General features: G+C 45.7%; 2 protein-coding genes and 2 long non-coding RNA genes across 4 annotated transcripts; 3 read left to right on the top strand and 1 right to left on the bottom strand.

Annotated features, from left to right (window-relative positions):
• Nucleotides 1–18,841: 18,841 nt before the first annotated feature.
• On the top strand, nt 18,842–19,668 carry LOC136516646 (uncharacterized). Its single transcript, XR_010774093.1, has 3 exons — nt 18,842–18,951; nt 19,344–19,393; nt 19,559–19,668. It is a non-coding gene; the product is annotated as an uncharacterized lncRNA (long non-coding RNA).
• A 20,303-nt stretch (nt 19,669–39,971) lies between these two features.
• Nucleotides 39,972–40,857, top strand: LOC136516345 (uncharacterized). The gene is made up of 3 exons (XR_010774003.1): nt 39,972–40,341; nt 40,429–40,497; nt 40,788–40,857. It is a non-coding gene; the product is annotated as an uncharacterized lncRNA (long non-coding RNA).
• Nucleotides 40,858–46,251: 5,394 nt separating this feature from the next.
• On the top strand, nt 46,252–51,398 carry LOC136518568 (TOM1-like protein 6). Its single transcript, XM_066512238.1, has 8 exons — nt 46,252–46,627; nt 47,665–47,743; nt 47,867–47,965; nt 49,028–49,141; nt 49,325–49,467; nt 49,573–49,740; nt 49,927–50,151; nt 50,244–51,398. Exons 1-8 carry the CDS (start codon nt 46,488–46,490, stop codon nt 51,154–51,156), a joined length of 1,881 nt encoding a protein of 626 aa, XP_066368335.1. The 5' UTR covers nt 46,252–46,487; the 3' UTR covers nt 51,157–51,398.
• Nucleotides 51,399–51,650: 252 nt separating this feature from the next.
• LOC136518569 (alanine--glyoxylate aminotransferase 2 homolog 3, mitochondrial-like) lies at nt 51,651–55,724 on the bottom strand. Its single transcript, XM_066512239.1, has 9 exons — nt 55,311–55,724; nt 53,801–54,031; nt 53,520–53,690; nt 53,067–53,210; nt 52,794–52,973; nt 52,442–52,667; nt 52,247–52,360; nt 52,071–52,157; nt 51,651–51,977 (listed from the first exon to the last, which is right to left on the bottom strand). The coding sequence occupies exons 1-9, from the start codon at nt 55,560–55,562 to the stop codon at nt 51,934–51,936; spliced, it is 1,449 nt and encodes a 482-aa protein (XP_066368336.1). The 5' UTR covers nt 55,563–55,724; the 3' UTR covers nt 51,651–51,933.
• Between the last annotated feature and the right edge of the window lie 16,365 nt (nt 55,725–72,089).

Raw genomic sequence — 72,089 nt, forward strand, 5'->3', positions numbered from 1 at the left:
ATTTTTGCTTAATAAAAATTGATTTAAAACCCTAAGTGATATAACTTGACTATGAAATGTAGCTTTCGTTTCGCATTTCCGATCATCGTTTCAAGTTATAGAAATTGATCTACACACTATATCACATGCATTAACACATAACCATGATGCCCATGACATGTTTTAGCAAAAGATTTATAGTGTAACACCGAGGGTGTTACAATGGTCCTACAAGGCCTTAAGCCTAGGATCTTCAACCGGCTGAACAAATTCAGCGGACGATGGGTTACAGAGCTTCCCGTAGTGCTTTGGAGCCTGAGGACGACCCCTAGCCGGGCCACTGGCTACACACTCTTCTTCATGGTCTATGGCTTCGAGGCTATCCTCCCAACCGACCTCGACTATGGAGCACCAAGGGTTAGGGTGTACAACGAGCAGGGAGCCAAGGTGTCCCTTGAGGATGCAATGGATCAGCTCACCGAAGCACGGGACATAGCCCTCCTCCGCTCGGACAAGTACTAGCAAGCGTTGTGCTGGTACCACAACCATCGGGTGTGGGGTCGGGCCTTCAACATAGGGGACCTGGTGATCCACCTCGTCCAGAGCAACAAGAACCACCATAAGCTCTCTCCACCATGGGAGGGACCGTGCATCATCGAGGAGGTGCTCCGACCTGGCACCTACAAGCTCAAGACCATCGATGGCAAAGTCTTCATCAACGCCTAGAACATCAAGCAGCTATGTAGCTTTTACCCCTAATCTATGCGTGTACTTATGAAAATTAAGAATGACGTTTCTAAAATGAAAAACACTTTCTCTTATCGATTTTGCTATCGTCTCCTCGATCTTTAGTGACACCCGACCCCAGCAACAGCAAGGGGTCGGGCCTCACTCAGGGGCTAATAAGATTATATCTACCTAAAAACATTCTCTGTGCCCGACACTCTCTTACGTTAAGATCTAGAAGCAAGGGTTGCGAAAAGAAACGCTGAGTAAAACTAGTCGGACTGCAAGAAGCCTATGTCCCAGTGGCTACGACATTTTTTCTCACCAGCGTGATCAGAGTTTTTTCGTCCACACCTCGAGCTTTGCAACCCTTAACAATGGAAAGGGTCAGAACACATTAACCTTTTTATACATAAAAAGGGGAGAAGAGCCAAAAGTCTATTTGGCCATAACAAAAGTTAAGAACTTGTCCACTTATTACAAGTTCGCCGCCTGGCTTATTTAACTAACTAATTCTTTGGGGATGATCTCATCCTCTATCTTGGCAGATAAGTCATGTGCCAAAGGGGGCACCTTCTTCTCGATATCATCCAGCTCGGCCTCGAAGTAACCGGGAGCAAAGCCCTGGCTCATTGTTGCCAGATTGATGTTCTCATAATGAGAATGGGCGATCACAAACGATCGATAAACACCAAAGCGAAGCGCGTCACTCGTGATCTCATGGGCTCGATCCATAATCCGGATGATGCGAACTGTGTACGAGCTTGTCTCCTGCTCTAGGGCCAGTTTGAGGTCATCGAAGACTAGCTAGACGACGACGCGTAGGGTATCATGCTCATCGCTCTCCTTCAGGAGGGAGGCCTTCACTTCAAGCTCACCCTCGAGGAGGTCGATCCGCTACTAGGTGTCAGCGCGCTCCTAGCGAGCTAAGTCACACTCCGTGTGGAGCCCCTCTATGGTCTAGAGCAAATCATCCCACTCCTTCTGTAGCCGCTCAGTCTCCATGGTGTCCGTGTGTGCCCTCTCGATTAGGGCCATGAGCTTCTCCCCGGCCTCGCGAGCATCATCGCGAGCATCCTTCTCCCAAACTCAGAGGTTGGCCAGCTCCCGAGCAGCGGGGGCAAGCTCAGCCACCTCCTGATGGGTGGTAGCGAGCTATGCGGCCAGCCCCTCACTCCACCGCATCTCTTCAGCGAGGCGGTCCCAAACGTCCTTCTCGTGATGAAGCAATTGGGACTTCTCCTGGATGCGAACCATAAGGGACTGCGGAGAGGACATGACTTAGAGGCATGGAAGGAGAAAATGATGGTTGGAAACATGGTAATATCATACCTGGCCAACTGGGGCGACGACGTCACGCAACAAGCTCAGCGCGGTGGTCAGGGCGCAAACCGCGGTGCCAACCTCCGTGTCAATGCTCTCCCATTCCCTCTCCTCTGTGGTGTCATAGAGAGCAAAAAGTGTTGCCCCTAGGTTCTGTTGGTTTGCCCACGAGATCTAGGATCCTCCCCACGCATGCGGGTCGCCGCCCACCCGGACCAGAGACTGGGATGGCACCATGCCGATCCCAACCGGCGCCGACCCCTCTTGCGGTAGCAACTCCTCTGGAGCAGACCCTTCGGCAGTAGAGGGGGTGGGTGACATGGATACAGAGGCCTACCTTGTCACCACATCCACTAAGGACGCCTCAGGTACATCCTCCTCCATCTGCCTCACCGAGGAGGCGGCCACTCGCACGGATGATGGCTCCGGCTATGCCGCTTCCGCCTGTGATGTCGTGGCCACACCTGGCTATGCCACACCTACCACAGGCACCCTAGACATGCCCTCCTCCATCTGCTCTCTTGTGGATGTAGCCATCGGCTACGCCTCCCCGGTCAACGTCGTGGCCACCCCAGCACCACTCTTGCTCACCTCCGACGCAACACCAGCCAACTCCTGGCGCATCTACCGGAGGGCAAGACTCTTCTTTAGCACAATCCTTAGGAGAGTCTCATGTCCTCCGATGCAGTAAAGGACATAATGGTTAGTTTATGGCTAAAAATTGTTAAAGCAAAAAGATGAAAAAAAAACTCTTACCTCACCTCGATGCCATCGGGCAATGATGTTTTGGGGCTGGCCCGCCCGACCCTAGCTGCTCCTCATTGGCATGTTGCCGCTTTGAGCCCGTCCTCTGCTCGGAGGGCCTAGAAGGAGTGGGGTGGCCGGTTCCCACTGACTTCGGGGGCTCCACAGAAGGCCCGGACGGAGCGGGCGGCTTGATTCCACTAGCTCCGTGGGTGCGTCCTCCCCCTCCTATCCCGGGGCATGCCATGGGAAAGGCCCGCCTGTGGCAAAGACGGATCCTCATCCCCACCGCCCAGCTTGTCCCATTGGATGGGTGACCCAAAACCATCCCCACCACCTAGCTCGTCCCATTGGACGCGTGACCCGGAACCGTCACCTTATTATTCTTCTTCTTCCTCTTCCTCCTCCGAACCCTACCGCCACTTTCCTCAGTTCAGCCACGCTCACTGCTTCGCCCACCGCCTTGCCTCTTTGTCATCCTTATCCTTCTTCCTCCGCCCATCTGTGGCACGGTTCGCTGCCCACATGGCCGCATGCTCTGGCAGCGGCGCGATGGAGGCCTGAAAGCCCAAATCCACCGGTAGCTCAATAAAGCCTGGCTCCGGCCGCATCACGAGATGTCCCTAGATTGGGAACATGGTGTCGGAGTCATCCGTTGCACTACCTTGATGCGCTATGCAATCTCACTATTGTGAAGAGGTCCCCTGGGCGAGCACTGTCCCACTGAGTTCCACAACCGGCATCATCCCTGAACAACAGGAGGGCGCGCGCCATCAGCGGCGCCACCCTCCTCACGTGGTATGCTCCAATGACGGCAGCCCCAGTGGAGGTCAGTGGCTCCTCAGGGATGCAATGGCCTCAAGGATGTCACGTATCCTCTTCTTTTCCTTGATGGGTGGCCCCCATGGCCACGTCAGTGGTGCCTCTTCAAATAGGCGCCTGGTGAAGACTAGCAAGGGGGCGGCGGGGTCATTCTTGAAGTAGAACCATAGTGCAGTGCCACCCCTTGTTGGATCTAGATAGCTAGGTAGGGCATGTACTCGGTCCGCCCGCTGTCCTCAGAGGTGGATGCCACGGCATCCCATCGTCACCGAGATCTCCCTACCTCTGTCCTTCTTCCTGTGCAGGGAGATGGTGAAGAAGTACCTTCACAACTCAAAGTGCGGCTCGATCCCTAGGTACCCCTCGCACATCGTGATGAAGGCCACGACGTGCTAGATCCCATTGGTGTTGAGGTGCTGTAGCTCAATCTAGTAGTGGTGCAGCAACCCTTGGAAGAATGGATGAGGAGGGATTGTGAACACACGCTCGTGGAAGGGTGTGAAGGAGATGATGTAACCATCGGGCGGCATCGGCACATCCTCGTGGCCGAGAACTAGCCACTCCATCATGTTGATCCTCCCACGAAGAAGACCGTGCTTAACGAGGCCCTCCATGCGTGTGTGGGTGACATCAGAGTGGTACCATGTCTCCATGGAAAGCGAAGACAGAGGAGCAAGGACTTTTTGGCGATGGTGGAGAAGCAAAGGCTATGAATCTAGGGCGCTGGTGGTAGATTAGCAAAGGTAGCAGATCCTAACGATGGCGGCGGAAAGGCAGAGAAGGCAAGGTTATAGTTTAGTGTGCTAAAACATGAAGGGGGAGACCGCTATTTATAAGGCGGGGTGTGGTGAGAGGCGAACCATCCGCCTAGATTTACGTGCCCACTGTGCCACGTCACATCCCACCCCAAAAATCGTGCGCACGCCACCACTAGCCGCTCCCTCAAAGGACGCGTTGGATGACGGTTCGCCCCATTCAATGGGCCTAGAACCACCATAGGTAAGGAGGGATACGGAGCTGAAAAATGCTCCCACGACCCATTTAGGCCTAGAAGTTTGAAGGTTGGCCCACCGACGGGTTCACAACCGCTATGGGGCGCCTTTAGAGTGAGGGATAGAAAGGGATGGGCCCTCTAGTGGCTAGTACTCGGGCGCACGAGTGCCACAGGCATCCCAACCCACATTCCAGTCTTAGTCGGTTCACAGTCCATGGTTTTTCCTCGAAGAACGGCTGCGAGCCCTTGGGACCTGTCGAACTGACCTAAGAACTATATGGATTGGCCACCAAGAATCTAGAGTCGGTCACCAGCTGACCCATGCCGGACCCCCATGAATAGGAAGCTAGGGCCCCACTCAGACTAGCCCGTTAATAGCTCATCGAGCATCATGATTCGTCCATCGAGGAAAACATGGCACGGCTCAGCCCCTCCATTTTATCGAAAAACGTTTGAGGGAGGACGATCATAAGATGAGCTGACCCCTCGACCAGACCCCAGCTACGTGCGAGGGCTCGAGGGAAGTTGGACTCATAAGGACACCGAATATGTGGTCGCATGATGATGGCAGATCGATTGGATCCTAGGGAGGGATCGAAATCAAGAGAAATCTTTTTCGACCCCTGAATCCTACAGCTACATGTTCCCAAGGAGTCCAATCACAACAGAAGGGAATCACAACCCACCAAGGCATCCCGTGGGTAGCAGAAGATCGAAGCCCTCAAAGTCCCTCCATCCGAAAAAGCCTACGAAGGAATATCCTACTCCTCCGCAGGGCTCGAGGCTATTGTCGGGTATCAGTATTTGGGATACCCGAAGAAGGGATCTAAGGACCATGGACGACAAACTCACCTAGATAATCAAGGACATATTTCAGTCTCGACTGACCCCAAGGGGATGGTTTCTGCCTCACCAGACCCCTCGGGCATGGGCCCCATGTCGCCCGACCTCGAGGCATGGCCCCCGTGTCGCCTGACCCTAAGGGCACGGGCTCCATGTCGCCTGACCCTGAGGGCATGGGCCCCGTGTCACCCAACCCCAAGGGCACGGGCTTCGTGTCGCCTGACCCTGAGGGTACGGGAGCTATCTCACCCGACCCTGAGGGCATGGGCTCCGTCCTGCTCAACCTCAAGGGCGTGGGCTCCGTCTCACCCGACGGGGACTCATACCGCCTCCAACCACTATGGGTCTAAGGGTATGACCCTGGGGTCAAACTTCTGACACCGGGAGGGAAGCGGACACAACTTGACATGACCCATGGCCACGTCAGGCCATGCCTAGGGGTTCGCATCGCCAACAGTGACGGGTGCGTGGTCGCTGTGCTGCCTAATCCCCATACAGCCGCTGACAGGCACGTCGGTTCACCACGTCATTCACCGGGATGGGATGGGACGCAACGACCAGCTGATGATGTCGAGGCATGGCACCAGGGGTGAACAGGAGCCCGACGTGGAGCCATCCACGTCACCATCTACAGCGTCGACGGGACCCGCATGAAGGATAAGAAGGACGCGGTGGCCCGGGAGGCCTTCTTCTCCCTCGTTTTTCTCTTTTTCTCTCTCTGTAACCGGCACCTTCTCCTTCACCTATAAAAGGGGAAGCAAGACGCCCCATGAGGGGCATGAGCACATGGCTGACGAGCTCAACAAGACTCAACTCCATTCGATCTTTTCACCAGAGACATGGGAACTTCTCCCTCTCTCGCCTGTTTGTAACCCCTACTACAAACTAGTGCCGGTAACACGAGCAGCAGCAGACTGGATGTAGGGACATTTCACCTGAACCAATATAAATCCTTGTGTCCTTTGAGCACACCATATGGGCTAGACACGCAGATACAAATTTACTAGCCGTTGGTTCAAAACACCGACAATATGTCTCCTCTTTTCGCACATTAGAAATTGATGGTGGGAGAGCACAACATATAAGAGCTCTCGGGGAATTTTGAGTCGGCGAAGAGGGTCTTTGTCGATGGCCCTTTATCGGACACTCGGCAAAGCCTTTGCCGAGGGCTGGAGCGGCACTCGGCAAAGATAAGCAGCCGTCACGGCACCGGCGCCTAGGACGGAGTCTTTGCCGAGGGCCGTCTCTGGGGGCCCTCGGCAAAGAATTATTCTTTTTTTTTGAAAAATCTTAGCCGAGGGCCTCCAACCATGGCCCTCGGCAAAGAAATGTGTAGAATTTTTCCAAAAAATCTTTGCCGAGGGCAATGGGACGGCCCTCGGCAAAGAATTTTTTTTTTGAAAAATCTTTGCCGAGGGCTTCACGCAGGCCCTCGGCAAAGAAATTTTATTTTTTTAAAAAAAAGTCTTTGCCGAGGGCCTCCAACCATGGCCCTCGGCAAAGAAATGTTGCAGAAATTTTATTTTTTTTAAAAAAAATCTTTGCCGGGGGCAATGGGACGGCCCTCGGCAAAGGACCCTTCTTTGCCGAGGGCCTTGGTCATTGCCCTCGGCAAAGAGGCAGAAATTTAAATTTTTTTTGTTTTTTGCATTCCATCGACACAAGCATTTCATATATATACATATATATATCAACCATCACATATATATATCACACAGAACCCATTTTCTCACAATATATCACAACCATAATTGTGAACCACAAATCACAATATATTACAACGACAAGTCACATGTTCATCATCATTCACATGTTTATTACGACAAGTTCATGAAATCCAAGCACAAGTCAGAACCATAAACCACAAATATTATAATAAAGTCCAACCACATCACCTAGCACTAGTCCTCATCAAGGTAGCCTATGAGACGGTGGTGAAGGAAAGGCGGGATCAGCCGGTGACGCACTACCAGGATGATTGGAACCCGCGGACGGAGGCTACACAAAGGAGCAGAGATTGCATGTGTGAGTAATCTGGGAAAACAGTTTTGGAATTTAGAGATTGCATCTAGTAATGTAGGAATACAAAAAGATTAGACTCAATTGAAAATTTCAGCAGCACCTCCCCTGCACAGGGAGGTTTCCAAAACCTACAAGAAACAACGGCACGAACGCCGACATCCACAACAGCACGAACGCCGACATCCACAACGGCATGAACGCCGACATCCACAACGGCACGAAGGCCGACATACATGCAAAGCACAAGTGAAAAGTGAACTTTCATACTTATAGGAGTAGCTGCAGGAGTAGGAGGTGGAGGAGCTAAAAACTGCACAGGTACACCCGATGCTTGCCCAAGACTTTGTATGATCACCATCATCTCCACCATCTGCTTCTGTGCGGCCTCGAACACGACCTGCTGGGCCTACAGCTGTGTGGTCAGTTCCACGTTCTGCTCTTGACTTTGCTTTTTTGTTTCTTCTAGCTCGGCCTGTAATATTTCACTTCAATGTATCAGTAATGCAAATCTAATTTAGGTGTGTAAATATCAACGTACGACGAGTAAAATAGGAATTACCTGGAGTGCCTGGACCTGCTGCAGTGCTGGAGAAGGCCATGAGCGTATGGGCTGGCTGGAGCTCATGCTCTGTGCTCGAATAGCGTCGAGGGAGGGAATAGTGGTGGAGTCGATGGCGCCGTCTGCAATCCACAGCCGCCCATGCTTCTTGCCTCCTCCGAGCCTCATGATCGTCTCTGCATCAATGGGCTCAGTGCGCACATTGTAATCTTCCCCATAGATCTCCCTTACCGAGGATGTGTACTCTTGGACTTTAGTGTACATGTTCGGGTCGGAGTACACCTAGGGCAGGGCAGCTAGGTCGAAGGAGACAAAGGATGACACCCTACCCATGTGGGACATAGCCCACGTAGAGAACTCCGAGACCTCCTCGCCCGGGTGTGTAGCCTCCTGCGAGAAAGACGGGAAGATGGTGAGAAATCAAGCAGAATTGAGCATCAAAATAAATGAAAGAAATCATTTATGTATGCTTGTTTGTATCCGGGGAGGCTGCGACTGCCTTGATGGTGAGTTGGACCTTGCCTCATCAGACGCTGTTCCCGCTACCTCTTGTGCGTGTCAACAAAGTCCTGTGAGAACCACTTGTCCATGATCATGGCCCAGCACTCAGGATACAATCGGCACCACCAGGGAATCACCTACAAGTCATCGAGTATTTGACATATAAGAAGATGAAATTGAACCTACTTAATATCAAAACGAATCATTATGAATGTTATTCGCCTACCTCAAGGTACTAGTCCCGGGTCAGCGTAATCAGTCTTGCTTGAGGCTTGGGGAGGGACTGCTTAAGTACCGACCTATAGTAGTCTATGTGGGCTTGGACGTGCCCATGATGGTGCATCTCAGTGACGTACTTCCTACAAGCTACGGCAGCCGCCCGATCCGCCTAGGCCTCAAGTCCTTCTTCAGCCTTGAAAAATTTCTGCATACAAAACCGATGTATCCATTCATTATTTCAATAAAACATTTAACCAATGAATGAGATGTATTAAGCAATGTTGTGCGAGAGAAACTTACCCCAAAACTCCGCCAATACCCGCTCCTGCTTGTTGCGGTAAGTGTCATCTGTGACCAGCGCGTACCTGTCCTAGTTGGAGGCTGGCTCCCGCACCACCAGCTCTTCGGACAGTTGCATAATGTCGGGGTACCATTTCCTGCATAAAACACCAAGGATGCTCACGGGGGTGCGTGCTGGAGTACCTGACAAAACCAACCAGGCCCTACATAAGTGATTAAGAAAATTTATCAGTTTCTCTTATGATTTCCAACATATCTTATGAAGTCGTTGTGATAACATCTATAGTTACTTACCTCTTTGCCATAGGCCGAATCACCGGGCGGTTGTGAGGAAGCGGAACCGGATGGAGGCTCGTGGGACCTCGCTCGTAGGGAGTCTAGGTAGCGGTACCCCCTCCGTTGCCCTCGAGCCCCTCACCTCCCTCACCCTCGAGCGCCTTGCCTCCCTCGCCCTCGAGCGCCTCACCTCCCTCGCCCATTTGCTGACCCCTCTCGTCCTCCGACGAGGACGTGGCCGTGGCTATCACGTGCTCCTCCTCCAGCACCTCATCATGTGGCGAGGGAGGAGACCGCTGCCTCCTGCGGCTGCTGCCCCTGGTCCTCCTCTCGTCACCTCCTATGGATGCTGCCCCGGACAATGACCCCTCACCTCGAAGGAGAGGGCGGTCTCTCCCGTAAACCGAGGGCGTGTCATGGCATGGACGTCTGCTCGCCATTTTTGTTCAATCACCTGCAATCATAAAGAATGAACAAGACTAATTAGTACATATATTAGAAATAGATTCAAAATATATAAACAAAACACAAATTAAAAAAACATAGTATTACATATATTAGGAATAATCTTCATGATTGGGATCATAGGTCTCATCATCACTGTCAAAATTGTCCAAATGGGCAACACTATCTGAAGGTTCTATGTTGTCATCGTAGTCATTGCCTAGAAGTAATCGCTCAAGCATTGCTATGTCCTTGGCATTTACCACCACATCTCCATCGACCTCGCCATCAACCATTTCATTGTCTACTTCCATTTCGATTGCTTCGGGTAAGACTATCTCAAACGTGCCTGGTAGCCCATCTTCTTGATAGAACTGTCCATCTTATGTGTTTGCGTTGAAGTTGTAATCATCATCATTTGGGGCAGGTAGTTTACCGTGTGGAGATACCTGGTGCACAATAGCCCAACCCTTAAGATCCTCTTTGTCTTGGTTGGCGTATCGAGTATAATACACCTGCACGGCCTGTTGAGCCACAATGTAGACATCTTTTCCAGGATAGATGGAATCTTCTCGAATCTCGACTAGCCCAAGATGAGGGGTTTGTCTCATTGATCGAGGATTAAACTAGTGGCATTTGAACATGATAGGTTTAAGAGGTTTGTCTCCATGAAATGAGAGTTCATAGATTTCCTCAACTCTACCATGATAGTCGAGGCCATCAGTGCCGGGCATACAAACTTCGCTATTTGTGGTTTTCGTTTGGGCCGAATCTGCTCATAACTTGTTGTGTGGAAGCGATATCCATTCACGTCATAGCCGGTAAATGACTTCACCCTAACGTCACAGCCGTTTGCAACCTGTTTCAACTCATCACTCATGGATGAACCGGTCTAGGCCTGTAAGGTGAAGCATGATAGATCGTTATATTAATCAAACGTACGATCACCTTGGACGATCGAACGTACGAGCTAAATTGGACATTACCTTTTGTTTGAACCAAGAAATGAAATCAGGCCTCCCTGCTCCCGCACCCCGCAAAACAAGGGTGTCTTGTTCATGCGAGGTAGGATCCCTTGATTGATGCCAGAATTCACGAACAAATTCCCTGTCCAAACGAGAATCAATGGGATTGGATGTAGAATAGTGACGGCGTATTGAAACAAGTTCGTTGAGAACTTACTTGATGAACGGCTGCACCTCGGTAAGGTTATTCAACACATATAGCATGATACCGCGCCACTCTTCATTTCCCAATAGCTTCGGGGTTGATCCACTTGCGCTGCCGAGTTGGCCTTGGAAAAGGCTGAGGGTCGATTCATTTTCACCAGCATTGTAACGAGGGAGTGGATTATGATTGCTAGGAAGGTTCGGCTTGTAGTATTGCGTTGTGAAGTTTGCCACCTCCTCCTAAAGGCATGCCTCTGCAATGGAAGCCTCAATTCTGGCTTTATTTGTACATTTTTTGTGAAGAGTCTTTAGACATCTCTCGATTGGATAGCACCAACGGGCCTGCATGGGCCCCCCCAAACATGCCTCGAACGGGAGGTGCACAATCAGATGCTGCATCGGCAAGAAGAAGCCGGGTGGAAAGATCTTCTCCATCTTACAGAGCAACATAGGTGCCGCTTTTTCCAAGTCCTGAGCGACGGTCCAAGATATCTCCTTGGCACAAAGCTGGCGGAAGAAAAAGCTCAACTCTACCAGCACTAGCCAAACATGCTCAGGGACATAGCCTCAGACCATCGCTGGAAGAAGCCGCTCAATCCATATGTGGTAGTCATGACTCTTCATCCCGTTGACTCGCAGAGTGCCTAAGTTCACTCCCCTTGCTAAGATTCGCTGCATATCCATCTAGGAACATTAACATCTGGATCCATTTTAGTACTTCCCTCCTTTGATTGATTTGCAAGACGAAATTGACCTTAGGCCTTTTCTAGTTCTTGTTTCAGCCACTAGGAGGCTGCATCGCTTGATTTGGTCTATCGCACAACGTCGCTAGGTCCACTCTAGCCTTAACATTGTCCTTAGACTTGTCAGTGTCCATGAGAATTCCCCAAAGTGCCTCGGTGATATTCTTTTCAGTGTGCATTACATCAATATTATGTGGCAGAAGAAGGTCATCGAAATAGGGGAGCCTCGTCAAGCCGGACTTATGAGTCCACATATGTTCCTCACCATATCCCACAAAACCACCTTCTTCATTAGGCATAAGAGCATCTATCTGAGCACAAACCTCGGCACCAGTCCTCAAGTGCGGTTTAGGGTCCGTCACTTTGACACCTTTCGTAAAGCTCTTGATGTCTTCTCTGAATTCATGGTCTAGAGGGAGGAACTGACGATGTTGGTCGAACGACGAATACTGTGGCAGAACCTCATAAGAAATCAAGCCCACGTGCATCTATCGTTGTCTCAACAGACCTCTGATAGCGTACACAAGTTCCCAACAACTTAACAGGTCTGTCGGGTGTCCTCGGGAAACCCGAATCATCCACGAATCTTTTCCGAACAGGATCCCAATCACAGACAATGCAGATTACAACAGTTTTCAATATACATATCGGAGATTATAAAGAGAAAGATTTAAGTTTTAATATTACAAACTAGTTGTTTCAAACTTACAAAACCATAAGTGTCATACAACCATAGTAGCACTACAAGATTTTTGGTCTACTGCAACGCCGAAGAATTGCAACGTAGAAAATTTGGTTGCCAGAGATTGTTGTATTACAACCATTCTAAAAAATGGTAGCGATACATGCCTTTAATACAACGGTTTTCAAGATGTTGCAAAGCTCTGTTGCATTTGGTGGACGATATTGCAATGGTGAAAAATGGTTGCAGTAGACTTGATTTTGGTTGCAATTGTGTGGTAGTACTGCAACTACATTTACGTTAGTTGCATTTGGTTTTGACTATTGCTACGGTTTTTTTGTGTTGCATAAAATTTGACAAGCGTTGCAAATGCTAGATACTTAATGCAACGAGAACTCTTGGAGGCGAAGCAAAAGTGGGGGTCAATTGCAACCTTTTTTGGCAGTTGCAATATACTTTGATATTGTTGCAAGTGCTAAATTTTATTGCAACGAAATCTATGGGGTCGAAGCGAAAATTGTGTTCAAGTGCAACGCTTATTTTTGGTTGCAATATACTTTGATAATTGCAACAAATTTAAAACTTAAAAAAAAGTATGGAAAGAAAAGAATTGGGGACGCATATATTAAAATTAAAAAGTGCTCCCCACAGGATTCGAACCATGGAGCTCTGGTTCAGATAAAACCTTCTCCACCACTGCGCTATGTAGGTGTGTTCGTTGTAACTCAGGTTTTAATTTATTTGATATGATTGAAGACCTTATGAGTTATAAAACGCCCCAACCCTGGCCCCATCTCGGCATCTCCGTCCTTATGCCTGGTGTCTGAAACTTTCTGTTAAGTAGTAGTTGCTGTTAAGTACTTGATGTTAAGTATGCGTGGATGTTAATTAGTACTTGAAGTTGTACCGGGGTGGTTGGTCACTTTGTTAGCGATAGTAAATGCCTGACCGTGCACCATCGGTCACATGCACTACGCCAGATTCTTACAGCAGTAACGAGGGCATTTTTACTGTAGGGGCGGTTGGGGGTTGGGGGCGCCCCCACAGTGGGCGTCCTCGGGCCCCAGCCGCCCAGCCGCCCCTACAGATGGCACTGTAGGGGCGGTTAGTAAGCTGAGCCGCCCCTACAGTTGGGGCTGATCTGTAGGGGCGGCTCAATCACCAGCCGCCCCTGTAGTGCCCACTTGTCTTTTTTCAAATTTTAAAATTTGAAAGGTTCAAATTTAGTCAAATGATAAGATAACCAAAATAAAAGTTGTAGATCTTGATGAGTTCAACAACTTTTACATTCATCACTTTTACATATGAAATCATTTAGGGTTTAAAAATTTGGTTTGAACTTGTCAAATTTCAAATTTTAAATTTTAAAATGTGTAAAACATTGTCACATCCAAGTTTGATCAAACTTAAATGCTGAATCATGATTTTAGAAATTTTTAGGAAAAAAAACCATCACATTTGGAGTTAGTATGAGGGAGAACAACTAGTTACAAAGTTTACCCACAGATTAAAAAGAGAAATCACACTGTTCTAGATGATCCTTACATGATCATAGTGAACAGTGTGATTTCTTTTTTTAATCTATGAGTCAATTTTGTAACTAGTTTTTCTTCCTCATACTAACTCTAAATCTGTTGATTTTTTTTCCTAAAATTTTCTAAAATCATTCTCTATCAATTTATTTTGTTGGTTTTGTCAATATATACATATGAAAAGTTTGAGCAATTTAAAGTTTGAATTTCAAAAAAAATGTAACTTCAGACAAGATTTTGATACCCCAAATGATTTCAGCTGAAAAAGTGATAAATACCAAAGTTGAATAACTCATCAAGATCTATAACTTTTGTATTGGTCATTTCTTCATACGACAAAGTGGTAATGACATTGTATAAATGTGACACATCTCTCGGAAGGTTTTATAAACTATATGAGACATGTGTAAGATTAGTGAACAATGTGTGCTAAGAATTTATCAAATGAAGAAATGACCAAAATAAAAGTTATAGATATTCATGAGTTGAACAACTTTGATATTCATCACTTTTTATGTTGAAATCAATTTGGGTCTCAAATTTTGGTTCGAACTTGTCGTTTTTCAAAATTTCAAATTTGAAAGGTTCAAATTTTGTCAAATGACAAGATGACTAAAATAAAAGTTGTATATATTAATGAGTTGAACAATTTTGGTATTCATCACTTTTTATGTTGAAATCATTTTGGGTCTCAAAGTTTGGTTCGAACTTGTCATTTTTAAAAATTTTAAATTTGAAATGTTCAAATTTTGTCAAATGACAAGATGACCAAAATAAAAGTTGTAGATCTTCATGAGTTGAACAACTTTTGTATTCATCACTTTTACATCTGAAATCATTTAGGGTTTTAAATTTTGGTTTGAACTTGTTAAATTTCAAATTTCAAATTTTAAAATGTGTAAAACATTGTCACATCCAAGTTTGATCAAACTTAAATGCTGAAGCATGATTTTACAAATTTGTAGGAAAAAAAACCATCACATTTGAAGTTAGTATGAGGGAGAACAACTAGTTACAAAGTTTACCCACAGATTAAAAAGAGAAATCACACTGTTCTAGATGATCCTTACATGATCATAGTGAACAGTGTGATTTCTTTTTTTAATCTATGGGTCAATTTTGTAACTAGTTTTTCTTCCTCATACTAATTCCAAATCTGATGATTTTTTTTCCTAAAATTTTCTAAAATCATTCTCTATCAATTTATTTTGTTGGTTTTGTCAATATATACATATGAAAAGTTTGAGCAATTTAAATTTTGAATTTCAAAAAAATGCAACTTCAGACAAGATTTTGGTACCCCAAATGATTTCATCTGAAAAAGTGATAAATACCAAAGTTGAATAACTCAACAAGATCTACAACTTTTGTATTGGTCATTTCTTCATATGACAAAGTGGTAATGACATTGTTCATAAATGTGACACATGTCTCGTAAGGTTTTATAAACTATATGAGACATGTGTAAGATTAGTGAACAATGTGTGCTAAGAATTTATTAAATAAAGAAATGACCAAAATAAAAGTTGTAGATGTTCATGAGTTGAACAACTTTGGTACTCATCACTTTTTATGTTGAAATCAATTTGGGTCTCAAATTTTGGTTCGAACTTGTCGTTTTTCAAAATTTTAAATTTGAAAGGTTCAAATTTTGTCAAATAACAAGATGACTAAAATAAAAGTTGCAGATATTAATGAGCTGAACAACTTTGGTATTCATCACTTTTTATGTTGGAATCATTTTGGGTCTTAAATTTTGGTTCGAACTTGTTATTTTTTTATCCCAGCAAAACAGGCTCCACGTGGCTCTTCGCCGTTAGATCAAAATGGATGGTCGAGATGCACTAGGCTCAAAATAAAAATCGAGGAAGCCTAACTCTTGCATCTCATTTCTCCCGTCTCTCCTCTCTCTCGCCTGCAGCCGCCGCCCTCCCATGGCATCTTCTCCCCCCTCACCCTTGTAGCAGCCGAGCGCGGCCCTACCTCCCTTCCGGTTGGCGCACGCGGACCCGCCACCTTCAGCCCGGCGCAGAGCAGCTCCGGCCCCTCCTCAGGGAGGCGTGCGTGGCCTGTCCGCACCCATCTCACCCCGAGAGGCAAAGATCCCAGCCGCCGTCCTGTACGGCCGCGGGAGCAGCGGCGCCCTACCGCTCGACCTCACGGAGCAGCAAGGGCGCGAGATCTGGTGGCAGTGGCCAGTTCTGTGGAGGACGCCGCGGGATCTAGCAGCCTCGGCCAGCTCTGTCGAGGAGGGCGCGGGTTCCGGTCAACACGTCGGACCCGTCCGTGGGGCGCGTCTACTTCGGCGACGGCGCGACATATGTGGATCTGGACCTGCCAGGCCACTCGTTCCAGGATCAGGAGATACGGCAGCAGATCTTCGGCTCCAACGACGCGTCCGGCCCGCCCTAGATGGACGGCTTTGTGCAGCAGCCAGCAGGCGTGGTCCATCGGCGGCGGCAACATGACCGACGCCGTCATGCACGGCTTGAGCCTCGACAGCGTTGCCATCCACCGCGAGCTCGTCTCCAAGTGCGCCGTCTGCGGCCGATGGTTCGCCGTCTACCGTGAGCTCGTCTCCCAGTTCTACCGTGATCTACACTATGTAAGTTTATCCCCTACCCATCCCATAAGCCTGTGAAAAGTTGACTACTCAATGCATTTAAAAATATGCAGAATTCATTGTTGTACCTTTTTCTTTGATTCACTGATAGATTTACATGTACCTGTGATGTGTGGCTTTCAAATCTGAATATTAAATTATTTCCAATCAACATATGTTCATGGTTGCTGCGTAAATTATTAGTCAATACTGCTAAACATTTCAGGAGGCTTGTCTTTTTGTTTTCTTTTTCTGATTCTGATTTTTTTTCTGGTTTTACTTTATGTTAGGCACCATGTATGAGGAGCCACAAGCTGGGGGACAAGATCGCGACACTTTAGTAGCTAGTCTTGCCATATGGCAAGGTAAGGACTAGCAGCTATTTGCTTTGGGTGCTGATTATTATCTGTCATTACAAGAAGTACATTCCATCGCTGAAAACTGAAATCCGGCGTAGTATACTTTTCTGAAAGCATGTGTAGTAGTACTGTATGCTTTGGTTCAGATCTCAATAGCCCAAGTATAGATATTTTGACCAGACATGCACTAGTGTAAACAAAAGTGATTCCTAGTGATTCCTTCTATTACAGAATGCCACAAAACTTTAGATTTCAAACTCTTATTATTTGTTCTGAACATGAATCATTTTCAGGGGGCAAACAATCTATATCTTTTCATTTGTCAGCATATTTTAATTTATAGCTACAGGTGTATATATGTTTTCACTACTAGGAACTTCTATGTTTGCTAATTATTGTTCTTTATCCAATAATTAAATACTATACGTAATTCTCATGTCTCACTATTCCATGGCCCAACAGTAGACATCAGACATGTTGATTTGTAGGAAAGTTTGTATCCAAAATATTTGACAATGTTAAGTACAAATCCTCAAGGTGAGAGCTTTCATATGTAATGAATCTATCTCTGTTGAAATTGGTTTTCCCTGTAGCTGTCCTTGCATGATTGTTCTTAACAATTATTTGTCTCCATGGAGATTTCTTAGCAGTAGCAATATCTGCATGTGTAGTTGTGACTGCATCAAATGTACTGAATTTTCAGTATTGGCTAGAGCAAATGTTTGAACTTTATTATTCTAGTTGTATTTACTTGCTGTGATTTTGTGAAACCAGTGTCAAAATATTTAGTGTGAATTGGTGTACTTCCTGGAAATGCTTAAATATATGTCAGAGTTGAGAAAAGATATATATATATATATATGTGTGTGTGTGTGTGTGTGTGTGTGTGTGTGTGTGTGTGTGTATATATATATGTGTGTGTGTGTGGTCAGATTTGAATTTGAATTATTTATTTTTTTTTACTGAAAAATCCACTGTAGGGGCGGTTCTTGATTGAACCGCCCTTACAAATACACACAGCAGGGGTGGCTGGTGATACAGCCGCCCTTACAGAAGTCCACTACAGGGGCGGCTGATATTACCAGCCGCCCCTACAGAGGGCACTGTAGGGGCGGCTGAAAACACCAGCCGCCCCCACAGTGGGCACTGTAGGGGCGGCTGAAAACACCAGCCGCCCCTACAGAGGGCACTGCAGGGGCGGTTAGGAAACCGCCCCTACAGCGGCACCCTCTGTAGGAACACCCTGGGAAGGGCGGCTGGCGTAGCCGCCCCTACAGAGGCTCTAGAGCCGCCCCTATAGTTAAATTCTGTAGTAGTGGGGGACGCGGCCGGCGGTAACGCGGGGTGCCCAGGGCCTGCTGCTGGCCTGGGGCTCCTTGCGTCTACCGGATCTACTGGGCGGCGGCGGCCGGTGGCTGGCGCTTCGTCGGCTTCTCGCGCGCGGCAGATCCGGCACGCCTGGCCGTGGAGGAGGTGGTAACAGGCGGCACGAAGGCTGTGGGGGATCCGACCATGGAGGAGGTGCCTCCCACGGCAGATCCGGCGGCAGCGCGCAGCCCCCGTGCTAGGCGGTGTCGAGAAAGGACGGCCAGATGCGAGGGCAACGAGGACGACGAGCATAATCAGGTACACCTTCTCTGTCCGCTCGTGCTGTGTAGGTCCTCAGCTCCCCACATCATCTCGTCTCTCCTGCAGGGTGCGTCGAGATCCTTAGGCTCCTATAGATGCTGGTGTCGAGCAAGGACGGCCAGATGCTGAACCTCTGCACCTGTCGATTGAGGTCAGTGCATGCTACTAATCATGGAACAGAACTATGCTGAAGTTTTTCGCTTGCTTGCTTGAGCCACGTATTGTAATCAATGCAGGAATACTTGAATTGTTTGATTAAATGCCTATAAGAACACTCGTCTAGATATCTGTTAGCATTTGTAATGTCATTGCAACATTGAAATTTCACGCCTATTTAAATTTCTGCAGGAGAGGAGGATAGTGCTCTGACCTAGCCTGAACATGCTGGTCTTGACTTTGATGCAAACACTCAATTTCAATGTCAGTGCTGACTCTATTGTCACATGAGAAGGTTCCTAAAGGCAGCAAAAATCTTAGAAGAAGGTGAGATACTATACATACTCCTATTTTTGTGATAGCTGAATGGAGATATACAGTCATCTTTCTATTGAGGATAGTAAGCTCTTTACATATTTTCATTGAGATCTTGTTGGACTTGTAGAATAGCTGAATGGAGGTATGCAGTCATCTTTCTATTTGCTTCATTGCACAGTCTGTTTGAACTATTTAATTAGTTTCAAAGCTTACTGATAAATAGATGACATTTCTTTTTTGAATCTTTGACAATTCTTTTTTTAAGCTTACTCGTAATGAGTCTGATGTAGTATTGACTTGTGATGTTTCATCCAGTTCATCCATTTTCATAGTCACTAAATTAAATATGCATATCAAAATCCCACAAAACCCTGATTTCTGAATTTGGTTTAAATGTGCAGATCATGACAAGCTACTAACGCTAATTGCAATCTTAGCTGGCAAGCTACAGGTACATATCTCCATTTTCTTGGAACCGTGAACATTCTTACATGTATTTTTGTGAACATTCAATCATGTGAGCATTACTGAATTATTACTGCTTGTGCTTCACTATGTGAAGTTTAATGAGAATTTGAGAGTTGGTGTGAAACTGAATTATTGCAAACTGCAACAGGAGGAAGCCCTCATTGAATCGTTTGGACGGCTGCAAGATAGACTAGAAGCTCAAGAAGTTGAAAGGGAAGCCGAGAGGCAAGAACATAGGCGTCAGCTTGAACAGATGAATGGTGGGACGATGGCCAACATACATATCAAGGGAACCTTCGCTGCTACAGTAGACATTAGTCTTTTGATTCGAATGAGTTCAAACAGTTGTCTGTGCTTAACACATTATTATGTGTTAAGCTATCTACTTGTGTTCTCATTTAGTTTGACACTCGGTGTGTTTTGTTAAAGATTTTGTATGAACAAATTATATTTTGTTTTAATGGATGTCGATGCTTCCTTCATTATGTATTTGTCGTTTTGCGATTATTAATTTAAGCTACCAAACAAAGTGTCGCAACATGAATTATTAATATATTAATCTGGCGTTGCAATATATGATGGCACATATAACAACCACATTTAGTCGTGGCAATAGCTACGATAATCGTGGCAATAGAGAAACTATCTCTTGCAACTACAAAAAGATGACGGTGGCAATAGAGGAATCTACCTATAGCAACCAGATAGTTAGTAACGTGGCAATAGATGACCTGTCTGTAGCAACCAACCTAAGTAACGTGGCAATAGCCTATGCCATCTATAGCAACCATTCAGAAACGTGGCAATATACGACCTCTCTGTAGCAACCAACCTGAAGAGATGTTGCAATAACCTAAGCCACCTATAGCAACCATTTAGGCGACGTGGCAATAGAGAACCTCTATTGCAATGCTTTCTCTGCATAGCAACAACCACGATTGCAACACCTGTGTTGCGTTGCGCTTGCATTGTGTTGCTACACGACCAGCGTGTCGCAATACGTATCGCTAGCAACGCCTAGTTCGTTGCAATTGATACTATTACCACACCCATAGTGGTTGCAATTGCTTTTGTTACAACACTCACCAGGTGTTGCAAAAGCATCAAAAGTGTTGCAATAGAGGGGCTGTGTGTCGCAACTAAAATGTAACCCATTGCATTATGCTATTGCTACCCTTACAAGTGCAACGACATTTAACCAAAAAAATTGGTAGCAAAATTACTATGGCTACCATTTTTGGGTCTTTTGCTACACTTTTTTGGCGTTGCAGTAGACCGAAAATCTTGTAGTGTAGCGGGATAATATTACATTAACATTATTTTCATACAAACTAGTGCCTTGTCCAAAGGCCATTCATCATTCCTCATCGTCATCGACTTCAAACACTAACATGCAGTAGGGACCAAAACAAGCCTGCGCATGCGACTCACCTGCAACAAGGGTTAACAAACCCTGAGTACAAAAGTACTCAACAAGGCTGACCCGACGTAAAAGGGGGTGAAAGACTTTAGAGATGCAGGTGTTGGGGCAAGGTAAGGATGTAGCAAGATTCAAAAGTTCTTTGCCAAAAGCTTACTATTCTTGATCCTATTTTCAAGTTTTTCCCCTAAGTCTTCTTGGTTCATTATCTCAAACTAAGTGTTCATATCCCATGTTCCAATCCTTTTCATTCCATTCCTTTTCTCAAATTTTAGTAATTCACCAGTCCTACATTGCTTCTGTAATGAAACAAGTCTCCATATCCGTGGAGCACTGGCAATTTGAATTGATTCAAGTCCCAGCTGGGGATTCCTTATCACACGACATATGTAGAACTTAATCTTGCATACATCAACCATGCTACCAGATCCTCCTATACTAAGCCATCTCCACGCCACCCGAGACCATAGCACACCTCCAATCTAGCCACATTCTAGCCACGAGGGTACACACTACTCCCGCCATCTCTCCACTCCTAGTGCATGGGCATTCGTCTTAGTATCGGATTAGCCGAAGTAGGCTTACCGGAGTATGTGACCAGTACTACAAAGTGTCTTGTTCAGAAGATCCACAATGAGTGACCTTTAAGCGACATAGTCGGCAACATTACCCAATATTCAAGATAAGTCACCCGACTAGTCTCTAGTTCATTCTACCTTCTTTCTTTCTTTGGCCAGGATGCCATCTTTGATTGTATCGAAACTTTTACTTTGAACGCCTACCATAAAGCATACTAAGCATTCTACGCCTTTGTAAATGAAATCATCTTCAAGGATGGTAAACAATTAACAAGGTAGGCAATGCATCAAGTAGGTGACATTTGAAATAATCAACTTAATGCAATAGGTAACATAGGTGATAAACTTTTCAAAGTAAACAAGGTAATGGTTTAATGCATAAACCGGGGCTTGCCTTCATTGATGATCTCGGGTTCTAGATCAGTACCACAAATATCGAATCCCAAGACAACCAGGGATTCTTCCACAACTTGCTCAACTAGGATCGGTTCACTCTTAGATTCTACATGAAATAATAACATATGCTTCAACATGATGATAATGTAAACATGATGCTTTCATGGTGCATGAAATATAATAACACCTTGAGTACAACTTTTCTTCACGGTACAGTTGCAAGCCAACAAAACCAACTTGCAATTCTACCATCAAGGACCACACAAAAATGTTTACTAAGAAACCCTACATGCTTCTAAAGAACTACCCAAAGTTTCACTCCAAAGTTCTACCCTTAATGAATGAAATCACTCATTAACTAAACTCTAACCAACACTTTAATGACCTAGGGCTTTTGACCTAAGTGACTTGACCAAATTGATCTTGAAACCCTACTGGTCACAAAACATGACCAAAACAAAAATCAAACTCTAACCTAACACTTAGGGTTTGCTTTTATTCATTTTTTTGAATTAATTTGGAAATAAGCCCAAAACGAACTTGTTCCAAATGACCTCAAAATTTTATGTAAGCTTCCTCATGACAATTTAGTGTACCAAAACAAATTTCATAATTTTTGAAGTTATACAGTGGCCTACAAAAATTATGGAAGTTACATTTATTAATTAATTGACTGAATTTTTGAGCATTAAAAATTTATTCAAATTTCAAGTTTCATATTTTTAAACCATAATAGAACATGTACAGAAGCTACACACAAATTTTCAAAATTTCTAGAGCTGTAATTATTTTTCTATGAATTTCCAAAGTTTCTGCACTATTCAAAATCCAGAAAATACAAAATCTCTTTGTTCTCTCCCTCTTCTCTCACTGACAGCCAGGACCCGCTTGTCAGCGACACAAAACAGGACACGGCGGCGCTGCTGGCTCCGGTCGGCCAAAACACGCCGACGGCGAGACTCCGGCGAGGTGGACAGCACCATCATGATCTACAACACCCCACGAACCTATCTCGACCCTCAGAACAGTAGCAGGCACACCGGGGGAAGCTCTACGCCGGCCATGGCGGCCACGGTGGCGCAGACACGGCGGCGCACGACACAACACCGGCTACAACGCGGTAGAGACTAAAACGGAGAGAGCATCACGCTCAGGAGCTCACTGCGAACACGACGGTGTGCTTGGTGAAGCCAGAGACGGACTAGAGCGTCCTGGCCACGGTGAGGTCGGTGGTGGCGGTGCTTCGGCCGGCTCCGAGGAAGAAGACGTCATGCGGTGGCGCTGGACTGCTAGAGACGAGGCGAGCAGGCCTAGAAGGAGCGGCAGGTCAAGGTGGAGATGTCGGCAAACACAATTGACACGAGGTGCTACGGTGAGGATGAATTTCGCAGGCACAGCAAGGTCACCGGCGGTGAGCAGATGGGAGGAAAAGAAGAACGACGGCGACGGGTGCTCCTATTTAACGAAGGAGAAGGTGCGTCCAGCTTCGCCAGCTCCCGAACGAGGTCGCCACAGAGACAAAAACGTGTCACCATGCGAGGAAGCGGTGAAGACGGTCGGCGGCAGCAGCTCGGTGGCAAGCAGGCGATGGCGCCCTGCTATCAACGGATTTTTGAAATATTTACAGAATTGCCACTGAGTTCATTTTACAAATTACTCCCAAATTCTCTAAAGAAGTTGAAAATCTCCAAAAATAAAAGTTGCTCAACATTTCAAGTTCTACAACTTTGCTTAAATGAACATTTTCAAATTCTGCCTCCATTTTGAAATTTGAATTTGGGGTGCATTTGAGCATTTGAATCATTTCAAAATTACTCCAAATTTTATATGTAAACTTTAAAAACTTTGAATACCAAAGTTGATCCTTATAAAATAAGCTTCAACTTTGCTTTTTGTCACACCCCCAAATTCCAAATGGATTTTGAAATAGACAGAAGAGGGCAAAAAGGACTTTTATTATTTCAATTTGAATTCACATTTGATTTGTTTACCTTTTTACTTAACTATGATTTTTGACCATTAACATGGCCCATTAGGGTTATTTGAGTCAATTGACATATGGTCTCACATGATCACATGAAATTTGACCCTTGTGGTCATGATCTTTATTTAGAGTTTTGGATCACATTACATCACATAACATAACAACTTATGAAATAAAGCTTATTTAGTGAATGCATTCAAAATTTTCTACTTTATGAATGCTTTGCAATGCATATGATGACATGTCAAGTTTTAGTGCTAGGTCAAAACACCAGAGGTGTTACAACCCTTCCCCCTTAAAGAAATCTCGTCCCGAGATTTAAAACCTAAGGCTAAGTAATGGAAAAGGAAATGTGTCAAGCTAACACATCATAACTTTGTTCAAAAAGCTAGTGAGGGGGGGTTTCCATTCTTTTGACAAAAGAGACAAGTTACAACATAGACAAGGTATTGCAACTAAATAGAAGCGAAGAAGTCAGGAAAGTTTTCTTCTAAGTAATCCTTAGGACTCCCAAGTAGCTTCATCTTCAGTGTGTTGATTCCATTGTACTTTGTAGAACTTGATTGTACGTCTTCGAGTGACTCGATCTTTCTGATCTAAGACTCTAATGGGGTACTCGGCATAAGTCAAATCAGGTTCTAGTTCTACATCACCAAAGTCGATCACTTGGTCAGGTACTTGAAGACACTTCTTTAACTGGGATACATGGAAGATATCATGCACAGCTGACATGTGATCTGGTAGCTTGACGCGATAGGCGACCGGTCCACATCGTTGTTGGATTTGAAAAGGACCGACATAACGGGGCGCCAACTTTCCCCTGAATCCCAAAACGATGAACTCCTTTCATCGGCGATACCTTGAGGTAGACATGATCTCCCACTTTGAATTCTAGCGGTCGTCTCCTCTTATCAGCATAGCTTTTCTGTCGGGATTGAGCTACCTTCATATTAGCTTGTATGAGTTTAACTTTCTGTTCAGCTTCCTTGACCACATCCGGCCCAAAGAACCAACGTTCTCTAGCTTCTGACCAATTTAAAGGTGTCTGGCATCTACGGCCATACAATGCTTCGAATGGTGCCATTTTAATGCTCTCTTGATAGCTATTGTTATATGAGAATTCAGCTAAGGGAAGGCATTCATCCCATTTAGCACCATAGGAAAGGACACATGCTCTCAACATATCTTCAAGAATTTGATTTACCCTTTCAGTCTGTCCATCTGTTTGCGGATGATAAGCAGAACTGCGGATAAGTTTGGTTCCCAAAGACTCATGTAGACTTTTCCAAAACTTGATACGAACAATGACCCTCTGTCAGAGACAATGGTCTTGGGTGCCCCATGCAGACTGAAGATTCTATCAAGATAAAGCTTTGCATACTGTTCCGCTCGATATTTATCTCTGACTGGTAAGAAATGAGCTATCTTGGTTAGGCGATCAACAATAACCCATATTGAATTGTAGCCTGCAGATGTCCTAGGCAATCCCACGATGAAGTCCATACAGATATCTTCCCACTTCCAAGATGGAACTGGCAATGAATGTAATGGACCTGCAGTCTTCATGTGAACCGCTTTGACTCTCTGACAAGTATCACATTTGGCCACATATTGAGCTATTTCTATTTTCATTTTGGTCCACCAATATCTCTTTCTCAGATCATGATACATTTTGTTGCTACCTGGATGAATGGAGTATCTTGTAGAATGAGCTTCATCAAGAATCTGCTTTCGCAGCTCTGGACTTTTGGGTACTACCAATCTATCTTTGAACCATACGACATCGGATTCATCAATATTGAAACATGTTGGTTTTCTAGATCTGACTTTATCTTTGATATGGGCTATACCCTTACTTTTCCGTTGAGCAACAGTGATCTGATCTTTGATAGTGGACTCAACTGCAATATTGGACAGGGAACCTTGTTCTATGATTTGTAAATTCAGATGCTCCATCTCTTGACACAATGTTCGTTGCATAGGTTTCACAGTCAGACAATGGCAATGACTCTTGCGACTCAGGGCATCGGCAACCACATTAGCCTTGCCCGGATGATAATGCACTTCTAAGTCATAATCTTTGATAAGTTCTAACCATCTTCTTTGCCTCATATTCAACTCTGACTGAGTGAAGATATATTTCAAACTTTTGTGATCCGTATAGATATGACAGATATTGCCCAATAAATAATGTCGCCAAACCTTGAGTGCATGAACAACAGCGGCTAATTCAAGATCATGGGTGGGATAATGTTCTTCATGCTTCTTGAGTTGTCTAGAAGCATACGCTATGACTCTGCCTTCTTGCATAAGAACACAGCCAATACCAATTCCAGATGCATCACAATAGATATCAAACGGCCTCTCGATATCAGGTTGTGCTAATACTGGTGCAGTTGTCAGCAACTTCTTTAATGTTTGAAAGGCCTTCTCACATTCTGTTGACCATACAAACTTAGTTTGATTTTTCAGCAGTTCAGTAATCGGCTTCGCAATTCTGGAGAAGTCAGGGATGAACCGACGATAATAACCTGCCAACCCTAGAAAACTACGAACTTGATGAACAGTGGTAGGTGCTCTCCAGTTAAGGACTTCTTCTACCTTGCTCGGATCAACAGCTATACCTTCAGCAGATAACACATGACCCAGAAATTGTACTTCCTCTAACCAGAATGCACATTTACTGAATTTGGCATATAATTTGTGGTCTCTTAATCGTTGTAGAACAATGCGGAGATGTTCCGCATGTTCCTCTTTGCTCTTAGAATAGATAAGAATGTCATCAATGAACACCACTACAAACTTATCCAACTCGGGCATGAAAACTGAGTTCATCAGGTACATGAAATGAGCCGGGGCATTGGTCAGCCCAAAAGACATGACTAAATACTCATATAGACCATATCGGGTAGTAAACGCTGTCTTCGGCACATCTTCCCGTCTGATCTTAATCTGGTGATAGCCTGATCTCAAGTCTATCTTCGAGAACACCTTAGCTCCCGCAAGTTGATCAAAAAGCAAATCAATTCGGGGTAAGGGGTATTTGTTCTTTATGGTGACTTCATTTAACGGCCGATAGTCAATACATAACCTTAAGGTTTGGTCCTTTTTCTTCACGAAGATAGCAGGGCATCCCCAAGGTGATGAACTGGGTTGAATGAAACCCTTGTCTAACAACTCTTGTAGTTGGATTTTTAATTCTGCTAGTTCTTTGGGTGGCATCCTATATGCTCTTCTGGACACAGGTGCCGTTCCTGGTTTCAGATCAATTCTAAACTCTACATCTCGGTCTGGTGGCAGACCATGCTAGATCATCGGGAAAGACATCCGTAAATTCACATACCACCGAATTTTCTCGGCTTCTTCAACAGTAGTTGCACAGACTGTTCCAACCATACTCTTAGGAAAGGGAAGTTGGATGAGAAGTTGGGTTTTGCTAGTCAGGTACATTTACCCTTATGGTTCTACGCATGACATCTATGACAGCCCCGTGTTGAGTTAACCAGTTCATACCAAGGATCACATCTATATCTTGATCCTTTAATATCAGCATGTTGGTAGGGAACTCATATCCTCCCAAATCAATAGGTACATGCTGAACTATCTCCCTTGTACAGATTCGTCCCCCGGGCGACTGTATATGATATGGTTCTTTTGTTTCCCCAATAGTTATCCCATGCTTCACAACAAATGTATGATTGATGAATGTATGGGATGCACCAGAATCAAATAAGGTAATTGCAGGATGCTTAGCAATGGGAAACATACCAATCATTACTGGTTCTCCTTCTAGAATAGATTCCACCTGAGTATAGAAGACCCTTCCAGTTTTCTTCTCAGCCTGACCCTTCTGACTGTTCTGAGCATTGCCCTTGTACTGATTCTGAGCTTGAGTAACAGGGGCTTTAGGTGCATTAGGATTACTCTTCCTGGGATACGGACATTCTCGGGAAAAGTGTCCGGGTTTACCACAATTATAACATGGATAATTGTGATTCTAGGGAGTAGCAGTGCGGTTTGCATTATTTGTATTATTTTGCTGCTGCGGTGCTTGATGAGGATAAGGCGTATTAATTGCAGGGCGAATAAAGATTTGTTGCCTGCTTTGGCTTTGTTGTGGGCGGAATGGCGCACGGCCATGATTCTGAGGATGGTAGACCATCTTTTGACGCTTTCCACTTGATGATCCGGAAGCAAGATACTCTCTTTTTCTTCGCCTCCTTGTGTCGGCGGTAATTCTCCTCTGAAGGCGATAGCAATGTTGACTGTCTCATGATAAGTTGCGTTGCCACAAGTTGCCATCATGGTCTGAAGTTTGGTGTTCAGGCCTCTTAGGAAATGATTCTTCTTCTTCCTGTCAGTATTCACATACTCTATAGCATACTGTGACAGGTGATTGAAGCGCCCAATATAGTGCATCACTCGGGTGCTCCCCTTGCTTAAGAGCCAAAAACTCTTCTAACTTCATGGTCATCACACCATCTGGAATATAGTGTGCCCTGAAGGCATCCTTAAACTCCATCCAGGTGATTTGGTGACCTAGCGGGCTATACAGCTACCAAATTTGCCCACCAGGCACCAGCTAGCTCCTCGGAGTTGCTGTGCCGCAAACCTTGGTTTCTAAATCTCGGTACAGTGAATCAGCTCAAACTTTTGCTCCATTGTCTGGAGCCAATCGATCAGCTTCTAAAGGCTCTTCTGCCTTAGAGAACATAGGCGGACGTGTGTCAGTAAAATCAATATAGGTTGACTCGTCATTTCCATTATTACGGCGGCCACTGATTAGGGTGTGGTGCCTGTTGGTTCTGAGCCAATTCCCTTAACAACCTAGCATTCTCTGCCGTTGCATTGATGAGTGCGGCTATGGCATCTGCCATAGTCGGAGGCATTGGTGGAGGATTTGGGATATCATCATGGTCTTGCGAGGTACTTGCACCAGCTCGGGTGATAGGATGAGGCATCTGTTAGAGAGACACGTTTATTTACATTATTATTTATTGAAAGCAGTTAAAAGGTTTCATGCTACAAAGGGTTACTTATTTATATTACATGTCTTGTATCCCACAAGACAACCCTGGTTTACTAGAAAAGCAGTAAAGGAACTATTACTACTCCAAGCTCTCAGTCATCGGCGTCTGTGTCCATACCGGATGGAACCTCATCTTCATCTGAGAAGTACACTAATTCCTCAGGGTCCTCCTCCTCTTCTTCATCCTGGACTTCTCCTGGATCTACAATCATTTCTTCATCTATAACTTCACCATCCCCATGAGGAGGATGAAGTTGAGCATACATCATGTGGACATTCTCATGAAGAATGGCATTGTCCATCTCCAGGTCTTCTACGTAGAACTCCAACTCATGGATGCGTTCGTTGGCCGCATCCTCTCGTGTCCTAGGCTTCATTCCGCAGCTCGGTGGTCATGGTGATGGCCCTTCACATTTCTGCCTAGCTTCTCTTGATCTTTGGCATGAGCTCGACGAAGAGTGTTGAGCTCCATGGTAAGGTTCTCGATGTTGGTGGGATTGCTTGAAGATCCTTCATCTCCTAAGGTCCTAGAACTTCCTTCACCAAGCTCATGGTTTCGCGGTGCCAACTGGTGATGAGGGACTCCGTGAGGTCCAGGTGGACTTGCGTGCGGTTATCTTGGTCTTTGCCATAGCCTGTAGAAGTTAGGGTAGGACTATAAGAATAGCTTGAGGATAATGGAGGTTAGCAAGAATGGGATTGACATTACTTACCCAACCACTTTTAAGGGGAATTATTATGCAAGGTGTTCAAGCATGATGCATGAATCAATCTTACGAATCTAGGTACAAAAGATTTATATAATCAAAGGTACTAGATTTTTAATACATAGGACAAACCTAATCATATTATCCGCCACGAACTTTCAAATAAGATAGGATTGAGGCTAGATCAGAGGTAAGAAGAAAGAAATTTGAACTTTAAAATATCAAGTTTACTTTCTTTGATCCAAATCAATTTGAAGGTTTTCCAAAGTAACCTACAATGATCTTAGATAGGACCTGCTCTGATACCAGCTGTGGCAGAACCTCCTAAGAAATCAGGCCCACGTGCATCTATCGTTGTCTCAACAGACCTCTGATAGCGTACACAAGTTCCCAACAACTTAACAGGTCTATCGGGTGTCCTCAGGAAACCCAAATCATCCATGAATCTTTTCGAACAGGATCCCAATCATAGACAATTGCAGATTACAACAGTTTTCAATATACATATCGAGATTATAAAGCGGAAGATTTAAGTTTTAATATTACAAACCTAGTTGTTTCAAACTTACAAAACCATAAGTGTCATACAACCATAGTAGCGGGATAATATTACATTAACATTATTTTCATACAAACTAGTGCCTTGTCCAAAGGCCATTCATCATTCCTCATCGTCATCGACTTCAAACACTGACATGCAGCAGGGACCAAAACAAGCCTGCGCATGCGACTCACCTGCAACAAGGGTTAACAAACCCTGAGTACAAAAGTACTCAACAAGACTGACCCGACGTAAAAGGGGGTGAAAGACTTTAGAGATGCAGGTGTTGGGGCAAGGTAAGGATGTAGCAAGATTCAAAAGTTCTTTGCCAAAAGCTTACTATTCTTGATCCTATTTTCAAGTTTTTCCCCTAAGTCTTCTTGGTTCATTATCTCAAACTAAGTGTTCATATCCCATGTTCCAATCCTTTTCATTCCATTCCTTTTCTCAAATTTTAGTAATTCACCAGTCCTGCATTGCTTCTGTAATGAAACAAGTCTCCATATCCATGGAGCACCTGGCAATTTGAATTGATTCAAGTCCCAGCTGGGGATTCCTTATCACACGACATATGTAGAACTTAATCTTGCATACATCAACCACGCTACTGGATCCTCCTATACTAAGCCATCTCCACGCCACCCAGGACCACAGCACACCTCCAATCCGGCCACATTCTAGCCACAAGGGTACACACTACTCCCGCCATCTCTCCACTCCCAGTGCATGGGCATTCGTCTTAGTATCGGATTAGCCGAAGTAGGCTTACCGGAGTATGTGACCAGTACTATAAAGTGTCTCATTCAGAAGATCCACAATGAGTGGCCTTTAAGCGACATAGTCGGCAACATTACCCAATATTCAAGATAAGTCACCTGACTAGTCTCTAGTTCATTCTACCTTCTTTCTTTCTTTGGCCAGGATGCCATCTTTGATTGTATCGAAACTTTTACTTTGAAAGCCTACCATAAAGCATACTAAGCATTCTACGCCTTTGTAAATGAAATCATCTTCAAGGATGGTAAACAATTAACAAGGTAGGCAATGCATCAAGTAGGTGAACATTTGAAATAATCAACTTAATGCAATAGGTAACATAGGTGATAAACTTTTCAAAGTAAACAAGGTAATGGTTTAATGCATAAACCGGGGCTTGCCTTCATTGACGATCTCGGGTTCCAGATCAGTATCACAAATATCGAATCCCAAGACAACCAGGGATTCTTCCACAACTTGCTCAACTAGGATCGGTTCACTCTCAGATTCTACACGAAATAATAACATATGCTTCAACATGATGATAATGTAAACATGATGCTTTCATGGTGCATGAAATATAATAACACCTTGAGTACAACTTTCCTTCACGGTACAGTTGCAAGCCAACAAAACCAACTTACAATTCTACCATCAAGGACCACACAAAAATGTTTACTAAGAAACCCTACATGCTTCTAAAGAACTATCCCAAAGTTTCACTCCAAAGTTCTACCCTTAATGAATGAAATCACTCATTAACTAAACTCTAACCAACACTTTAATGACCTAGGGCTTATGACCTAAGTGACTTGACCAAATTGATCTTGAAACCCTACTGGTCACAAAACATGACCAAAACAAAAATCAAACTCTAACCTAACACTTAGGGTTTGCTTTTATTCATTTTTTTGAATTAATTTGGAAATAAGCCCAAAACGAACTTGTTCCAAATGACCTCAAAATTTTATGTAAGCTTCCTCATGACAATTAGTGTACCAAAACAAATTTCATAATTTTTGAAGTTATACAGTGGCCTACAAAAATTATGGAAATTACATTTATTAATTAATTGACTGAATTTTTGAACATTAAAAATTTATTCAAATTTCTAGTTTCATATTTTTAAACCTATAATAGAACATGTATAGAAGCTACACACAAATTTTCAGAATTTCTAGAGCTGTAATTATTTTCTATGAATTTCCAAAGTTTCTGCACTATTCAAAATCCAGAAAATACAAAATCTCACTGTTCTCTCCCTCTTCTCTCACTGACAGCTAGGACCCGCTTGTCAGCGACACAAAATAGGACACGGCGGCGCTGCCGGCTCCGGTCGGCCAAAACGCGCCGACGGTGAGACTCCGGCGAGGTGGACAGCACCATCATGATCTACAACACCCCATGAACCTATCTCAACCCTCAGAACAGTAGCAGGCACACCAGAGGAAGCTCTACGCCGGCCATGGCGGCCATGGTGGCGCAGACACGGCGGCGCACGGCACAATACCGGCTACAACACGGTAGAGACTAAAACGGAGAGAGCATCACGCTCAGGAGCTCACCGCGAACACGACGGTGTGCTTGCTAAAGGTAGAGATGGATTGGAGTGTCCTGGCCACGGTGAGGTCGGTGGTGGCGGTGCTTCGGCCGGCTTCGAGGAAGAAGACGTCGTGCGGTGGCGCTGGACTGCTAGAGACAAGGCGAGCAGGCCTGGAAGGAGCGACAGGTCAAGGCAGAGATGTCAGCAAACATAATTGACACGAGGTGCTACGGTGAGGATGAATTTTGCAGGCACGGCAAGGTCACCGGCGGTGAGCAGATGGGAGGAAAAGAAGAACGACGGCGGCGGGTGCTCCTATTTAACGAAGGAGAAGGTGCGTCCAGCTTCGCCAGCTCCCGAACGAGGTCGCCACGGAGACAAAAACGTGTCACCGTGCGAGGAAGCGGTGAAGACGGTCGGCGGCAGCAGCTCGGTGGCGAGCAGGCGATGGCGCCCTGCTGTAAACGGATTTTTGAAATATTTACAGAATTGCCACTGAGTTCATTTTACAAATTACTCCCAAATTCTCTAAAGAAGTTGAAAATCTCCAAAAATAAAAGTTGTCCAACATTTCAAGTTCTACAACTTTGCTTAAATGAACATTTTCAAATTATGCCTCCATTTTGAAATTTGAATTTGGGGTGCATTTGAATCATTTCAAAATTACTCCAAATTTTATATGTAAACTTTAAAAACTTTGAATACCAAAGTTGATCCCTTATAAAATAAGCTTCAACTTTACTTTTTGTCACACCCCCAAATTCCAAATGGATTTTGAAATAGACAGAAGGGGCAAAAAGGACTTTTATGATTTCAATTTGAATTCACATTTGATTTGTTTACCTTTTTACTTAACTATGCTTTTTGACCATTAACATGGCCCATTAGGGTTATTTGAGTCAATTGACACATGGTCTCACATGATCACATGAAATTTGACCCTTGTGGTCATGATCTTTATTTAGAGTTTTGGATCACATTACATCACATAACATAACAACTTATGAAATAAAGCTTATTTAGTGAATGCATTCAAAATTTTCTACTTTATGAATGCTTTGCAATGCATATGATGACATGTCAAGTTTTAGTGCTAGGTCAAAACACCAGAGGTGTTACAAATACTTGCCACCCTTCTTCAACCAAATGAACCTCACAGCTTCCTTGCATATTGGGCATGGGAACTTCCCGTGAACACACCAGGCGGCAAATAACCCATACGCCAGGAAGTCATGTAGGGAGTAGTGGTACCAAACGTGCATTTTAAAGCTTGTCTTTGTAGCTCAGTCGTATGTCCATACCCCCTTCTCCCAAGCATGGATCAATTCATCAATCACAGGCTCCATGAACACACCCATATTACTCCCCGGGTGTCCAGGAATTATCAACGACAAGAATACGTTCTGCCATTGAAAGGAGATGCTAGGAGGGAGATTGAGGGGGATAACAAAAATGGGCCAGCATGTGTATGGGGCAGCCATCATTCCATAAGGATTGAACCCATCTGTTGCCAGCGCGACACGTACATTATGGGCCTCAGCTGCTTTGTCACGATGTTTGTCATTGAAGTACGTCCATGCTTCAGCATCAGACGGATGTACCATCTTCCTAGGATTGTATAGTTTGCCATCTTTGTGCCATGTCATCTGTTTCACAGATTCCTCGATCATGAATAGCCGTTGGATCCTCGGCAGGAAAGGAAGGTGCCGTAGCACTCTCGCGGGGGTCGGAAGCTGCTTTTTCTGACCATCACCAGAGTCTACCTCCAGGTACCTAGAGGATTTACACTTCGGACAGTAATTTGCGTCCTTGTATTCTTTCCTAAATAGGACGCACCCCTTCGGACAAATATATATCTTGTCATACGGCATCTTAAGCATACGAAGGAGTTTCTCTGCCTCATACAAGTTCGTCGGCAAAGTGTGCTTCTCTAGTAGCATGGTGCCAAACACGGCCAACATCTTATCAAAGCCTTCTCGACTCAGGTTTAACTCGGCCTTCAACCCCATTACGCGTCCAACCGCATCCAGCTGAGAAATCGTTGTACGCTCGTGAAGGGGTTTCTGTGCCGAGTGCAACATTTTGTAGAAGTCCTTTGCGGATTCCTCCATCTCCTCCTTCTCACGTCGTTCAGCGAAGTGAGCTTGGTGGGCGTCATCTAGCATGTCTGCTACCCCGGCATCATCATCAAAAGCCTCGAGGCGTGCTCTCACCACCTCCGCTCTTATATGATCAGCTTCACCATGGTAGATCCACTGCTGGTAGCCAGGCGTATAACCATTGAACATAAGATGTCTACCCATGGTCTTCTCGTCTACCTTTCTCATGTTGTCACATTTGCTGCAGGGACACCAAACTAGAGAATGTCCTCCTGCTCCTGGGCCAAATGCATGTTTCAAGAAACGATCTGTCCCCTTCACCCATTCATAGTCATAGTCACTCCTGCTTCTCCAGCCCGTGTACATCCACTGACGGTCCTCCATCCTTTAACATTTACATCATAGAGTATTGTGACCATCAATTGCATCTACGCGGTGTTCCTAATGTCGAATAGATGAGGATAGGTCCTAATCCCACCCGCGGATGCGTAGATGAGGTCAGTTTCTAGGCTCCGCTCCTCTCCAAGATAGAATTTCGGCAGCACCTTCCCGTTGTTCTCCCGATACATGTCCTGCCAGGGAGAGTGTGTATCCGGAGAACAATAGGGAGGTGATGCCAAAACTCCATCTCAGACTGGAGCGGACCATGGAAACTAACCCATCTATGCATCCGCATGCTATCCAAAAAACGTGGACAATCCGAAACAGATACGGTCGCAGATATGCAAAGATCCGCATACCTACGATCGATCTCTTTCGGACGGGAGACGCCTAACTAGGTTACGCGCGGGCTACGACAGACATGTAGAAAAAGAGGTTATTTATACCTAGGGTGTCGGTGAAGTTAGGCTAGCGGGGTAGTGGCGAGTCGACGCAGTGTAGGCAGAATCGCGACGCCGACGAAGACGATCGGGGTCCTCTGGGTCCCCTCCGACGTGCTCTTCTCCTGCATAAAAAGGCAATAGGTTATTGTTTGTTCAAAATTTTGGCAGCACCTCCCCTGCACGGGGAGGTTTCCAAAACCTACAAAAAACGATAGGATGGCCGACATTCACAATGGCACGAAGGCCGACAACCACAACGGCACGAAGGCCCTCATATCAATTTACGGCACGAAGGCCCACACAACCACATACGGCACGAAGGCCGACAACGAGAGTTTTACCTAGGGTTGCGGTGGAGTCGGGCATCGCGGTGCGGGGGTCACTTTCTTCTCCGGCGAGGTCGAGCGGCGTTGGAGTACTCCTCTTTCCTTCTCTCTTCTCCGCTTCTCATCTTCCCTTCTTCTCTTTCTCCTCCTCCTCTCCTTCTTCCCCTTCTTCTCCATCTTCTCTCCTTTTCCTCTTCTTCTCCTTCTCTTCCCCTTCCTCCTTCTCCTCTTCTCCTTCTCTTCTTCCTCCTACTTCACCCTCTGTCTCCTCCCCTCCAATAGCAGCCGGCGACGGGGGCGGCCTAGGGGCTGGTGTTGGGGCGGGGAGGCCGGCGCGGGGGGCGGGAAGGCTGGTGCGGGGGGCTGCCGGAGGGCCGGCCGGGACGGCGGGAAGGCCGGCGCGGGGGGGCGCGCAGGGGCGACGCTGGAGCGGCGCGCAGGGGCGACGCGGTGGTGGGGCGGCGGGGCACGCGGGGCGCCGGGGCGTGGGGCGGCGGGGTGCGGGGGGTGGCCGGGCGCGCTGCGGTGGCGGGGCGCGCAGAGCGGCGCGGTGGTGGGCGGCGGGGCGCGTGGGGCGGCCGGGCGCGCTGCGGCGGGCCGCGCGGGGCGAGCAGCGATGGCGGGGCGCGCAGCACCGTAATGGTGTTCTGTGGGCGGGGAATTTGTGCCGCTGGCCGATTTAGGGTTGGGCCCTTTGCCGAGGGCCTAGATCCAGGGCCCTCGGCAAAGATTTTTTTTTTAAATATTCTTTGCCGAGGGCCATTGGCCAGGCCCTCGGCAAAGACCCCCTTTGCCGAGGGCCAGGCTAGGCCCTCGACAAAGGTTTTTTTTTGTTTTTTTAACCCAGTTTTTTTGTGGTGCTATAATACATTATTTAAAACTCAATTTTAAAATTTGGGTCAAATTTGACTTTTTGATATATTTCCCTAATTTATTTCTTTTCATTGATTTTTTCGAATATTTCAAATTTGAACTGCAGGTGGATGGAATAATGCAATTTAGTGATTCAAAAAATATTATTCATGGTATTTGGTGTATGTTGAGTCCCTATCCACGAACTCGCATCAAATTTTAGGCATCTTCTTCACGTAACATGACGAGGAACTTGTCGGAAAAGTGTTTTTAAATTATATAAAATCCATATGAAGTCTGAAAATCATGAAACTTGTTGAGGTGTCATGTTATCGTATGTGTAGGCTGTGGTAAAAATTTGAGAAGGTTTCGAGCAAGTTGTGACGTCGGATGCCTAAAACCTATGATCACATGTGGAGATGTCTGGGTTTTAGGCATCCGATGTCACAACTTGCTCGAAACCTTCTCAAATTTTTACCACAGCCTACACATGCGATAACATGACACCTCGACAAGTTTCATGATTTTCGGACTTCGTATGGATTTTATATAATTTAAAAACACTTTTTCGACAAGTTCCTCGTCGTGTTACATGAAGAAGATGCCCGAAATTTGATGCGCGTTCGTGGATAGGGACTCAACATACACCAAATACCATGAATAACATTTTTCGAATCACTAAATTGCATTATTCCATCCACCTGCAGTTCAAATTTGAAATATTCGAAAAAAAAATCAACGAAAAGAAATAAATTAGGGAAATATATCAAAAAAAGTCAAATTTAGCCCAAATTTTAAAATTGAGTTTTAAATAATGTATTATAGCACCACAAAAAAACTGAGTTCAAAAAACCAAAAAAAAATCTTTGCCGAGGGCCTAGCCTGGCCCTCGGCAAAGGGGGTCTTTGCCGAGGGCCTGGCCAATGGCCCTCGGCAAAGAATATTTAAAAAAAATAAAAATCTTTGCCGAGGGCCCTGGATCTAGGCCCTCGGCAAAGAATATTTAAAAAAATAAAAACTCTTTGCCGAGGGTCTAGCCTGGCCCTCAGCAAAGAGGGTCTTTGCCGAGGGCCTGGCCAATAGCCCTCGGCAAAGAATATTTAAAAAAATAAAAAATCTTTGCTGAGGTCCTGGCCAATGGCCCTCGGCAAAGAATATTTAAAAATAAAAATAAAAAATCTTTGCCGAGTGCCTGACGACGGATACTCGGCAAAGACTGACGCCAGTGGCCGCCGTGACGCATCCGGCCATATTTGCCGAGGGCCAATTTGCCGAGGGCCCCCTTGGCAAAGATTTATTTTGCCGAGGGCCATTTCTTTGCCGAGGGCTTCTGGGTTTGCCGAGGGCTCCTGGGGCTGGCCCTCGGCAAAGACCCCCTTTACCGAGGGCTCGAGATCTAGCCCTCGGCAAACCTAGAAGCCCTCGGCAAAGAGGCCGTCTCCAGTAGTGCGACCACCCGACATTACCCTTGCCTGTAGGTCCGCCTCTGGGATGAGCTTGACATCTGGTGTGTATGAGCGACGTGCAAGCCCTTATGATCTCGTGACGCTTACGACGCACTGGATCCCTCCTAATATACAAGGCTTCCATTTACTATGGATCTAGCGAACCGAGGACATTTGTTCCGTTATCTAAAAAATAGATCTAGCGAACTAAAGTGTCGAACAAGGAGAAGATCTTCGCGTGGCTGTACTTCAAGGACTGCCTAAGCACCAAGGAGAACCTGCTACAAAACATGTCCTCGACGATGGTATTTGTTGCCGATGCAGTCACCCCGTGGAAGATAGACATCAAGTCTTCTTCGGCTGTTGTCTCAGCAGGGAACTATGGAGTTGCGCATTGGTCTGTCCTCTCTAGCGTCTGCCGACGACATCAACAACTAGTCTCCGCCATCTGCTCTTGGGAATGATCTAGCCACTTGGCCATCCATCCTTCTAACTATACTATGGCGCTTGTGGGATGCTAGAAATAGCACAATCTTCATAAACGAGAGACACTCATCGGCACGCCAAATCATTTCTCATATTTGTGACGACTTAACCATTTGGAAGGGGTGGCGAGCTTTTCTATGATCATGTACGGAAACCACAATGATCTGCTATTGATTGTATTGACCCTCAGGGGTATTTAAGGTACATGTCCAGGAATGCCTTATGTACGTACTTTTTTTTGAGAGTGGAAAGCCTTATGTCCTACCGAATGATGAGAAATGTTGATGGGCCTGGGCCTTTACCTGCCGGCCCATAAGAGAACAGCAGGCTTGGAGACCTGGAGTTGCAGTTGTGAATACTATAGATTTTCATGACTTATGTGCGATGACTGTTTTTTGTTTTGTTTTGAGAAACATGTGCGATGACTGATGAGCCCCTGTCCGAGATTTTGACCCAAAAAGCAAAGAGACCAGCCGCACAAGATATCTCGTTCAGCGTTGGCGGCGAGAGTGGGCCCTGTCTGTTGATTCTTCGGATGCCGCCGTGCGGCCGAAAGCAACCCCTTGACCCCCTCCCTCCTTCCATCAATTCCCCCATCGTGATAATGCTCCCAGCCAACGAGGCGCGCGACTCCATCGCAACTTCGCAGGCAAGCAGACAAAAGGTCAACGGCGTTGCCGCGTGGCTGGCTGGCTCTCTCTCCCTCTCTGCCTGCCCTGCCCTGCCCTTCACAGGAAGCAACAAAACATGACGTGCCTCTCTGATTTTGTTTGATTAGTCAATCATTCCCAAGCAGGCTGCTACACCCAGGCCGACGGTTAGCTAACGGATGGGATTAGAGAATGAGATGCGGGTGACGGGTGTCCGCGCAGCTTCTGCTATGTGTCTGTGCGGCGTTATCCAGACCGAAGCTTTGCCGCGGGTTAGCGACGGGAGCAGGGAATCTCTTGGGTGGCTGGGCATGCGCTGGATGGAAGCTTGGAATTGCGTGACCGCGTTGGGAGGGCGGACGGACAGGCTGGGGCTAACTAAACGCGTGATGCTCCTCCCAAGCCTCTACGGCTCTTCAAAGCTAGCTAATAATACGTGCTTGTTTGGTTTGTTACGAGAGAGAGATATACTGTTTTGCTATAATACACTATATATATATATATATATATATATATATATATATATATATATATATATATATATATATATATATATATATATATATATATATATATATATATATACTCTCTCTATATAGGAAATAAAAGTCGTTTAGGATATGATTGTGCTTACCAAGGTGTCATTAATTAAGTGGTATTTTTTCATGTTTACCCTTATTAAATACGTCTGTGGGTGACTCCTAGACGAGAACGATTCGTAGCTGGACTGGTCAGGTGGGTGGGACTTGAGGCTTGCGGGCAGGGTTCGACTCCCTTGGCTGGTGTTTTTTTTGTTTTAACAAGATTTTGCATGGGTCTGTGGAAAAATTGCATGGCACTGTGAACGTGCGGGTGGGATGGTTTGGCGCGTCGGTAGGCTGGTTTGGGCGCGTTATCTTCGATTTTGGCCGCTGCCGCTCTCGTTTTCTTTGTTTGCTGCTATTTTTTTCGCGTTTGCTTCGTTGGCGCTCACGGCATTTCAATTCTGGCGCGCACGAGTACAACGCTTGGAGTCCTGCTTATTCTATTTAAGACGCTTCGACGCTTGGAGTCCGACGCTTGCATCTACTACTTGCACGCCTAGCTTCTTCCTTGCACGCCTAGCTAGCTTGCCTGCTTCTTAGCTTGTTGCTATCCTATACGACATGGCTTAGCTCTTGTTCATCTACTTCTTCCACTCTACGGCACAATGGCTAATTTCCTTCCTGCGTTTGATCTCAACGTTCGATTAGAAGACGATGACGACGGCGACGTTGCATTTGATCTCAACGACCCTCCGTTGGAACATGACAACGGTATTACTTGTTCGTCTCTTGTCCATTTTCTACCGTGCTATCTCTTCCTCTCAATCGTTTCTCATATCAAAAGGACTATTGTTACAGGATTTGATTTAAACTTGCCGCTAGATGAATTTGGTGCAGTCGATTTCAATTATCTACAAAATCTCGATGGTACGTTATTTTTTCCATATTATTTACAATATGCACATGCCATGGCTATTACTATTATGCACATGCCGTGACAAATAGATGAATGTGCTTGTTTTTCTCACTATAAATAGAACATGTTGCCGAACAATAGTGCTTGTTTTTTCACTATAAATAGAACATGCCGTGACTAGTAGAAGAATGTGTTTGTTTTTTTCACTATAAATAGAACATGTTGCCGACCAAGAGTTCTTGTTTTTTTCACTATAAACAGAACATGTTGCCGACAACTAATGCTTGTTTTCTTTTAACAGAACCTGCTGGGGACAACCCCATCGTGCAAGAACAAGAGCAAGAACCCAACCGGAGGAAAGATATGACTGAAAAGCTCCGACAACAAGTTTACCAAGCTTTGTTGACTAGAAGCAATAATGGTACACTACACAAGAAAGATACTGCATTTGTTGCTGCTCAATTTGGCCTTCACATTCGGTCAGTTCAGCGTGTTTGGAAACGAGGTAAAACACAGCTTAAAAGCAATGTTCCGATTGTGATTTCTAGTCTAAAGAAGGGTAGAGTTGGCCGTAAAGCAATTCCTGTTGATTTAGAAGCATTGCGTAACATTCCTCTAAAGGAAAGAATGACTATAGAGGATGTGTGCGCCAAACTAAACATGAGCAAATGGAAAATTCAAAGGTACTTGAAAAAAGGATTGATTAGGCGCCACTCTAGTAGCATCAAACCATATCTCACTCAAGCTAACAAGAGGTCTAGGTTACAGTGGTGTGTTGACATGGTTAATAGGGAATTGCTTGATGATCCAAGGTTCAAGGAGTTTTTTGACTTTGTGTTCATTGATGAGAAATGGTTCTACCTATCTCAAAAATCTGAAAGCTATTATTTGCTACCCGAAGAAGATGATCCCCATCAGACTTGTAAGAATAAGAACTACATCCCTAGGCTCATGTTCTTGTGTGTTTGCGCTCGGCCAAGGTTTAGGGATGGGAATTGTATTTTTGATGGTAGGATTGGTTGTTTTCCACTTGTTCATTATGAACCAGCTCAGAGAGGTAATGAGAGAACCGGCCGTGTCCGTGGAGACATGGTTATGAAGCCCATTACTTCGATCACTAGAGAAGTGATCAGAGATTTTATGATCAACCAAGTGTTGCCTGCCATTCGAGCTAAGTGGCCAAGAGAGGATGTGGGCAAACCAATCTTCATTCAACAGGACAATGCACCTTCCCACTTGAAATTGGATGATCCGGATTTTTGTGAGGCTGCTAAGCTAGGAGGATTCGATATTCGCCTAATATGTCAACCACCAAACTCTCCGGATTTCAACATTCTTGACTTGGGTTTTTTCGAGCTATACAAGCAATTCAATATAAGAAGAATGCAAAAACAATAGAGGCTCTAGTTCCAGCCGTGCAAGAGGTAATTTGCCCAAATTGTTCACACATGTTTCAATGTTTTCTTCCACAACAAATTTGCCCATTCATTCATTTCTTGCACACTTGTTTTGTAGGCATTCATGGAGTACTCGAGCCGCAAAGCAAACCGAATATTTCTAACACTACAAGGTGTTTTGATGGAAGCTATGAAGAAGAAAGGTTGCAACAACTTCAAGATACCTCACATGAAAAAAGAAACATTGGAAAGAGAAGAACGTCTGCCAACTTGCATCCCTTGTGATCCATCATTGCTACATGAAGCTGAGGCTACTCTTGCTGCATGAAAAAATTAGAATGGTGCTAGTTAGCTTAAGTAGTAGAGTCATTCTCTTGTAACAATTAATTAGAACTAAATTTAGCCTGTGCTACTCTTGCTGCATGTAACAATCAAACCATATCTTACCAATGCTTTGGCATCATCCTTTCTCGGCAGCAACCAACCGTAATGCTCGATGAAAAGGTCGCAGTCCACCTCGACGCGGCCGGCAATGGCGTCACTCATGTAGTCCGCGTGGACGAGACCGCAGCGACGGCATGGCCTGAACCGCGAGTGTGCACGATTCCATGCTTCGCGGTCCTCATGGACAAGACCGCAGCGACCGCAAAGAAAAGCGCCCGGTGGCAAGGAATCCGGCACGATGGAGTCCGTCGCGATGGAGTCGGGCGCCATCTGCAAGTCCGGCATGGAGTCCGTCGTGATGGACTCGGCCTCCTTGGCCTCCGCCACCGTCGCGATGGAGTTCAGCGTGATGGAGTCGGGCGCCATCTGCAACTCCGGCGTGATGGAGTCCGGCACCGCCTCCATCTGCGAGTCCGGCACCACCTCCATCTCCAAGTCCGGCGTGACGACCTCCTCCGGTTCCTGCGACTCCGGCGGGATGACCTCCAGCGACTCCGGCGTGATGACCTCCGCAGCGACTCCAGCGCGATCTCCTGCGACTCCTCCGCACCCGTGCCGCCAGACTCCACGACGAGCACCACCTGCGCCGCCGAACTCCATGGCAAACCTAAACACTAAGCCGCGGACGAGCGTGAGAAAGCGAGGGCGAAGGCGAGCAGCACCTGCGCGAGGGCGGCGCGTGTTTACTGCCTTGACGCGAGCGACGAAGCGGGCGGCGAGCGTGCTGGGAGTACTCCGTATTAACGAAGCGGGCGGCGAGCGTGCTGGGCATCGAACGGAGAACCAGCGGGCGCGCAGAACAAAGCGTCGCCAGGGGCAAACGCGTCCAAAACCAGCCCCTCAAGCCAGAACGACTTCCTTTTGCATGGATGTAGCGTCGCCCAGAACGACTTTAAATTTGTATACGGAGGGAGTATATATATATATATATATATATATATATATATATATATATATATATATATATATATACTGTTTTGTTATAATACATCTGGGTACATCCTATATATAGAATGCACCCAGGACGGCGGGCGCACCAACTTTGAGCAACCAGCGCGCCTAAATAAATACATGCATATATGGAATTTTGTGTTGGTTCGAATCTTTGAAATAAATTTTCTCCTAAACCATAACCCCGAGTGACAAACCGTTTGTTACATCCGACTCAAAAAAATATTCTGAGCAAAACTAGATCCAATATGGATATATTTTTTATCCTTTAAACGAGTTACATGTCAATTTACTACCGATTGCAACTCTGTCTACCACCTAGTTGCAACTAGTTATAACTCTGTGTATTATATACACCTGGTCACTATAATCACGCCAAGTTACAATTCTGAGTTGCAATCATATCTGAGTAGCAACTGTGTTGCAATTGAGTAGTAACTAGTTGCAATCAGTAGTAATTGGTTTGTAATCGGATAGTAACTTGTTGCAACCAGTAGTAATTGTGTAGTAACTAGTTGCAACCAGTACTAACTGGGGTTGCAACTGGACAGGTGCATCTACCAACTAGGTTGCAAGTGAGTACTTGCTAGCTGCAATTGAGTACTAACTGGTTGTATTTCTATTCAGTAGGAGATGCAATCATACCTGGTTACAATCAGAATAATAACTAGGTTGCAACTAAGTAGTGAATAATTGCAACCAGAAGTAACAAGGTTACACTAGATTATAATTAATTGCAACCGGTGCTAAATACGCTACAACCAAGTTGCAATTGTGTTGTAGAAGTGCTTGCAACTCATAGTACAACATATTGCAATTACGTATTTGAAAAAAAAACTTAATCAAATACAGCATTCATTGCAACCAGTGCTAAATACGCTACAACCAAGTTGCAATTGTGTTATAGAAGTGCTTGCAACTCATAGTACAACATATTGCAATTACGTATTTGAAAAAAAAACTTCATCAAATACAGCCTTCATTGCAACCAGTGCTAACGCTACAACCAAGTTGCAATTGTGTTGTAGAGGTGCTTGCAACTCATAGTACAACATATTGCAATTACGTATTTGAAAAAAAAAACTTCATCAAATGCAGCCTTCATGGATCTCGTTTTGTTAAGCATTTTTTTTCAACAGCCTACTTCAAACATAACTAAAATCGGATATATGGTTTAGAAGATATCGCATTTTTTCGTTTGGAATCAACAAAAGATTCTCTACATGTATGCTTCCTGGTGGGTGGGTTGAGTTGTTAGGTGGCATCACGTAGTTGGTTGTCTCCATTTAGTTTTGCATGTATGAGCGTAGACTTACCTCGCGCTCGCGTGTCGGGTACACTCGCTTCACAGAATACACCCGGTGCATTTTAGCCTCGTCCTATATATATATATATATATATAGTTAACTTTAATCTACCGTCTCGATCGATCAACAAACCATACGTAATGGCACCATAAATTTACCATGCCTAATCGACAATAACAAACTATACGCCAAGCATGAAAGTACTACAAAAAATTATGGTCCGGCTGTAAACACACAAGAAACATACGTACTCCTATATCACAGTGAGTACTTACATTATATCCCATGAAATATGTTACAGCCCACTAATGTAAGATCATCAGACTTTTTTAGAAAGAAGGTTTCCCCCGGTTTAATATTTCAAAAAACATAACAATTGAAGTACTGTGTTTAGGCACGCCCGCCTCACAAAACAAAGCCTTAAGGCAACCTTAGATAAGTCGCATCACTCAACGTCACATGACTACAATCAACAGCCACAGCTTCATACCGAGCCAAAACCGCAACCGCTAGAGAGTCCAAACGCCGAACAACCAATGACGACCTCGACCTTGATGACGACTCCCTCTAAATGTTCCACATGATTCGCGACGGCAATGTGGCTTCTACCTCCAGCCGATTGGCGAAATCCTCCACTTGCACTCCCATTTCCTGCTGGAACATGGGGATCCATCTTCGAACCGTTCTGACAAGCTAAAGTGTTCGGCTGGTGCAGTGTACAGTAATTTTCGGATGGTTTTGAATGATTCAATAGTGTTCTGTGAGAGAGAATAAGCTGAAACAAGCTGGAAGTGTACCAGCCGAACGCGGTCGATCAGACTTCGTATGAACTCATCAAATGTGTTAGACAACTATTACATACTTTGAACTTTTTGTGTTTGATACGGTCATTATTTTTTTCCGAAACAAAATAAGTGACATTTCGAGATTGTCTTAAGCCCTTCCATCAACCTGTTGTTGTATATTAATTTGAAATTCTGTATTTGAAAATGTTCCAACTAGATTTGTGTCAAAACATGCTGTTAAAGAAAAATATGCTTTTACTATGTTTTATAAATATCAAGGAAATGTACATATCAAGTTGTGTTTTTAAACTATTTGTGAGCGAAGAGATTATCTGGGTTGCACTCATTTGTCGGAGTTGCTGTCGTTGCGAGCGTGAGAGAGCAGTAGTGGATGGAAAGCAACGGTCCGAGCGCAGTTGCAGCGTTGCAAATAATGGCAATTGAACATGCCATGCCTTTCCTTGGTCTAAAAAAACCTTATATTTCTATGAATTAAAGGCACGAAGATGGTTGATGTGTCAATCTTTCTTTTTCCAAGCAAACCTTTGGATAAAAATCCCCAGGAACTCCTGAATTTGAAGGGCTGTGGTTAAACCATGATCCAGGCCTCCAGGGTAAGTTCTAGTAGATGACAAGAAACAAGAGACAAATCCCTGGACCAAATGGTGACGCAAGTACTAACGGCCAGCCGTCAACGGATAATAAACCCAAACCGGCAAGACCTCTACCTTTTACAATTCTTTCCATCCCGACAAGGCAACAACCCAACAGAGCCTTCTCGCTGCCACGCGGGTCCCGGACCCGCACGTCATCCACGCGCGTCGCCGACTCAGAAGTCGATAAGCCCACGGCGGGCCTCCTCGCCCTCGCCCTTGCTTTCTCTGCTTTCCTTCCTCCGGTTCCGGTTCCTAGCCCACCTGCCCTGCCCCTCGTATTATCTCCCCGTTCTCCGTTCCTCTTCGCGTGCGCATTGACGACGAATTTCTAGAGCGCCGTACCGCGCACGACTCCCGAGCCCCACCGCGAAGCGCCGGAATCGGGAGGCATCCAGCCAGCCAGCCTTGCGCCCTTGCCTTGCCTTGCTCCGCGGCGAGAGGCGGCTGAGGAGGGGTGGGTGATGTACCCGGTGGTGACGGGCACGCCACCGGCGCGGCTGCCGGCGGCGTCGCGGGTGGACAAGGCCACGAGCCACCTGCTGCAGGGGCCCGACTGGGCCGTCAACCTCGAAATCTGCGACACCCTCAACGCCGACCGCTGGTGAGCGATCGCCATCCTCTCTCTCCCTCGCTTGCTATCCTGATGTCCTTCTCGCTCGTGGGGTCCGCGCGTCGGCGTGGTTGTCAGGTTGCTTGCTTTGTGTGGGGAATTTCGAAGCGTGGTTGGGGTTCTCCCTGTGCGGGCACTAACGGCGGCGCGGCTTTGCAAATTCCGTTGCCCCGCGGTTCGCACTGCTCGTGGAGCTCCTCTGGTTGGGGTTTTGGTTTGGGGCCGTTGACCCGATCGCTTCAGCGAGTCTTTGGTTAAAAAAATTTGGGGCGATTTGAGGATTGGCTAGAGACTAGTAGTTAACATGATTTCTGGGAAGTAACCAGTCTGTGGCTCTCGGTTGCTTTCTTTTTTGTTGCTATATGCACCAAGCAGAGAACTTTGCGTGCCAACTTTATTATCATTGGGTGGCAACTGGCAAGTGGCATATATATTGAGAAAAGCTTAACTGCAGCTTGAGCTTAGGTGGAGTCCTGTATGCGTCCACCGAATTTATCTATCGATCATCACGGAACTTGTACCGCAAATTGTGTAGAGCTTGGGGTCTCATCATGATGTGTTACTGTTTTAGTGGCAAGTTCAAGACCTTGCTTTCCTTTACAGCAAATGGGAAAGATGAAGCCTGGTGGTAGTTTTGATTAGTGGTCAAGAAGTATGATGGCTTTTACGGTTTTACTCAATGATGATGCCACCCTTGGGAACCTCAACTCTTGTTTTGGTACCTTAGCAGTTGACAACAGTGCTCTTTGTAACTTTCAGTTCCAACTTCATTGTAGTTGTTGTTCAGGGTAACAGGGGGTATTGGTTAGTTACCATTTTGTAATCAGGCATTTATTTACAATCATATTGCGTGGGTTTGCATTTTTGTACATGATTTATTTTTTATTATAGGTTTTTAATAGAAGCCTACAAAATCCAAACAAGCTAAACTATTCTGTTTAGACGTCACAGTCTGGAGACATACACAGAATCACTTTGCACTTCTGATTTTCCTGGCTGAGAACTCATATATTATCACTCTGAATCAGGCAAACAAAGGATGTGGTAAAGGCTGTGAAGAAGCGATTGCAGCATAAGGACCCAAAAGTTCAATTCTTTACTTTGACGGTGCGCACTATAATCAATCTCATGATAAATAATGTTTCTGTAATATTTGGTGTGGGATTAGAAATATATTTTCTGCGCATGAAATATTTTTAACTGTTCACACCACCTGTTGAATTTCTGCAGTTATTGGAGACAATGATGAAGAACTGTGGTGAATATGTTCATTTTGAAGTTGTTGATCAGCATGTTTTACAAGAGATGGTTAAAATTGTCCAGAAGAGGGTATTTCCATCATCCTCTCTCCTATTATCACTATTATTATGTCGCAAAGAGAAACAAGAATAGTTGAATGTTGAAGGATGTTTGCCATTTTTAAAAAAGTTTCACAAAATTAGCTAAACTATTTCCAGTGGTATGGTATATGCATAAACATTTTTCATATGTATTTTGAACTTTATGAGATATAACCATTGCAAAAAAAAACATTGTGTAGGCAAGTTTTAACTATGTTTGGTCAGGTCTTTTTTTTTTGTTGGTGGGGGTGGGGGGGGGGGGGGGGGGGGGTACCATCCTCTTTGGTTTAATAGTTTCGCAAAATTCATTTCAGGTTGTAAGCATATGCTTGCATTTTATTTTGTACTCTAAATAATTATCAGATTTCAAATTGGCCTCAAAGGCTAACCATTGCCTGCTTCTGTGTTTGCTAATGATAGAATAATGAACAGCAGAGCTGCTAAAGTTGCAATATCCTATTGTTATTTGGTTGATCAGTCTTTACAGCACGAAAATTGGTCTGCCCATCTCAAGTCATCTTTTCCTCGCTTTTTTATGGGTTCAGTATGGGTATCTATTTCCTTTTCACTAGAAACTTATTCATGTTAATTTGTAAAGGGCAGCCCCAGTGCATGTAGCTCCCGCTTGCGCAGGGTCAGGGGAAGGGTCCGACCACTTGGGTCTTTTGTACGCAGCCTTTCCCTGCATTTCTGCAAGAGGCTGTTTCCAGGACTCGAACCCGTGGCCTCATGGTCACAAGGCAGCAGCTTTACCACTGCGCCAAGGCTCCCCTTCATTCATGGAGATCTCTCATTCATGTTAATTTGTGTTTTAGGCAAAACCGTAATTCTTCTTTCAAGTAACCTTCTGAGTTCTGACTGGTACTATGTGAACTGCTAGAGGTTGCATTTTGTGTTTCTACAGATCATAAGATTGATGCTAAGCCTCTTGTACTTTGTGGATCTGTTGTAGCCTTGTATTTACTATTCATTTACATTTTCTTTTCTCTTAAACAATGGAGAAACATGATGCTATATTTCTGCTTATATCTTTTTTTATAAAATATTTCAGCACGATATGCAAGTGAGGGATAAGGCATTGTTACTTCTGGATTCATGGCAAGAGGCATTTGGTGGGCCTGGTGGCAAATATCCACAGTACTACTGGTCATACATTGAACTAAAGGTATGCATCCAATCCCAATTCGGTCTCATGTGCAGATAGTTTCTATGTCATGGAGATGGAGTATTCTTCTCCTAAATTAATTTGGAGTTAAAACATGCACTAGTGATAGATAATTCCCACATTTTAATGAATTATTATTTTACTAGCCCTTATTGTATGTTCTTGTGGCAAAATGTTTTACAGAGGGCAGGAGTAATGTTCCCACGACGTCCTGTAGATGCTCCTCCAATATTTACTCCTCCTGCAACACATCAGGTGTATGGTTCACCTAGATATCCTTCTGGAAGTCTAAATGAGAGAATCACATCTGATGCTGAAACATTGAGGTAAAACTCTTATGAAGCATTGGCTTATTTGACTGTCCCAAGTGTAGACTTTTCTTTTATTACTACTGTTATGGATATAACCCTTTTTTCTATTTTGCTGTTCAGCTTTGAGGGCTTCAATAATATTAGAAATGCAACGGAACTGCTGTGTGATATGGTGAATGCTTTGAACCCTGCTGATCGCATGGCAGTTAAAGATGAAATTATTACAGATCTTGTAAATCAATGTCGTTCAAATCAACAAAAGCTCATGCAGTTTGTCAGTTCCACAGGGTACGCTTATCCCTCTCAGATTATACAAAGCTACATTACCTTGTTCTTAATGTACTGCATAACCTAATTTATGAATAAGCATGGTTTCATCGTTGCAATTTATGATGTCTAATGCTACATGCTGGTGTAGACATTTAATGTATCAATAAAAATAATATATGAATTTTTTGTGCATCTTGTTGTCAGGGATGAGGAGCTGCTAAAGCAAGGACTAGAATTAAATGATCGCTTACAGAGTGTACTCACAAAACATGATGCCATTGCTTCTGGTTCTCCATTACCAGTTGAAACACCAAGTACTGAACTACGCAGAGAGGATCCAAATCCTGAGCCATCTACACCAATTACACATGATAATAAGGCTCAAGTTGAAGAGGATGAAGATGATGAGTTTGCTCAAATAGCACGAAGGTACCTAGTGGCCTGCAAAAGGCTTCAGACAGTCTATACTTACTGTAATTGTTTGCGGTTTTAACTATTGATCATTTTATATGTATTTGCAGGAAAAACAAATCTGTGATATCCAGTGATGAGGCATCATCCAGTGCTGGTGATCAGGCTCTGGTACCTGTTGATCCAGCACTTTCTGAAGTTTCTTCGGTTGCGAGCAATGCAATAGTACCTCTCGACACATCTTCTGTTAGTGGAACCAGGACGAAGGAGCAGGATATGATTGACCTTCTCAGCCTCACCTTGTACAGTCCTCCTGAATCATCTGCAGATTCTTCAACTCAGATCCAAAATGGGAGTCAGCCGAGTGTCACATCAAATGGACCAGAAACACTGCCGAGCTATCAGCCTGCTGTGGCAAATGGGGCAAATTACCCTGCCAACAACCAGGCTTATCCAACAAACCAGGGATATGCTCCTTACAATAACTATGTTGCACCATGGGCCCAAACGGGACCTGTTGCACAGCCAGGAGCATATCCAACTCAACCCCAGCAATATGTGACTCAACCCCAGCAATATGTGACTAGCTATCCGGCACCACCATGGGCTATGCCTGCGAGTGCCAATTCAACTAATCCTTTCCAGCCTGCGACATACCAAACGCCAAACCCTCCTGCTGCTTCTGTTGTCCCTGCAGCTACCTATCCAACTACATCAAAACCATATGCCGCTCCATCAATGCAACTTGTTCCATCTCCAGCACCAAAACCGGTGCAAAGTTACAACTCTTCTATTTCTCAAACATACACTGGTTCGAACATGGCTACAGATGCTCGGATGAACGGAAATCAGCGGCCAAAAGAAATTCCAGTGGCAGCAGCCAGACCATATTACATGCCGGACAATTTGTTTGGAGACCTGATCGACGTGAAGAGTTTTGGCGCCGGAAGCAAGATCAACAGGTCTACCAGCATGCCGAGTCCAAAGGGTGGTGGCCAGCCTATGATTGGTAGAAACAAATAGGCCTCCCAAATTCAAAATAGGGATGAGCATATATTTAGTTAGTTGCTACAGTTGCTTGGTTTGATGTAAATTTCCTGTATATTTTAACGTGTCAATTCGCGGACTTGTTACGTTGGTCAATTTCTCAGTTGCTGCATGTTTAACTTTACTAGATATGCCGAGATGGGTAGAGCATTCATTGCTGTAGATGATCAATGACATTACCGTGATGGCTTGATGATAGAAACCACCATTCCCTGCTTCGTGTTTTCTATTCTCATGTGCTCGGATACTCGCATATATTCATTTAATTCGTGAACATTTTATTTTGGATTGTACGTTAGCTTCTTCTTTCTTGCCAAATCACTGGTACTGTATCTAAATTGTAAAGCCGCATCTCTGCATCTATTGAACAGTGATAAGGGTTTGTCCACGGAGAGCAGAATTGCAGAAATATGTGGAGCATCTGAAAAGAAGTTGATATGGGTCACAAACAAACAGTTGCTATTCAGACGACTAGCTAGATCAGGATTAACAGATTGGATGAAGCTAGAGTTTACAAGAATCATATTGCTCCATGGGTCTGCGAGACAGATTACAAGACAACGAGGTGCTGTCTCACAAGTAGTCTCTTATTTTTGGGCAACCATGCCAACGGATCAACGGATTAAGAGACAACGAGGTGCTGTCTCACAAATCGCAACATTATTTATGGGTAAAAATCCCATGCCAACGGACCAGAGTATGCACATCATCTTCGCCCTGCCTGCCTCACACATCATCTTCGCCGTGCCTGCCTCACAGCTTCGAGAGCGCAATGTCCATCACGTCAATGAAGAAGTCTGCAACACGAGGCAGTTCGTCATTTCCCCGGAAAAATCACGTGTCACTGGTTAAGATCAACGAGGAATGCTTCAGCAGATAGCAGGTCTTACCGGAGTCCTCTTTGGTGAAGCACAACGGTGGTGTTATCCTAAAAACGTTCCCGTAGAAACCACCCTTCCCAACCAACACTCCCATATCTGTTGAAGAAGAGAGCACTTAGATCACAGAGAGAGTTCTGCATCTAGCTTCGACCCTGGAAGAGGTTGTCAAAGCACAACACACTTACCTTTCATATGGTTCATGGCATGTGAGATTTCAGCTTTGGCTGGGGTTTTCTTTTCACGGTCTGTCACCAGCTCAACTCCAAGAAGGAAGCCTTTGCCCCTAACATCACCAATGACTGAAGAACAGACAGGTAAAATGTAAGTGGCAAGTGATAATGACATGATTTATTTGTTTCTTTTTTCATTTGCCTGCTTACTTTCATGCTTCTCTTTCAGCTTGTTAAGCTGTTCCTTTAGATAGGAGCCCACAACAAACGCATTCTCCTGGAACTTCTCCTTCTCCAGCACTTTGAGCACTGCATGCCCGCCCGCAGTGCTGACAGGGTTACCACCGAAGGTATTGAAGTAACTTCTGTGGGTCAACACCTGAGCAATCTCTGGCGTTGTCACGAGAGCGCCTATGGGTATGCCATTCCCAATACCCTGAAATTCAACAAGAACATGTGAGCAACCGACATGATGCACCAGATGTGCATTTTGATGATTTTAATGATGGGATGTCATGGGAATGCAAGAGCCTGCACATCATGGAGAGTTTTCAAGCTTTACCTTGGCCATGGTGACTATGTCTGGGATGACACCATGCCCTTCGAATCCCCAGAAGTGGCTTCCAGTTCTCGCAACTCCTGCCTGAACTTCGTCAGCGATGCAGAGTCCACCGGCTTTCCTTACCATATCGTATGCCACGGGCAAGTATCCTGGTGCCAATTCCACTATTCCACCAACCCCCTTCAGAAAAGAACATGTCGTGTTCAGGAGAGAAAATTGTTTTTCATTTAATAGTGATGAAGATGCTCAGCCGATGCTTTGATATTGGAATACCTGTATGGCTTCCGAAATGAAACCACCAACTCTCCCTGTAGTCCCAAATTCAATGATTTCCTGAACATCTCTGGCATATTTCTCCCCGTCAGAACCAAAAGCACCTCTGTAGGGGTCTGGATTAAGCGCATGGTGTACTCCGGTCTGGATACATTACGGGTTACCAATCATCATGGTGTTTTGTCACAAAACAAAGTACTAAATGGATATTTTATTTTATTTTATTATTTGAACGCAAATGGCAGGAGCTCTGCCGATCAATTAAGGGGGAAGAGTTTTATGTACAGGGATGGGTTTTAAGACCAACACAACAGCAGTCGCACAAAGCATGCAAAGAACAGGTGACCGATGCAAGTATAGCTATGGAACTTCGTTAGTTTGCAACTTTGCATATGATGTTTCTAGGTAAAATTTTGGCACCTTGCTACAGTACAAAACGGAAGGGGCACCTACCTGAACAACATTGAATTTCCAATTGGATTGAGCGGTAGCACCCATTGTTCCAGCAGCATTCCCATGGTATCCATTCCTAAGAGAGATAATGTCATTGCAACCAGTGTAAAGCCGTGCAATCATCAGTGCAAGCTCATTCACCTCCGTGCCTGAATTTGTGAAGAAAACAACCTGAAAAGAAGACAGCAGTTTCCATGCGGCTCAACCATCCAAAATAATGTCCATTTCTGAAGTAACTTCAGATAAACAAACATTTGATTTTTTTTTTTCTTAGATAATACCTTCAGACCACCAGGCATTTTGGAAGCCAATGCCTCTGCAAAATCTGCAATGGCATGATTGAGATACAGAACTGTGGAGTGCTGGATCCTCTTTGCCTGGTTTACTATGGCTTCAACCACATCTGGATGGCAGTGCCCACAACAAACTGTTGCAATGCCACCAAAAGCATCAAGGTAACGACGGCCATCCTCATCAAATAGGTACTGCATCTTTCCATCGACTATGTTCAACTGCAACGAATATAGCATAATAAATGATCATCTGAATGCAATAATGCTGTGGAACTGACAATGACTTTAGCTTCTATTGCTTGATTGGAAAACTAGTGTACTTGATGGCGTTCTTACATCATACATACTACAAGAGGCACTCATATGATCTCACGCAATAAGTAATGACAGGATGACAACATGCAGTGGTTAACTTTGCTGTTTGCTTCTTTCCAGACATGCAAGTGGATCTCAAAGTGCCAACTTCTACCAAATTAGATAAGTATATCTACTTTAAAATTATTTGATGTGTAACACACATGCTTCTCTGAGTACTGCACATGAACTCCAATTATATCTCCTTTAAAATTATTTGATGCGTAGCACACCTGCTCCTCTGAGTACTGCACATGAACTCCAATGGGACAGGAGTCAGCAAATTAGGTGCACGGTTTGGTTCTGTCTGCAGAAATCCAATCTTGACCTTGTTTATGTACTTTGACAATGCGTGCACAGTTTTAAATGTTTTGTTGTCAGTAACCATGTATCTGACAAATAGAGAAACAAGTGGCGCAGCTACATATATTTGAGATCTAAGAGGCACAAAACATAGTTGTTGTTGAAATTAATCGGAAGACCCTAGATTTTCTCCAAGTTTGCAGGCAAAACTGGGCAGCCTCGTCAGTGCAATTTGCAACAACCCAGGAAAAGCTTATCACCAAAGGTCGGCCATCACTTATTCAATTTTCACCCCATCCGGCATGTAAAGATCTACTAGTACACAGAAAAATAAATACTATCGACAGCTTGGGGTACTGGTACTACAAGTTTCTTTTGTTGATTCACTTAAGAATCCGTTTTGAGTGGTACTGCCTGCAATGCAGAATTTGTGGCTGCTAGCATCTTATGGGGTTCTGAAATGCATCGAGACAGAGCTCGGTTGCATAGTTATATCAGATCTCACTTTACTTCAGATAAGAACAGAGCACATGCAGTATAGCATTCCTATCAAAACCTATCGGAAAACGACAAAGATCACTGCTCTGTGCCAAAAGACTACCAAGAACACGGCATTTCCCGAAAGAACAAAGTAAAAAATGTTTTGGTTCCGAATAATGCTAGTGGTTCGATAGATCGTCTTAACCTAACTGATCGCCCGGGCGATCGGTGCAGTTTTTAACGAAAAAAAGATTGAAATCCGAAGGTAATTTACAGTTTTTTTTTTCTTTTTGGTCGTAGCAATCTGGTCCTTCCCAGAGAAGTGGAGACTGGAGTGGCGATGGGGGAGCGGCAAACGTACAGGGCGATCGTAGAAGTGGAAGAGGGATGGGCTGAGGAACTGAGCCCGCTTCCGGAAGATCTCCTCGGCCCGCGGCCCGTCGTACGGCGGCGGCGTGTAGTCGAAGGCCGGCATCTTGGGGACGGCGTCGGCGCCATTCTCTGGCGCGCGCGTGGCGACGGCGGCGGCGGCGGCCGCGGAGAGGCTGGAGTTGGCCCGGGCGGGGGCGAGCGCCGCCTGGAGGAGCCTCCGGGAGGAGGCGAGGCGCTGCATGTGCGGCGCTGTGGTTTTCTGCCTGCGTGGGTGGTCGGGGGCTGGCCTACCGGAGCGGCGCGGGTGTGGGACGGAGTTGCTGGTTGATGTTGGTGGAGGCCGTGGCAACGCCGCCTATAAATAGAAGACGGCGAAGGCTTGTTTGGTGAGGGAACGAGACGTGCCGGGCAGCGGCAGCGGCAGCGCGGCGGTCATAAACTGACAACAACCTACACATTGTGGTACTACATTTTGAGCACTGTCGAGATCACGGATCTTTTCTTCATTTCCGTGTGCGATTTGGACCAATTTTTTCTATATAATAAGATAGCAATGAAATCACACGATTTTAGCTCACACATTAAGCACCAAAAGAAGGAGAACACGGCACGCAGGCGGCATCATGCGCAACGCTTGGCCAGCAACGTACCAAATCGATCGAAACCGGCAAAACGTGAATGCTGCTACCATGTAACGTCTTTTGGGCGTATAAAAAAATGATTGAGGGCTCTGCCCCCGCGTCGCTCCCACGCGGGCGACGCAGGCGGCCCTCCCCCGTCACCTAGCCGCCGCCCCCTTCTCACCCCCTTCTCATGCCGCGCCGCCGCCGGAGCTAGCCGCCGGCAAGGCCTCCCGGCCGACCGGGATGGCGGCGGCGTGGCCTTTCCCTCCCTCAGCGGCGCGTGCAACAGCAGGGCCGGTGGTCCTTTCCCCGAGCGAGCTGCGTGAAGTTTGGCGGGGGAGGTCGTGGTGGCTGTGGCCGCGTCGGCCGGTGTCCATGCCGGCGCAAAGGGGATGGCAGCGGGGATCCTTCTCCCTCTCCTCCGTTCCTCCCCTCCTCTAGTCTTGAAGATGGCGACACAGGCGGGGGTGGCCGGTCTGGTAGCCGGATGGCCGGATCCGTGGCCGGGCGACCAGATCCGGCTGGCCCTACTGGGCGGCGTGGTGGCCGGCGGCGGCCGGTTCGTGCTAGGCCTGAGCCGGCAGCGGCAGGCTGCTGGGCCGGCTGGCGGCGGCTAGCCAGCGGTGAGCGGGGGTTGTGCAGGCGTTGGGGGCGGTACTCTAGCCTCTGCCTGCCCCTCCTCTCACAACCTTGGTTGCTGCGGCGGCCGCCCAGGACTGCTACGGCAGTGGCTGCGCCTGTCTAGGAGCTGCCTGAGCTGGCTGTGGCCGGGGCAGCTTCTGCGCAGTCTGTGCGACGGGCTGGCTCAGGTACCTGCGATTGTGGTCAAGACAGAGGCGGAGGCGGTGGCGTCGGGTTCGGGGCTTGCGTCCGGATCCGGCGGCCCTAGGTCATGGGGCGGCGCCCGAGTTGGTGAGGGCACACGCCATGTGGTTGCTGGCGACGATGTCGGTAGCGACTTCGGCGGGTGCCAGAGCCGACGGCGATGGTCAATGGCGACCTTGGCGTGCGGCAGTGTGGCGCAAGCGGAGGAGTTAGGTTCGGCTCTACGTGGCCCGGTCGGAGGGGGTGGCAGCCGACGCAGCTGAGCGGCTGTTGCGTGCAGCCAGTGCGTCGATGCCCCTCTGAATGGGCTTCTGTGGGGCGGCGGGACATCGGCAATGGCGGTGAAGGCTAGAAGGGGGTCCGGCTTCGCAACTCGACGTTCGTGCTAGAGGATTCTTGGGCGAAAGCCTTGGCGATGGCGACGCCGTTAGGCGCCAGTCCCCTGTTGAGCACGTCGTGTTTTCTCTCTAGCATGTCTTCTAAGGGTGAAAACCCGGTCTATGTTGGACGTGCGACGGTGGCACCATCGACGTCATTCCATTCCTGAAGGTGTCGGATTTGGATTTTCGTCGCGGCTTCGATGCAATGCCAGGGTTTGCTGTCGGAAGTCGGAACTGCTCTTCGGTGTTTGAGCTTGGCAACGATGACCGGTGGCAGCCCCAGCTTCGTACTCGTCAGGGGTGACTAGTGGGTGGCCTGCCATGGGAAGTCGGAGCTGCCGGTAGCTTGGCTTCCACGCTCGGCAACGATAACACATGGCAGTGCGCCGTGTTTGTGCTCAGCCGCGTTGTGTTGGGTGGTTAACCCTTCGGGTGCCTTTTTTATCTCGTTTGGCTAATCTTATTGTACATAATTTTCTATCGTCTTAATTGAGCGACAGAGCTCTAAAAAAATGATTGATTGCGATCCTTGTCAAATTTCGTTTAGGAAACGCACGAACGTAGGATTCGAGAAAAAAAATCATATGGTTTAAACCGGAGCTTTAACCCACAGTAGAATTCAGAGGCTTTTGATCTCGGAGACGCTACACGATAGCAAACGTGGTTGATCGTATCCTAGTTCTCCTCGCTGATGGGCTGGTACGCCGTAGCTAGGTGCGTTTCACCATTGACTGCCAACTAGGGTCGCTGTCCCACACGATATCACAGGCCACATGCGTAGTCGCGTGACACTGACATGGGCGAAGCAAGCTGTTCACGGGTCCGCTGGACGAACGGCGCTGCTTCAACCGGCGAGCTAGCTGCACAGCCTGCGCTGCATGCGACCCCTGTCGCAACTCGCAAGTGAGGCTCGTTTTGCCCACGACTCCGGATCGTTGTCCTGGTCCACGGCTCCACGCATGTCGTACAGTATTATGAAGTGCCCGTCACCGTCATCTCCCATGCATGTTTGCTCGGGTTTCAGTGGCGAATTTTACATTTTGCTCTCAGTGTGTTCTTCTTTTTCTAAACAAAGAACAATAATAGTAGATTGATAAGATGATTGTCCTTTCTAGAATCATCTATTGGTCGCTTATCTTATTGGCTTATATATATCATGCCAATTGAGGTCCCCAATGACACGTAACGTGTGGGACAAACCGACTGGGACGGCCGGGATGGGGTTGATTTGAGCCGTTGCCACCTGTTTGCGGTTGTTGCGGTGTTGCCGCTAGGCGATAGCTTTCATCAGTGCTTCACTTATCACTTTGTAGTGTATCTGACACTCTGACATGATGTTCGCCTAGCTTAAACCCTGCAAAACAATTATTGCTAACTTCTTCTTTCTCTCATAATGGTTGGTTTTCACCGTAAAATTCTAGTTTTCTACAACGTCCGGATGTTGACGACATCGTCGGCACACTGAACTTTTCTGTCTTGCTTTGCATCGCTCTTTAGTTTCTTCTCCAGACTCAGTGGCTTAGTACAGTTAGCAGGTCAGTGAACCAACGCCTGCTTTTGCGAGATCGATTTCGATAAGGTTGTCTGTGGTTGTGCTCTCAGCTGCTGGTGCTCCTCCAATTCATGTCTTCAATCGATTATCATCTCTGGCTGGGCTCGCTTGCACTGCTGGCCAAGTGGTGCCGAGTCACTCTCCTGATCCAAGACAGCTGACGTTGTGCGTGGCTTGTTTGTCCCTGGAGAAGGAAGGCAGTGACTGACAACCATGCAAGTTGGGCGTCGTGAAACGTAAGTGATGACTCATGAGTCATGAGGTACATTATATTTTGCAACCATGCAAAATATGGGGTACTTATATAGTATATACACATAGCAGACCATTTAGCAGCAAATTTAGGGATTGTTTGGTTTAACTTTTAAGGAATATATAGGCCATCGTCTTCACATATTCCTCTTGGCTTTTATGAAAGAAATGCTCGATCTATCGCCACATCACCCTTTACAAACTAATACTCCACATCTTGGAATAATAGACACAAATTTTGACAAAGGAAAAACAATTTTTACAAACTTGACTCACAGTTAGTCAAATTATATATAAGTCAAGGCATAGATTTGTATCAATATATTTGTATTCTAGGTGACTGTAAGATAATATTGACTCTTTAGCAATCGATAACATATTGCCAAAAAAAAATCAAAATCTCTGTGTGGTTTTCCTTTGTCAAAAATACATTTATCATTTTTGGATGGATGAAGTAATTATTACTCTAGGCTGGGAAATGGAGGCATCTCACTGAATTCCATGGTATAAATTGATGATTTACCACCTCATCTAAGATAGCGACCGACCAGCATTCTATTAGTAGAAGCACATGAAAACCGCATATAGACCATGCTACTTGATGAAAGCAAAATCAACAGCAGTTCTTTTTTTTTTTGAAATACGCAGAAATCCATGATAATTACTCCCTCTATTTCAAATTATAATACGTTTTGGCTTTTCTAGATACATTATTTTTCTATATATTTAGATATAGGGTGTGTTTGGTTGGGTGGCTTAGAGGCTATCCCAGCTTCCATAATGCAGCCTCTCGGTGTTTGGATGCATGTGTAGCTGCTAAGCCAGGCTTTGGAAAGCCAAAAGAGGGGTTCGGGGCTGGCTTGCTGGAAACGCCCAGATCGATCGTTTCCATGAAGCCAGGCTTGGCAAGGAGACTCGTCACGTTCATCTCACCGACTCATTCGCTCACCTCCGCTGGCGCTCGTCTCCCGCGCGAGCTCGGCCTCCTCTTCCACGTGACCTCTGCAGCTCCGCCGGTGCTCGTCTCCCCCGCGAGCTTCGCCTGGCCTCCGTGCTGCTCCGCCTTCGCAGCACGAGCTCTGCCCCCTCCGCGCTCGCACGGACCCAGCACCAGCTCCGCCGGACCCAGCACGAGCTCTGCCGCCTCCGCGCTCGCATGGACCCAGCACGAGCTCTGCCCCCTCCGCGTTCGCACGGACCCAGCAAGAGCTCCACACGGACCCAGTAAGAGATCCGCACTGGGAGGTCCGCGCCCACGCACGAGACGCGGCGACGGGGTCGCCCGTCAGGGCGCACGCGCCCGACCTCCTCCGCGCGCTGCTAGGAGGCGCTCGCATCGTCCTCAGAGGTCCGCGCGCTCCCGGCGTCAAGATGCTAGAGCGGTGGAGGAGGAGCTCCACGGGAGCGGGCGGCTGCAGGTGGAACGACGGCGCGCGTGCTTTGCTGCTGCCAGGGCCAGTAGTAAATGAACAGACTTTATGCGCGTTACTAGCGTAAAGACTTTCTCGAAGTCGATGCCCTCGCGTTGAACAAAGCCTCAGGCGATGAGGCACGCCTTGTGCTTGACAATGGCGCTGAGCTCATCTCGCTTGACCTTGTACACCCACTTCAGGCTGATCCGACGGCATCCTAGAGATGAATCGATGAGCTCCCATGTCTTGTTTTCCTCGATCGCCTTCATCTCCTCCAGTATCGCCCGTCGCCAGTTTCTATCGCGCTCCGCCAGCGCGAATGTAGGTGGTTCCTCTGCACTGACGAGCAGCAGCTCTTGGTCATTGAGTAGCCGACCAGCCAGGCCTGAGGGCCCTGTGCCGCCGACGATATCATCCAGCCTGCGGAACCGCACCTCCTCACCTTCGTGGAAGGCATCCACGAACTCAGTTATGTTACTTAGAGGTGAGCCGAACTCTATCGGCATCGATGGAGTTCCCTGTTCCGCCGAAGTGCTCGGCACAGCACCTGGAGTGCTCGGCACCCCGGTTGTAGTGCTCGGCACAACTCCTGGATAGCTCGTCATAACTCCTGTAGTGCTCGGCACCATTGTAGGAGTGTTGAGCCTCAATTTTGGAGTGGTCGGCACCACTGCAAGACCTCTTGGCTCTGCTACAGGAGTGTTCGACACCCATCCTAGAGTGGTCGCCACCTCTACAGACTCTCCCAGCACCACTCCTAGCTTGCTTGGCATCCCTGCAGGAGTGCTCGGCACTCCTTCCGGAGTGCTCGTCATCCCTCTCGAAGTGCTCGGCACCACCCCTGGAGTGCTCGGCTCTGTTGCTGGAGTGCTCGGCACCTCTTCCATGCCTTCTCGTCGAACACGACGTCGCGCGAGACAAGTACCTTGTCTCCGCGTGGGTCGTAGAGCCGGTATACCTTGGTACCTTCCGCATAGCCCAGGAACACCATCGGTGTGCTCCTGTCCTCCAGCTTGGTAAAGATCGGCTTTGTCTTCCTGGCGTGGCCGATGTAGCCAAATGTTCGGAGGAAGGACATGCTCGGCTTGCGCTCATACCAAGCTTCGAACGGCGTCTTGCCCGTCAAGGCCTTGGTTGGAGCGCGGTTGAGGATGAACACCACCGTGGTCACCGCCTAACCCCAGAACCTTGTCGGCATGCATTTGGCCTTCATTATAGATCGAGCCATGCCGACCACCGTCTGGTTCCGTCGCTCCACCACGCCATTCTGTTGTGGCGAGTACAGCACAGAGCGGTGTCGCACCACACCCTGATCTGCGCAGTACGCAGCGAACTCCACCGAAGTGAATTCACCGTCGTGATTAGTCCTTACCATGCAGAGTTTCTTCCCACTCTCGGCCTCCGCGCGCATCTTGAACTTCTTGATCGCTGCCGCCGCTTCGTCCTTACTTGTCAGGAGTTGTAGCCACATGTAGCGACTGCAATCATCCATGAGCAAGAGGAAAGTACTGCCGACCACCGTTTGTGTCTGGCATGATCGGCCCGCAGAGGTCGCCGTGGACGAGCTTGAGAGCGTCATCCGCGCGATACTTAGCCGCCTTTAGGAATGGTAGCCTCCTCTGCTTCCTTCCTCTGCTTCCTGGCTAGGCAGCTATCACACAGCTCGCCTCCGTGCTCGATGTGGGATAGCCCTCGGACCATCTTCTCCAGCCGACCAAGTGCGTCGAAGCTAAGATGTCCAAACTGGGCATGCCACAACCACGGTTCCTCGGTGTGCCTTGCCGCCAGGCACCCCGGCTGCTCTACCTTTAGGTCGAGCAGGTACAACTGGTTCAGGGACCTCTTCACCTTGGCGAGAAGTCGCTGCTCCCGGTCCCTGATCCTAAGGACTCCGTCCTTAATCAGTACCTCGCTACCGCACTCATCCAACTGACCAATGCTGATGATGTCTGAACACAGTTGTGGGATGTAATATACATCCGTTAGCGCGTGGTGCTCCCCGTTCTGGCACCTAAAGATGATGGTGCTACGTCCTCAGATATATAGCCACCCTTGAGCCATCACCAAACTTCACCGTACCGGTAACATCGTCATCGAGCTTGGAGAAGGCTGCCTTGGACCCCTCATGTGGTTGCTAGTGTCAGAGTCCAGGTACCACTACTGCTCCTGCTTGCCGCCCACACGTCCGAGGTGGACTTGGGCGCGCGATTCGTTAGGGTTGACAGCTTTCAAGGCCTTCCCAGGTCCTTCTGCCGTCGTCACCTCTCCCTTCACCTTGGCCTCGATGTCGTGCAGTGCATAGAATGTTGTCATCAGGATAGTGGCCTCATCATCATCATCAGCTTGCGTCAGATGAGCTTCAGCCTTCTTCTCCTGCTTGTGATTTGGGCACTCCCGTGCCCAATGGCCCGTCTTTCCATAGCGCCGGCAGGCGTTGAGTCGACCTGCTTCTTCTTCTTAGAAGAAGCCTTGTCGCAGCGCTTGCCATCGCCACCGTGGCTAGAGGAGGCTACCCCAGAGTTCCTCCGAGTAGCCCACTCCTCCTCTATCAGCAGCAGTTTGCTGCTGTCCTTCGTTGCTGTCGCCTGCTCTAGGCGCTCGTCCACCGCCCGCAGACTGCCTGTCACATCCTCGATGGTGAGGGTGGATAAGTCCAGCATCGTCTCTATGGAGAGAGTGATCTGGATGTACTTTGCCGGCTGAAAGCTCTAGTTTGGTTTTGGTGAATTGATAAAACCTTAAGTGCTAACCTAGTTTATCGAGTGACCATGAGATAGGTAGAACACTTCAAGTGGAGAAGCTAATGAAGATCATAGCATGACAATGGTGATGGCATGGTGATGATCAAGGGCTTAAACTTGAAAAGAAGAAAGAGAAAAATAAAAGGCTCAAGGCAAAGGTATAAATTATAGGAGCCATTTTGTTTTAGTGATCAAGACACTTAGAGAGTGTGATCATATTTAAGTTTGATAGCCATACTATTAAGAGGGGTGAAACTCGTATTGGAATACGGTTATCAAAGTGCCACTAGATGCTCTAACTCATTGCATATGCATTTAGGGTCTAGTGGAGTGCTAATATCCTTGAAAATGTTTGTAAAAATATGCTAACATATGTGCACAAGGTGATACACTTGGTGGTTGGCATATTTGAACAAGGGTGAAGAAGTTAGAGGTGAAATAGAGTTGGTCGCAATGATGCTGGCGTCAGTCTACTGACCGGACGATGGGTCACTCAGCGACCGGACGCTGAAAGGCTACGTCCGGTCGAGCTGTCAGACGGCATAGTGGTTAGGGTTAAGCACCAGATGCTGGGCTGTGTCCGATCAAGCTTGACCGGACGCGTCCGGTCGGCAAAAATAGGATTTGGACCCTTACTAGAAACGACCAGACGCTGAGGGTCCAGCGTCCGGTCAACTCTGTTGGAGCGTCCGGTCAACATTTCGACCATTGAGATCAAATGTTCATAGTTGAATGCAGGTGACATGTGGCCGCCATCGGGCGACCGGACGCTGAGGACCAGCGTCCGGTCAGCCCGATCAGTGCCCAGTGAAGGGGTACAACGGCTCTATTTTGTGGGGGCTTCTATTTAAGCTCCATGGCCGGCTCAAGCTCACACTCTTGGCCATTTGCATTAACATAGCAACCTTGTGAGCTTAGCCAAAGCCCTCCCACTCATCTTCATCATTGATTCATCATCATAGTGAGATTGGAAGTGATCCAAGTGCATTGCTTGAGTGATTGCATCTAGAGGCACTTGGTGTTCGTGTTTCGCTGCGGATTTCGCTTGTTACTCTTGGTGGTTGCCGCCACCTAGATGGCTTGGAGCAGTGAGGATCGTCGAGCGGAGGGTGGTGATTGTCTCCGGCTCCGATCGTGGTGATTGTGAGGGGTTCTTGACCTTTCCCCGGCGGAGCGCCAAAAGGTACTCTAGTGGATTGCTCGTGGCTTGTGTGATCCTCATCTTGTATTGGTTGTGCGGCACCCTATTGAGGGTTTGGCGTGTGAAGCCAATCAGCGCGTGAACCTCAAAGTGAGTGAATCGCCATAACGAGGAGTAGCTTGCCGGCAAGCAAGTGAACCTCGATAAAAATCATTGTGTTCATCATTTGATTCCGAGGTGATTGGTCTACATTGTAATTCTCTCTTGTGATTGATTGGTAGCACAAGGATATACACAAGTTGAAGGTCTTGACTTTAGAGAAACATATGCCCCGGTTGCTAGATTGGAAGCAATTAGAATCTTGCTAGCCTATGCTTATGCCTACAACATCAAGCTCTATCAAATGGATGTTAAGAGTGCATTTCTCAATGGCTACATTAATGAAGAAGTATATATTGAGCAACCTCCCGGTTTTGAAGATGACAAGAAGCCCAACCATGTGTACAAGTTGAAGAAGGCTTTGTATGGTTTGAAGCAAGCACCTAGAGCATGGTATGAGAGATTGAGGGATTTCCTACTCTCTAAAGGGTTCACAATGGGCAAGGTTGACACCATTCTTTTCATCAAGAAGATTGGAAAAGATATATTTGTGTTGCAAATCTATGTTAATGATATCATATTTGGATCAACCAATCAAGACTTTTGTGATAAGTTTGGAAAGATGATGGCTAATGAGTTTGAGATGTCCATGATTGGAGAATTGAGTTACTTCCTTGGTCTTCAAATCAAGCAATTGAAACATGATACATTTGTAAGTTAAGGAAAGTACATCAAGAACATGATCAAGAAGTTTGGCATGAGTGATAGTAAAGTCATTAGCACACCAATGGGAACCTATGGCAACTTGGATAGTGATGCAAGTGGAAATATGGTGGATCAAAAAAATGTATCGGTCTATGATTGGAAGCCTACTCTATGTGACAGCATCAAGGCCGGATGTCATGTTTAGTGTATGCATGTGTGCAAGATTTCAAGCCTCACCAAGAGAAAGTCATTTGAAGGCTACAAAGAGAATATTGAGGTACTTGAAGCATACACTAAATGTTGATTTGTGGTATCCCAAAGGAGCAAAGTTTGAGCTAGTTGGTTACTCCGACTCGGATTATGCAGGATGCAAGGTTGAAAGGAAGAGCACATCAGGCACATGTCAATTGTTGGGAAGGTCACTTGTTTCATGGTCATCAAAAAAGCAAAATAGTGTTGCATTATCAACCGCCGAAGCCGAATACATATCCGCTAGTAGTTGTTGTGCACAAGTACTTTGGATGAAGGCCACTTTGAGTGACTTTGGAATCAAGTTCAAGAAAGTGCCATTGCTATATGACAATGAAAGTGCAATCAAGTTAACCAACAATCCGGTTCAACATGCGAGAACAAAGCACATTGATGTCTGCCATCATTTCATAAGAGATCACCAACAAAAAGGGGACATTTGCATTGAGAGTGTAGGCACCGAAGATCAACTTGCCGATATAATCACCAATCCATTGGACGAGAAAAGGTTTTGCAAGCTAAGGAATGAGTTGAATATATTGGATTTCTTAAATATGTGTTGATGCACCCCCCCCACTTATATGACATGCCTCTCCTTCGAGCAATCTAAGGTAAAAGTTGATTGGCATGACATACATCTTTGCTAAGGACATGATTAGTGCATCTAGTCATATTTTCAATTTTATTAGGACCTTTCAAGTGGTTCTATTTTATTAGGCTCATTCATGAAAATCAAATGAATTTGATGTTTATATGGTATCACTATTGCTTCTATGCTTGACTTGATCTAGTGGTAGCATATGACATGTTTGTGGGCTTGTAAACCTAGTGTTTAATCTAGAAAATGAGTTATAAGTGTTTAACTCAACATGGTACAAGATAACCCTTATTTGGAGGTGTGAAGAAGCTTGTCCTTGGATCAAACCGAGTTAAATATCTTTGGCAAATAATCTAGATTGTACCAAATTTGGGTAAATGATCCTCACCCCATTGATTGACATTGATAATCTCGACCCTACAAGTAATACTATCTATATTTAGAACCTTTATGGTCATTGATGACAAAGGGAGAGAGAAACAAAGATAGTAGTAAAAATAGTAAAAAAAGGAGGAGAAATATCATAAAGGGAGAGAAACATAAAGATATACTTGATATGTGACATAGAGGGAGAGATATGACAAAGGAAAGGAACAAATTAAAACTTTAAGCACACAAGTAGGGGGAGCAAGCTCATGAACTTGTATGCTGCATTTGAATGTGCATTTTATATGTTTGCTTGCATGGCACAAGTTTTAAATTTCGATATCCATGCTTGTGTGGTGTATGCTAGTTGTAGGTTTGAATGATGAAATAAAAAACTAGCATGCATAGGACATCTAATGATTTCATTTCCAAAGTGTTGTTTCCAAGTGGTATTAAGCTAACTATGGTGCTAAGGATAGTATAATGGTGCACCCTGATTGGTATCACGCTTCAAAGGTCCATCTTTTATACCTTAGCATCATTTGGTAGACATTGACTCCTATATTTTCTATCCAAGCATATGTGCAAGCTACAATCCAAACTATTAGCACATATGTAGGGGGAGCAATTGCTACCATTTAGAGTTCATGAAACTTGTCCATATCCTTTTACAAATGGTAAATATGCTTGGACAAGCAACATGGATTCAATTGAATCTTAATTCATATCTTTGTAAAAGGGTTGTCATTAATTACCAAAAAAGGGGAGATTGAAAGCTCTAGTTTGGTTTTGGTGAATTGATGAAACCCTAAGTGCTAACCTAGTTTATCGAGTGGCCATGAGATAGGTAGCACACTTCAAGTGGAGAAGCTAATGAAGATCATAGCATGACAATGGTGATGGCATGGTGATGATCAAGGGCTTAAACTTGAAAAGAAGAAAGAGAAAAACAAAAGGCTCAAGGCAAAGGTATAAATTGTAGGAGCCATTTTGTTTTAGTGATCAAAACACTTAGAGAGTGTGATCACATTTAGGTTTGATAGCCGTACTATTAAGAGGGGTGAAACTCGTATCGGAATACGGTTATCAAAGTGCCACTAAATGCTCTAACTCATTGCATATGCATTTAGGAACTAGTGGAGTGCTAACACCCTTGAAAATGTTTGTGAAAATATGCTAACACATGTGCACAAGGTGATACACTTGGTGGTTGGCACATTTGCACAAGGGTGAAGAAGTTAGAGGTGAAATGGAGTTGGTCGCAATGATGCTGGCGTCGGTCTACTGACCGGACGCTGGGTCACTCAGCGACCGGACGCTGAAAGGCTATGTCCGGTTGAGCTGTCAGACGGCACAGTGGTTAGGGTTAAGCACTGGACGCTGGGCTATGTCCGATCAAGCTTGACCGGACGCGTCCGGTCGGCAAAAATAGGATTTGGACCCTTACTAGAAACGACCGGACGCTGAGGGTCCAGCGTCCGGTCAGCTCTGTTGGAGCGTCTGGTCAACATTTCGACCATTGAGATCAAACGTTCACAGTTGAACATAGGTGACACGTGGCCGCCATCAGGCGACCGGACGCTGAGGACCAGCGTCCGGTCAGTTCGGCCGGAGCGTCTGGTCAGCCCGATCAGTGCCCAGTGAAGGGGTACAACGGCTCTATTTCATGGGGGCTTCTATTTAAGCCCATGGCTGGCTCAAGCTCACACTCTTGGTCATTTGCATTAACATAGCAACCTTGTGAGCTTAGCCAAAGCCCTCCCACTCATCTCCATCATTGATTCATCATCATAGTGAGATTGGGAGTGATCCAAGTGCATTGCTTGAGTGATTGCATCTAGAGGCACTTGGTGTTCATGTTTCACTGCAGATTTTGCTTGTTACTCTTGGTGGTTGCCGCCACCTAGACGGCTTGGAGCAGTGAGGATCGTCGAGCGGAGGGTGGTGATTGTCTCCGGCTCCGATCGTGGTGATTGTGAGGGGTTCTTGACCTTTCCCTGGAGGAGCGCCAAAAGGTACTCTAGTGGATTGCTCGTGGCTTGTGTGATCATCATCTTGTGTTAGTTGTATGGCACCCTATTGAGGGTTTAGCGTGTGAAACCAATCAGCGCGTGAACCTCCAAGTGAGTAAATCACCACAACGAGGAGTAGCTTGCTGGCAAGCAAGTGAACCTCGGTAAAAATCATTGTGTTGATCATTTGATTTTGAGGTGATTGGTCTACATTGTAATTCTCTCTTGTGATTGATTGGCTCCTTCCTCTACACGATGATATAACCTTCTTGATCACTCTTTTTACATTACCGCAAACTAGTTGTCAATCTCTTTAGTGTAGCTAGTTGTGAGAGCTTGTTTGCTTGGTTGGTGTGGCTCTTTAGTTAGTCTTTGAGAGCACACTAACATAGGGTAGTGTCTTTGCTTTTGTGTGGATAGACACTATCTAAACTAGAATTGTGGTAGGTGGCTTGCATTTTGAGTAGGCTAGCGCAACACTCGCTTCGTCTCATAATTGTATAACCATTTCCTTAAGTGTTGTTGTAGAAATTTTATTAGGCTATTCACCCCCCCCTCTAGCCATTAGGACCTTTTAAGTGGTATTAGAGCCGAGGTCACCGTTATTTGAGGCTTAACAACCTTCGGTGTTAAAATGGCTCAAATCAACAACACCAAGAAGCCACCCCAATTTGATGGCTCAAATTATCCCTATTGGAAGGCTAAGATGACAACATATATCAAGTCAATCAATAGAAAGATTTGGAAGGTGGTAGAAACAAAAATTGAGATAGAAGATGAAGAGGCTCCCACCGCCGCCGAAGAATTGCTACTCCAAAACAATGATATTGCTCTTAGTGCCATCCATGATGCTTTGGATGAGAGAACATTTGAGCAAATCAAGAACATTGAGAGAGCTCATGAGGCATGGAAGAAATTGGAAGAATCATTTGAGGGCACCAAGTCAATCAAGGGTGCAAAGGCATACATTCTCAAGGATAAATTTGCTAGTTTCAAGATGAAGGAAGGTGAGAGTGTGCCGGACATGTTCCATTGGATGGAAGTAATTGTAAATGATCTCAAGGCACTTGGTGAGAAGATAGAGGACAAGGAATTCTCAAATAAGTTCTTGAGATGCTTACCCTCAAGATTTAGTACATTGGTCACTATTCTAGTGAGGTCCAGTTTAGATACAATGACATCAAATCAAATCTTGGGAGATATTATGACCGATGATGCTTATAGAGATGATGATGAGAAGGAAGAAAAGAGGGAGAAGAAAGATGAGAAGAAGGATGACAAGAAGAAGAGCGTGGCATTCAAAGCCGCATCATCCAAGGGAAAAGCCAAGCAAGAAACATCAAGTGAAGATGATGATTCATGGGATGATGATGACGATGAGAAGATGGCTCTCTTTGTCAAGAGATTTGGCAAGTTCATGGTGAAGAAGGGCTATCATGCTAGAAGAAAGAAGTCTTCATCCAAGAACAAAGAAGAGTCAAGAAGGTGCTTCAAGTGTGGAAGCAAAGACCATCTTGTTGCTCAATGCCCATATAATAGCGACAATGATGATGACAAGAAGAAGAACAAGAAGAAGAACGAGAAGGAAAAGAAAGAGAAGGACAAGATGACCTTCAAGAAGAAGAAGGGTGGATCATATGTGGTCACTTGGGATAGTGATGCTTCCTCAAGTGATGATGATGATAGTGATGACAACAAGACCACCAAGAAGAAGGTTCTTACAAGCATTGCTATCAATAAGAAGCCTTCTCTCTTTGAATCTCCATCATGCTTCGTGGCTAAGGCCACTAAGGTATAATCTTGTGATGATGAAAGTGATGAAGAACATGTTGATGATAATGAACATGAAAATGAAAATGAAAATGATAGTGATAATGATAATGATGAACCTACTAAGGATGAATTATTTGACATGCTAGAAGATGCTAGAGAACATTTTGACATCAAGAGAAGAGAATGCAAAAGCTTGCATAAGGAGATAAAAGCCCTTAAGCAAGCCTTTGATGAGCTCAATGCATCTCATGAGAGGCTAGAGGATGCCCATGAGAAGCTTGGAAAGGCTCACAAGAAGCTTGAAAAAGCTCATTCCTCTTTGCTTGATGAGCAAATTAAAAAGAAGCATGTTGAAACTTGCAATGTAGGTTTAACTTGTGATATAATTGATGAATCACCATCTATGCCTATTATTGTTGCTTCTACTAACCCTTCTTGTAGCACTTCCACTTCTACCTCATCTAGTAGTGATGGTCTCACTTGTGATGCCTCACTAGTGGTTGAGAATGAGAACCTCAAGAAGGAGGTCACTAAGCTCACTCACACCTTAGCTAAGGCTTATGGTGGTGAGGACCGCTTGCTTATGTGTTTGGGTAGCCAAAGAGCTTCTCTCTACAAAGAGGGATTGGGCTATACCCCCAAGAAAGGCAAGGCGACCTTTGCTCCTCACAAGACTAGTTTTGTGAAGAACAATGGTCGGTTTTGCACTAGTTGCAAGCAAGTTGGTCATAAAGAGCAAGAATGCAACAACAAGAGCAAAAATGATAATGTATCCTTCATAAAGCTTGATTCATGCTATATGCTCACTAAGGGTACAAATGGTGTAAAGGCTAAGTTTATTGGCAAACCATGGATAGGCTCGAAGAAGAAAGTCATTTGAGTGCCAAAGAGCCTAGTGACTAACCTTTAAGGACCCAAGCAAGTTTGGGTACCTAAAAAGAATTGATCTTCTTTTGTAGGTCAATTATAAAGTCGGAGAAAGGCATTGGGTTCTTGATAGTGGGTGCACTCAACACATGATCGGTGATGCAAGAATGTTCAACTCAATCAACACCAATGGCAATGATGGTTATGATAGTATCACATTTGGTGATAATGGTAAAGGCAAAATCAAAGGACTTGGTAAGATTGTAATATCCAATGACATGAGCATATCCATTGTGTTGCTAGTAGAGAGCTTGAACTTTAATTTACTATCCATGGCTCAATTATGTGATCTTGGATTCAAATGCATATTTGGGGTAGATGATGTAGAGATCATAAATGTAGATGGCTCTAACTTGATCTTCAAAGGCTTTAGATATGAGAATCTATACTTGATTGATTTCGATGCTAGTAAATCTAGATTATCTACATGCTTGTTCACTAAGTCTAGTATGGGTTAGTTATGGCATAGAAGGCTTGGTCATGTTGGAATGAAATAATTGAATAGATTGGTTAAGCATGACTTGGTTAGAGGCTTAAAAGATGTTGTGTTTGAAAAGGATAAGCTTTGTAGCTCTTGTCAAGCCGAAAAACAAGTTGGAAACACCCATCCTAAGAAAAGCATGATGAGCACTAGTAATGCATTTGAGTTATTGCACATAGATTTATTTGGGCCAACATAATACACTAGTATTGGTGGAAATAAATATGGCTTTGTGATAGTGGATGACTACACTAGATACACATGGGTATTCTTTCTAGTGGACAAAAGTGATGTATTTACAACATTTAAATCATTTGTCAAGGACATTAACAATGAATTTGAAACAACCATCAAGAGAGTTAGAAGTGACAATGGAAGTGAATTCAAGAACACTAGAATTGATGAGTTGTGTGATGAATTTAGAATTAGACATCAATTCTTGGCCAAGTACACTCCACAATCAAATAGCCTTGTTGAGAGGAAGAATAGAACACTCATTGATATGGCAAGGTCTATGCTTAGTGAGTACAATATGAGTCAATATTTTTGGGCCGAAGCTATCAACACGGCATGCTATTGTAGCAACCGCCTCTATTGTCACCCATTGAAAGAGAAGACACCATATGAGCTCT

The sequence above is a fragment of the Miscanthus floridulus genome, chromosome 17, assembly GCF_019320115.1.
Source record: "Miscanthus floridulus cultivar M001 chromosome 17, ASM1932011v1, whole genome shotgun sequence".
Classification (NCBI taxonomy): Eukaryota; Viridiplantae; Streptophyta; class Magnoliopsida; order Poales; family Poaceae; genus Miscanthus; species Miscanthus floridulus.

Coding starts and splice junctions, on each gene's coding strand:
- LOC136518569 (XM_066512239.1), bottom strand. CDS start 55,562: ATGCAGCGCCTCGCCTCCTCCCGGAGGCTCCTCCAGGCGGCGCTCGCC. Junction 53,211..53,519: donor GGAAATTCAATGTTGTTCAG/GTAGGTGCCCCT, acceptor TAATGTATCCAG/ACCGGAGTACACCATGCGCT. Junction 52,668..52,793: donor ACATAGTCACCATGGCCAAG/GTAAAGCTTGAA, acceptor GTTGAATTTCAG/GGTATTGGGAATGGCATACC.
- LOC136518568 (XM_066512238.1), top strand. CDS start 46,488: ATGTACCCGGTGGTGACGGGCACGCCACCGGCGCGGCTGCCGGCGGCG. Junction 47,744..47,866: donor TTCAATTCTTTACTTTGACG/GTGCGCACTATA, acceptor GAATTTCTGCAG/TTATTGGAGACAATGATGAA. Junction 49,468..49,572: donor TCTGATGCTGAAACATTGAG/GTAAAACTCTTA, acceptor TTTGCTGTTCAG/CTTTGAGGGCTTCAATAATA.